This window comes from Mirounga angustirostris, unplaced genomic scaffold (genome assembly GCF_029215605.1).
Source record: "Mirounga angustirostris isolate CCGP_5_RB_7025 unplaced genomic scaffold, mMirAng1.0.hap1 SCAF_2, whole genome shotgun sequence".
Classification (NCBI taxonomy): domain Eukaryota; kingdom Metazoa; phylum Chordata; class Mammalia; order Carnivora; family Phocidae; genus Mirounga; species Mirounga angustirostris.
The window spans coordinates 3,320,231-3,389,148 of NW_026991710.1; the positions used below are offsets into that span (position 1 = coordinate 3,320,231).

The following is a 68,918-nucleotide window of genomic DNA, read 5'->3' on the forward strand; positions in this document are numbered from 1 at the left end:
GGGCGACAGGGCGAGGAAGGTCAGCGAAGGCACAGATTCCCAGGCAGGTGCTGGGCCCCTGAGTGACCCAGCCGCAGGTCCAGGCCCAGGCGCTGCCCAGCGGTCAGTGACCTCGGAGATCTGGGCTGGGGTCACTGTGCCGGCCGTGGCCTGCCACACCAGTGTGGGTCATCAGGTCATCCTGTTTTCAATTTCGTTGCGGCCTCCTCCCACTTTCCACGCCCAGCCCCGAGAAGGCAGTTTGGGGTCAAGGTTGGAAGGTTCGGCTGTCTCTCTGCTGCCCCCTGGTGGGAGCGGCCAGGACGGGGCCTGCAGGCCACCTCTGAGCCGGGCAGGGGCTGGGGGCTCCCCTGGACCCCAGGGACAGTAAGGATGGTGGAGACCCCCTGCCTCCCTTCCTCGGGGCCTTCCGGGCTCTGCCGCCTCTCCTGGGCGTGGAGCCAAACCCAGAGCTCTGCCCACCGGCCAGTCCCTCTGCCGGCCTCGGTTTCCCCTTCTGCTAAAGGAGGGTCTCAGAGAAGGTGAAACGAGAAGTGATGTTTTCGGGGCACAGGGGTCCACGAGATGAAGATGTTTTCCAACTAAGTGGAGGCGGTGCTTACACATCACCGTAAATACACAAAATGCCACTGAATGGTCCACTTTAAATGGTTAATTTTATGTGGATTTCACCGTATTTAACAAAATAAATTAAAGAAAAAGAGGAGATTGAAAAATGCCGTGTGGGTGAGAGCCAGCCAGGAGACCCACGGCCTCGCTGGGCCTCAGTGTCCCTGCCGGTAAATTGAGGGTCCCCGGCGCTTGGCGGCCCCAATGCGCCTTTAAACACGCTCAGCAGCAGGCTCCGCACACAGGCCCGGTGAGGCTGGGCCAGAGGACAATCAGGTCGGGGAGCACTGGGGCCACCTTCCCCTTGCCCTGTCTGTTGCCTTCGGGACACTGACGTGCTAACACCCTGTTCTCGGACCCGCCCTTGGGTCCTATGGCAGATGCATCCCTTGGGGCAGGCGGGCAGGTGGTACACTCGGCCCCACCTACCTGCTGTGTGATGGTGGGCCGGGCACCTACCCTCTCTGCGCCTCCATCTCCTCCACTGGAAATGAAGACGGTACCAGCCCCAACCGTGCAGGCCCCGTGAGGGCAGTTTGAGGGCTACAGGCAGGGCCAGAGCCAGACACACAGCGAGGGCATGGGCAAGGGAGAAAGAAGATGCCCAGGGAACCCCACAGCCACCTTCACTCTGACGTGGGGGAACTGGGTGTGGGGGGCCGGCAGGGGGGCCAGTCCTTCCAGCTCATCGCCGCGGACGAGGTGCAGCCGCAGGGTGGTGCCCGGGGACAGGGCCTGGGCCCTGGGCACTCCCCTGGAGGCAGAGTGGGGGACGGGGCCTTGCAGGTTCGAGCAGACTCCTGCAAAATCACGTATTGCTATGGGACCCCCACCTCCGTGCCTCCGTTTCCCAGAAAATGAGCCTCGCAGAGACACTAGGAGAGGTGGGGACAGCGGTCCTCAGGGCGGGGCGCTGGGGGCCAGCCAGGGCGCCCGTCCCCAGCACCGCTCCGGGGCCAGGTTGACCCTGCGGATGTTGAGCTCGGTGGCAAAGGTCCTGGCCTTCTGGTAGAAGAAGAGGGACTTCTCGCGGTCCAGGAGGAAGTTGTGGTAGATGGTGGCCAGGCGCGTGTAGATCTTCATCTGGGCCTTCTTGTTGCCCAGGTCCACCGCCGCGGCCAGCGCCAGCTGGTAGTACCCGGCCGCGTCGAAGGGGTCCTGAAGGGGAGATGGCGTTTGCCAGACTCAGCGCTAATGCGCCTGGGTGCGGGCGGGGGCTTGCCCGTGCCCAGCCTCCCCGACCTGCCCACCCCCAGCCCCTCCTGAGGGAGTGCTAAACTCAGACCCTGCCCTTCCCTGTGCCGCTCGGAATGGGAGGGCTTCCTGGAGGAGGGGACATCCCAAGTAAGGAACTGGCCACAGCGGGTGCTCGCTTGGGGGGGCTGTGCATCTGCGTGTGTGTGCATGCCTGTCCTGTACGGGGCCACAGGGAGCCTCTCTGCCTCCTGGGCGTGTGCCGGAGGGGACGAAGTAGGCCCGCGGCCCCTGATGGAATTCCAAGATCTCCTCGTGGTGAAGACAGACGTGGTGCTGACGGCGGTCATGGCAGGGAGGCCCCTTGACCCCAGCCTCCCGGGCCCAGGGACCTTTCCTTCCTGCACCATGAGACCGTGGAGAGATAAGGTCCTGTCCCCAGAGCCTGGGCATCAGGTCAGGCACCCTGGGCCCGGCTCCCTGACTCTTGTCTTGGACAAGTGTGTTCACCTCTCCAGCCTGTTTCCCCTTCTTGTGCAGAGCTGCTTGTCACCAATCTCATAGACCCTGGGGTTCTAAGCTCTATGTGGCCCCATCCTCAGATGACCGAGGGGTCAGGAGCATTATGTCACAGACGCCCGATGGCTCTGGGTATAAGGAGCGCAGCTGAGGTGGGCCAAAGGCCTGCCCGACCCCAGCCTCCACGGCCCCTGCACGGGGGAGGGCCCAGCCCAGAGCCTAGCCTGGGACAGCAGGCACAGACATGGAGCACGGTCACTGGGTCAGACGATGTGGGTTCCGAGGTCCCGGGCACTGGATCCCCACCATGCGGCTCCCAATCCCTACTCTGATTAATGGACCATGCCCGGCCTCAGTCTCTGCCCTGTCCTGTGGGGGCACCTCTCTTCTAGAACTATAAAGCATGTGAAGAGCCAACCACAGAGCTGGGATCACACAGAGGCTGGGTCACATACAGCCTGGGTTACAGATCCTGGATCACACAGAGCTTGAATCACACAGAACCTGGTTGTCACAGAGCCTGGATCACACAGATACTAGATTGCACAGAGCCTAGATATCACAGAGCCTGGGTCACACAGAGCTTGGATCACACAGAACCTGGTTGTCACAGAGCCTGGATCACACAGAGTCTAGATTGCACAGAGCCTGGATATCACAGAGCCTGGGTCACACATAGCCTAGATCACACAGACTCTGGATGGCACATGGCCTGGATCACACAGAGCCTAGATCGCACAGAGTCTGGAATCACAGAGCCTGGATATCAAAAGCCTGGGTCACACAGAGCCTGGATCACAAAGAGCCTGGAGGGCACAGAGCTAGGATCATAAGAGCCTGGATGGCACATGGCACATGATCTAGACAGAGTCTAGATCACACAGAGCCTGGAAGGCACAGAGCCTGGTTCACATAGAACTTAGGTCGTGCAGAGCTTGGATCACACAGAGCCTGGATCACAAGGAGATTGGATGGCACAGAGCCTAAATCACACAGAGCTTGGATCACACAGAGTCTGGATATCACAGAGCCTGGGTCATGCAGAGCCTGGATCACACAGACTGGATGGCACATGGCCTGGATCACACAGAGCCTAGATCGCACAGAGCCTGGAATCACAGAGCCTGGATATCAAAAGCCTAGGTCACACAGAGCCTGGATCACAAAGAGCCTGGAGGGCACAGAGCTAGGATCATAAGAGCCTGGATGGCACATGGCACATGATCTAGACAGAGTCTAGATCACACAGAGCCTGGATGGCACAGAGCCTGGATCACAGAGAACCTAGGTCGTGCAGAGCTTGGATCACACAAAGCCTGGATCACAAGGAGATTGGATGGCACAGAGCCTAGATAACACAGAGCTTGGATCACACAGAGTCTGGATATCACAGAGCCTGGGTCATGCAGAGCCTGGATCACACAGACTGGATGGCACATGGCCTGAATCACACAGAGTCTAGATCGTACAGAGCCTGGAATCACAGAGCCTGGATATCACAAAGCGTGGGTCACACAGAGCCTGGATCACACAGACTGGAATGCAGTGAGGCTAAGCTGCAGTACCCACCACTGCCCACAAGCTCCCCCAGAACTGTGGGACTGACATAGCAGGAGGCCGCAGTGACCATCTCTGACCACCAGGTGTCACTAGTGCATAGCCAAAGCTGCCCCAGGCAGGGAGTTGGGGGCCACCAACTGGGTGGGGATCTTCCGGTGCCCCCCCTGCTCCTAGATGGCATTCAGGGGGGAGGTGGAGGGGGAGAAGTCAGCCCTGGGCTGGGGCGCACCCCCTTCAGCCGACACGGCGCAGGGCCGCGGTGCAGTGCAATGCTATCCCTAGGGTGGGGCGATGGGCATCGGTGGGCGTAGGGGAGCGAGGGAGACCTCTCCAGGCTCTGGTCTGTGTCCACTGCGGGGCTGGGAGCGGATGGGGGAGAGACCCCGGCTCCAGGGCCTGGGACGGTGTCTGCTGACCACGCCTGCTCCTCACGGCCTGGCCTGGAGCTCCGCGGGGCAGACACCGGGGCCAACGCTGGAGGAGGGCGGGACCCCGACCTGGGGGTCTGCGTGCAACCCCACGCCAAGAGGGACCCAAGTGCCCCGAGCCCTGCCCCCCGCCCCACCCACCTTCAGATCGTAGAAGATGATGTCGCCGAGCACCAGATACACTTTCACATAGTACAGGGTCTCCTCATCGAACTGTAGGGGCGAGCTGCAGAGCGACAGAGCCTTGAGGTAGAAGTGCTCCGCCAGCTCGCCGTGGCCCAGCCGCTGGTGCAGGGCCGCCAGCCGGTGGTAGGCCACTCGCTCGTTCAGCCGGTCCCCTAGGGACGCAGGGGAGGGGGCGCACGTGAGGTCACAGCTGCAGGGGTGGGGGGCACAGACCAGCTCCGGCCCCCACGCCCACACTGTCTCAAAGCTCCAGCCAGTCACTTCCCGTCCCAAGACTCAGTCTTCCCGTCTACACAGCGGGCCCAGTATTGCCTGCGCCCTGTCCACGTCAGGAAGGTGGACATCCCAGCTCTGTGTCTGCACACGGCTGCCTGGAGGGGGTGACAGCAGGCCCCAGAGTCAGGCAGTCTGTGCATCGCCAAGCACTGGGACTCCAGCCAACCTGCAGACACGACAGGGCCCCTCCCTGCTGCATTAGCAGGAGCCCCCTCCCCCCACCCTCCCCCCACCTGTCTCCAAGTCCCTGCCCGTTCCCCGTGGGGCCTGCACACACACCCTACTGCACACCCACTGCGTGTCTCTCTCTGGGGTGCTGGGACAGAGGGTGCCCGGCATTGAGGGGACCGGGGTGTGGCCAGCCAGGAACAGTGGGGCCGGCAGAGTGCCGTGATGGACACCAGTAAGGCATGGCATGTGTGCAGGGACGGGAGAGAAGCCTGGGTGTCCACAATGCAGGGCCACCAGCCGGCCTCCCGGTCAGCCGGGAGAGAGGCGGAGGAAGCCACAGGGCGGACACGCAGCGCGTGGGACACTTCCTGAGAGGCCCCGACCCGTCCCCCGGGCAGATTTGGGGCCGCTCAGCCCAGCCCCCCGGCAGGAGAGAGGGCAGCTGCAGCCCCGAGCAGCCCCGCAGGCGTCCTGGGCTTCGGCCTCCTGTGCCCACCCTGCAGGTTCCGGAGGCGGAGGCCCCGCGGGGGCCGGTGTGCGGGGCTCACCCCGGGTGATGCTCAGCGCCAGGGCCACGTGGGCGAACTCCAGGCCCTCGCGGGGCGACTCCAGCTCGGCCAGCAGCGCCACCAGCTTGTTGCACAACCGCAGCTCCACCTCCTGGTTCCCTGTGGTCACGGCCAGTGGCAGCGCCCGATCCTGCCGCACAGGCAGTTGTCAGGCCTTGCCCACAGCGGCCGGCCCGGCCCAGGACCGCTCCAGGGCCCTGAACACACGCAGGGAGCTTCCACCCCTCCATCCCTGCATCTGTATTCAGCTCTGGCCCCCAAGGGCAAGGTCAGCCTGGAGAGGCCCTGACAGTCCCAGGGCCACTGGACCTTGAGCAAGCTGGGGCGTGACCTGCAGCCCATCTCAGTGACCTCAGACCGCCCCCACCCCCCGGGCGATGAGAGCCTGACCAGGAGGGTCCAACGCCCCTCCGCGCTCTAAAAATGCATGTCTCTCTGTACCCCAGGGCTGAGCTGCACGCCGTGAGCCGGGTGGGCAGGGAGAAGCCGGCCTCCTTGGGAGGCTCCTACAGCCCTGGGCCCCGGTGCCGATCCCCCCACTGACGTGCTGTCCTGTCTCTCTGAGCCTCAGCTTCCTCATCTGCAAGACGGAGCAGGACTCGCCTCCCAGCTGTTTGAGGACCTGTAAGCCTGAAGCTGCCTCTGTCCCTCAAACAGTCCCTCCTTTCTCCTTCCCTCCCAGGTTGGGGGTGGGGGTCCAGATCACCCCAGGTGAAACCACCCAGAAACGAAGCGAGTGCATGGGGCAGCCCTCCAGTCCAGGTGGGAGGCCTCTGCCAGCCCACTCCTGTGCCTCGGCCCTCGAGGCCCACCCTCGTCACCCAGCTCACCCGGTAGAAGGACACTGCTTTCTCTCGCTCCCAGGTCCCATTGAAGAAGATGTCCCCAGCCGCCTCAAACAGCTCCAGCCCCAGGTTGGGGTCCCCCGTGTACAGGGCCGCATTCTGTGCCACCTGTGGGCATGCAGGAACTCTCATGAGACCCACAGTGCTCTGGAGGGAGCTCACAGCCTCCCCAGCCGCCCCCAGGCCCTTGAGGCGGCCCTGAGGATGCACGACACGTGCGCTGGGTGTCTCTTTCCTCTCCCACACCTCCGTCCCTCAGCAGGGACTGGCCTGTTTCCAGCCCCTGTGCAGCTGGGGACATCAGCTCCCACTACATAGCAGGGGGAGCCCCATCCAGCTGGGGCCCCGGGAGTCGGCAGGTGTGGGCTGCTGAGGACTCTGGGACGGAGCTCGGAGGGGGCTCTGAGTCCTGCTGGCCGCTCCCGGACCCTGGCGTTCTCTCCTCTGGCTTCCCCTCTACCATTTATTTTCCTCCGTGGCCCTTGGCAACACCTGCCCGTCTCTCCCACCAGATGCTAAGGCTGTTGGTTCTCCAATGCATCCAGGGCCCAGCAAGGTGCCTGGCACGTAACAGGTGCTCAACAAGCACCAGGAGTGGACAGGAGTGGGCTGGCCCCGCGGGCAATCCAGAACCCGCCACACTCCCATGCACCTCTGGCCTTCACCACCACATCCCTGTCCGCAGCCCCAAGGCGGCCCCGAGTCAGAACTGTCAGAACTGCCCTCCCCGCCCCCCCGCAGCCATCCGCTCCCGCTCTGGGATCCTCAGCCCCTGGCCCAGGGAAGTACACACCAGGTGCTCAAAAATGGAAACACTCATGAGCCTCATGAGTCTCTCAATTTACTCAAAATCATGTCACGTTTGGGAACTCAGCTGGAAATGGAGCTCCCGTGATGAATGCATTTTTTAAGGGGACAGGCCATATGCTGCCGAAGCAAGTTCTTCTGTGTGTCAGTCGAGTGAACACATCATCTGCACGTTTATTGAGCACTTGCTGTGTACCAACACAGCGGTGGGCGCGGTGAGGGGCACAGGCGTCTGGGCCCCGGGGGCTGGGATTGTTGTGGAAGATGCTGGGGGGCGGGGCGTCCAGGGTGGGGGTGGCAGGGGCGGCTGGCAAGCAGCAGGTGCCCGCAGCGGGTTGGGGATGAGGGAGCGAGCGAGCCGGGGAGCGGAGTGTGCATGCACGTGCCCCACGCCCTTGCACCTGGATGTAGAGATCCACCAGCTCGTTCTGCTGGAGGATGTAGTAGATCTTCCCTGCCTGCAGCCAGGCATGCGCCTCCTTCTCCTTCTTCTGGAGGTCGATGAAGATCCCCAGACTGCGCTTGGTGTAGTCCAGCGCGGACTTGTAGGCCCTGGAATTCGAGCGGGCCGGTCAGAGCGGGCGTCCCCAGGCCGGCGGCCTGCAAGCAGGCACGCCAGGCTCTTCCCAGTGCCTGTCGGGTGACTTCTGTGCATCCGGCAACAGTAAAAGACACTCTCTGGAGGGAACGGGGAGGAGGAGCAGACCACCCTCTCTGCACCCCACCCCGACTCCCCAGACACGGGCCTGCCCGACCCCTCCAGCCACAGCCTGGAACATCAGCGCTGGGCAGAGATTTACAGATAATGTAGGCCAGTGGTTCCCAAACTCAGGTAGGATTGTAGGGCCCTGCTCCCAGAGCTTCGGACTCAGCAGGTCTGGGGTGGGGCCTGGGACTGTGCATTCCCAGGAGGCTCCCAGGTGATGTGGATGCCGCTGATCCAGGGACCCTGCTTTGAGAAGCATCGATCAAGGTCACTGTCCATTAGTCCTGCTGTGAAACTGAGGCCCAAGGGTGTGGGGTAGAGGCCAAGATGGGCCCATGGCTCCTTCCCTGCCTCTCAGTGAGTCCCCAGCTGGATGGGGAGGTGATCAGTGATCTTCCCGGGCCGTCCGTTACCCCCTCTGATCAGGATGCTCAGTGTGGGCATCACCCCGGACAGGTGACCCTGAAACTCTGCCCACAGGAAGCAGGCAGGACAGCCAGCTACCTCTCCGTGGATGAGAATCCTTCAGGTCCATGTGGCCACTGTGTGTGTCATCCGAGGGGACAGTTGGGGACAGGTTGCCCGGCCCAGAGCTGGACTGGCCAGAGGAGACTCAGGGCAGGCAGAGGTCAGCTTACTAAAGCCACCAGGACAGGAAGAATGGCCCAGAAACGCACACGCTACCTCCACCGGGAGGTCGGGAGGTGTATGGGCGGAGGACAGCTGTCCTGGGACCCACGAGCCCTGGTCGGGACGACCCCCAGGCCCGCCGACTCAGAGCCTGTCTGACACCAGGAATGAAACAGCCCCTAAGGAGAGGTTGCCCCCCGATCGGGGCCGGTGTCCTTACCGCTCAGTGCCCAGCGACAGGTAGAGCTGGCTGAGGGTCTCCAGGAGCTGGCCCTCCAGCGCCTTGTCGGCCACCCTGCTGGCCAGCGAGAGCTGAAACTCGTGGTAGACGACGCACTGGGCCTTACTGGGCAAGACTTTGCTGTAGAAGTGACACAGTTGCTGGACGGCTCGCAGCTGGCCTGGGTGGGGGTACAGGAGGAGCACGTCACCATCGTGCATTGCGTGACATGGGACATCTGCAGGGCTCAAAGGCCCCCGCTGTGTGCCTGCGTCTTCCGTGCCTCCAGCCGGGGTCATGGCAGGTGGGGAAACTGAGCTCAGACAGGCTAGGCCCCCTGCTCAAGGTCGAGCAGCCGAGGCGCACCGTGGGGAGCCCAGGCAGGGCATGTCACAGACACGCTGCTGACCACTTCCACGATTCCCAGGCCTGGGGATCCTGGCCAGCCCCTCCCAGCATGCCGGGCAGCCTGCCTCTGCTTCCCAAGACCCCTCCCGGCCAGACAGGGGCTGCCTTCGCACCACACTGACCGGCAGACGGCACCAGCCTCCCCACGCGGCAGGTGGGCACGCTGAGTCCGAAGCAGAGTACGGTGCACGGTGGGGCTGGGATTTAGACACAGCTTCCAGCTCCTTTACAGAGCCGGGCTCCGAGCCCACAGCCTTACTTGCCTCGCCTGAACCAGGGGGCTGAGGGCAGTTGAGCGCTTTCCCCACTAAACCGATCCAGACATCAAGGAGGACACAGACGATCAGAACAACCCCGTGACCCATGCAACCTCACACGTCCTATTTCCGGGACAGATCATGTGCCAAGTCCCAGAGCAATTCTCAGTACACGTGAGGGGACGGGCGTCTTACAGAGCATGGAACGAGACCAGAAATCAGTAGGAAGGAAGTTCGGGAAGTTCACGGGTATGTGGGTGCAAAAAACGTGCTCCTAAATAGCCCGCGGCTCACGGAAGACATCACAACAGGAACTCGACGGTGTTTGGAGATGAGTGGAGATAAAAGCACAACGTACCCAAACCTACAGGATGCAGGACTGCAGCATTTAGAGGGACTTTCTAGCTCTAAATGCCTACATTAAAAAAGAAAAATTTCAGATAAAAAATTTAAACTTCCACCAAAAAGAGGAGGTAACTAGACCCAGAGCAAGCAAAAGGAAGGAACAAAGGTTCAAGAGCAGAGATAAAATAGTAACATCGAGAAGAGAAAAACCGAGAGAGAAAATGAATGAAACTGAATGATGGATCTTCGGGAAGATGAGCAAAACGGACTCATCTTTAGCCAGACCAGAAGAAAAGCTGTAAAGTTGTCAGAATCTGCAGTGAATGAGGGGGCATTAGCACCAATCTGACAGAAACGAAAGGCACAGAAGAGGATGAACGATTTATGCTGACAAAGGTCAACCTCAATAAAACGGACAAACCTAGGGAGACACAAGCTACCAAAACCAGCTCAGAGAGGATGGAGCGACCCTCAGCGTCCTTGAGGTTTAGCACGGGGGGAGGGGGACAGCGGGCCTTGTGAGCGCAGCCAGGACCTGCCCGAGGCTGCAGGGCACGTGTAGGGACCCAGCTCTTGGGTCCTCCTAGGGGTCCAGAAGTTCCCCTTCCAGGCTCAGTGAGTGTCCTATATCCCTCAGTGGCTCCCCAGTGCTCTCGGGGAAAATGCCAGCCCACAGTCTGGATTCCCTGGCCCCTGCTTGGGTTTTCACCACCCACCACCCAATGCACCCATCCCAAACTCTGCATCTCCCTGCATGGCCCAGCCTCTCACCCCAGAGCCTTTGCATGGGCTGCACCTTCTGCCTGCCCTCCATCCCATGCTTGGCTAAACCCTCCTCAACCCTGAGGTCCCATGAGTCGGGGCCAGGAGCCTCCCATCATCACGAGGAGCACCCCCTTTTGTGCCTCCTGTGACCTGGGCATCAGTTTCCCACATTTGGCCACCAGCGGAGCCTGCACAGAGCCTGGCGTGCTCTGAGAGCCGCCCCCCAGCCAGCCTCAAAGGCACCTGCAAGTATCTGCAGGTTTCCACCGCTCAACACTCTGGATGCTGGGAAAACCACCGCTTGCCTCCGGGTCGCAAACCCCGGGCGTGCTCTGGGCAGACATGGAAAGAAAACACGTTATCTCCCAGGAAGCCGGCGCGTGGACCCCGACCCGGGGAAGAGTGGGGCCAGGAACCGGGCGCGGCTGACGCTTACCCTCCAAGTGGTCCGTCTCCACGGCGACCAGAAAGGCCCACTCGTAGTAGCACTTGCCCTCTCGGGCGAGGGCCCTGCGGGTGTACAGGTGGCCCAGCCTCAAGAGCACCCAGGTGAAGTCCTGGCCGCGCTCCCTGCCGGGCAGCCGCGAGAAGAGCTTCACGGCCTCCAGGTGGTAGTGCTGGGCCAGGCCCACCGCGCCGGCCTGCAGGCACAGGGCCCCGAAATTGGCCAGGACCACCGCTTGGTTCCGCAGCTGGCCCTGGTTCCGGGCCACTCGCAGGGCGCGGTAGTAGCCCTCGGCCGCCTGCCGGGTCCTGCCGGTCCTCCTCAGGGCCACGGCCGCCACGTTGGCGATCACGCCCTCCTGGTCCACGCTGGCCACCGCCACGTCCAGGACGGACTCGAGGATGTCCAGGGCCACCGCGCTCTGCCCGTGGAGCACGTACAACCAGGCCAGCGCCACCACGTAGTCCACGGCCAGGCGGCCGCCGGCGCCCGCGGCCGCGTCCACGGCCTGCGTCATGCAGGAGATGGCCCTGGCCTGCTGCCCGTGGTGGCTGTGCAGCCGGGCCAGGCTGGCGCAGAGGGGGCCGCGCAGGGGGCCCGAGGCCGCCGAGGCCAGTGCCCGCCGGAGGTAGTGCGCTGTCTGGGAGGGCGGCCGGTGGCGCCGGGGCGAGTTCCGGAGGACCAGGTCCGCGCTCCGGAGCGAGCCGCCCGGCGAGCCGCGCGCCCGCAGCGAGGCCGCCCTGACGCAGCCGAGCACCAGGTGTGGCAGGCACTGGCGGCTGTAGATGTCGGCCAGGAGCAGGTAGCCGTCCGCGGGCCAGCAGGCCTCCGGGGAGCCCGAGGCCACGTGCAGCAACAGCAGCCTCTCCAGGAAGGGCAGCGCCCCCTCGGGCTGCTTGAGGCGGGCGTGGTGCCTGGCCAGCAGGAAGCAGGCCCGGGCCTCGGCCTGGGGGCTCCGGCAGAGGATGGCCCGGCGCAGGGCGTGCCTCAGGAGCTCCGACTCGGCCTCGGTGCTGCAGACGTGGCCGGGCGTCCCCAGGAGCAGGGCCGAGGCTTTGGGCAGCACCTGCGCACACCTGTCCCTGTTCTTCTGCTTCAGGTGGATGGTGGCCAGGTTGGCGTACACGGCCACCACCAGGAAGAGGTCGCCAAAGCGGCCCCCCAGCGCCCCCAGGGCCTCCTCGAAGTACACGCGGGCCTGGGACAGCTTGAGCCTGCGCACACACAGCCGCCCCAGGAGGAAGCAGAGCCTGGCGAGGGCCATGGGGAAGCCGGCCTTCTTGGCCGCCGCCCGGGCCTGTGCCAGGTGCCCGGCCAGCTCCTTCTCGTCGCTGAAGCCACAGAACAGGGTGCTCAGCCCCGGCAGGGAGAGGTCGTACAGGCCACGGAAGCAGGCCTTGTACCCAGGCACGTCCAGGAACAGCAGCAGCGAGCCCAGCGCCTCCGGGTGGGCCCAGTCGGCCCCCGCGTCCAAGCAGAAGGAGGGCTCCTCGCTGTCCTGTGAGCTTACACCACTGGACGCCGTGCACAGACCCCAGGACACGGGCTCCTCGGGGCAGCCCCCGCCGGACTTGCATTGTTCTAGAACATTCTTCACCTTCTGGAGGGTCTCACGTGGCTCTGGGTGCAGGCAAGGCTGAGGCATTTCTGCAAAGCACCAACCCCCCCCGGATGGATTAGAGTCTGATCGGGGTCCAGACTGGGGTAGGGACATCCCTCCGAGCCTCAGTGTCCCTGTCATGAGGGCCTGAGCCTCCCCTACCTGAGCACCAAAATTCACGTGAAATGCCGAGCCCAGAGCCCAGCACCCAGCACTCAGGGGGAGCTCAAACATGGTTACAAGAATAAGGATCGGTTTGGCCAAGCTTTTCACCCGGTAACCCCTTCCTATGCTTCCCGTTTGAAAGCACCGCTCTGCGATCACTCGGAGTCCTTTCCCCTCCAGAAAGAATTAAAGCCACTTAACGGACAGACGCGTCCATGTTCCTGGCTACAACCGCCTCCGTGGGATTTCCCAGTGCTTGGGGGTCTCCTGTCAGGTGCAGGACCCCCGTGAAAAATCATTATGAGCCAATCAGAGCTATGGGTCAGCAGGTGCTCACAAGCCACCCACAGAACGGACGAAACCCACACCGCTGGAGGACAGCGATGTCTGTGTCCCTCTGTCCAGCTCTGGTCTGGGGCCATGTCTGGTAGGAAAGATGAGGAATGGCTCCCAGACCCGCGGGTCTCCACCTTCCCCCTGGCTGGTTTGAGAATCCGAGGTCCACAGCTACTAAAGGGACAAGGTGCTGGAGAATCTGGGGACGCCCGCTGCCCAAAGCGCCCGCCCACCGGACTGTTGGCTTTGGACGGAGCCAGAGCCCGAAGACACATCCAGGGCTGAGCTTCCTGTTGGGAAAACATGAGCTTAAAGAGGAATGTGTTTGGAAGGAAAGAACCAGCATCTAAAGACTCTTGTGTTTTGAGTTCACATGCAAAAAATATGTTCAGAACTAACTCTCTTTATTAGTCTATAAAGGCTAGGAATAAAAAAGAATTCAGTGTGGTTCAGGGGCAAATGTCTGACCTGACTACCTGATGTGTGGGTGTGAATGTGCCCCCACCCCCTCCAACGCTGGCAGGTCCTGCCTCCCCTCACTCAGCAAGCCCCGGGCTGCAGGGAGGGCCCGGGAGTAGCCCTGGAATATCCAGAACCTTCCTTCTCCAATACCCAAAGTGGCCCTTCCCTGTTTGCGTCTAGGTGGACCCCATTCCCAAGGAACCCCAATGGGACCTTGGGCATTCAAGTCCCCAGGATCTCCCCGATGCAGACCCTCTGTGGGGGGACGAGATGGTGGTGTGGAAGGAGGAGGGAGTCTCCCTTAACCAGCTCCCAGGGGGAAGAAGAGGCGGATCCTAGAGGGATTTCTGCAGCACGAAGCTCCAAATACAGGCCCTATACCCCCTTCACCTTCTCAAAGCAGAGAATTTCAGCTGGTCTAGGTTTCAAGAAAGGAACCATGGTTGGGCATGGGCTCAGGCAATGGAGAGGACGCCCCCACCTTAGCTGGAGGGCTGGCGTGTTCACAGGGGACCAACTACCACAGCAGCGGGGGGCTTCACCTTTACCTCATCCACCTCCCCTGCAGGGCCGGACGCCCCACCTGCCCGCCCTCCCCCATGAAGGTGTGAGGTCCTGGCCCAGCACCCCATCTGTACCCAGCCCTGCAGCCTCTGCCTGGCATCATCCCCCAAGGCCCCGCCCGTCCCCATAGGAACTCTGCCCTGTGGAAAGAACCTACCTTGTTCTTCCAGCTGGTCAAACTCGGCTTCTTCTAATCTGTCTGAAATGGGGGAGAAGAGAAGTGTCACCCTCGGCCAGCACCTCTGGGAGGGGCCATGTCGGCAAGGGGTGGTGACACCAGGACAGGAACACTCGGGCAGCCTGAGGGGCTGTGGAGCTAGGGGATCCCCCGGTCGGTCGAGGGGCTGAGAACCCCCATCTTGCAGGCTCTGCCCCACCCCACCCTCTCCAGAGGCCACGTGCTTCTGCAGCCACTGCTCTGGGAACTGGGGTGCGCTGCCCACCATGGGCAGCCCTCGGCCTCACGGGCTGTCCCCGGGAACAGTGGGGAGCTCCACTGCGCCCCCACCCTCCTCTCGCCAGGGCCAGCCCTCCCTAAGCCTCGCTTTCCACCTCCTGAAAATGGGCCGACGCTAGCAGCTGGCTGGGAAAAGTCGTATGAGGTGTGAAGTCAGCTACGACAAACGTGCAGGCTCGCAGGAAGCTCTGTGGCCCCTGGAGGAAGAGGACCCCCAGAACGCCCCCCCTGCACTGAGGGGTGCCGACAGCCTTCCTAAAACAGAAGACATCGCATGCCAGGCTGGCTTAAGCCTTATACGCTCAGCTGAAATCTAAGTTTGCCTGTTTAGAGAAACCAATCTGTGGGAACCTAGAAAGTTTACCTCTGCCGTTGGTGGAGAAGCTCCCGCAGTGTGTGTCAGCACGTAGACCGCGAGCAATGTGTGTATGTGCGTGTGCGCGCGCGCATGTGTGATGTGTAGGTGTGTGCATGTGTGTGCATGCATGATGTGTAGGTGTGTGCACATGTGATGCGTGTGTGCATGTGTGTGTCGTGTGATGTGTAGGTATGTGCATGTGTGTGTCATGTGATGTGTAGGTGTGTGTGTGCATGCATGATGTGTAGATGTGCACGTGTGATGTGTAGGTATGTGCATATGTGTGTCGTGTGATGTGTAGGTATGTGCATATGTGTGTCCTGTGATGTGTAGGTGTGTGCATGTGTGTGCACGTGTGATGTGTAGGTATGTGCATATGTGTGTCCTGTGATGTGTAGGTGTGTGCATGTGTGTGCACGTGTGATGTGTAGGTGTGTGCATATGTGTGTCGTGTGATGTGTAGGTGTGTGCATGTGTGTGCGCACGTGTGATGTGTAGGTGTGTGCACATGTGATGTGTGTGTGCGTGTGTGTGCACGTGTGATGTGTAGGTGTGTCCATGTGTATGTGTGCATGTGTGTCCTGTGTGGTGTGTTGGTGTGTGCACATGATGTGTGTGCCTGTGTACGTGCACACGTGTGTCATGTGTGGTGTGTGCGTGCATTGTGTGCACGTATGTGTAAGGGTGTGTGTGTGTGTGTGTGTGTACACACTTGTATGCCCCTCCACCCGTGGGATGAAGGAACCAGCTAGCACGTTGCGCCCACGGCCGTCGACCAGCAAGTTCGCTCGGCACCATTCCCTCTGTTGCTGCTCACGCACTCCCCACCTCACCCGTGGCCCTGCCTTCCGAGGACAGGGTGGCGGGGCAAAAGCAGCATTGTCTTTAGGGGGTGGCAGCCCTGGGGTCCAGCCCCGGCCCCCCAGCTATCAGGCAACCTGGCCAGACCACAGCCGCACGAGCCCAGGCCCCTCAACGCGGCGAAGGGAGAACGGTCGCTCCCACACACACGGTGGGAGAGGCGGCACGTGGGCAGCGGGCCAGCCCCAGGTCTGTGTGCCACCCCGCCCCCGCCCCCGCCCCGGGGGACTGTGGCTCTTAGGCCAGCGCTCCCCGGGCAGCAGGGAGCTTCGGGGCCCCTTGGGGGCATCTCCCTGCCCCTTTCTCTGTGCCCCCCTCTGCATCTGGCCCGCTGCCCCTAGACCTCCCAGAGGAGTAGCACCATCTGCTGGTCACTTTTAAGTGCCCGGGGGTTGGCGCAGGAAGCCGGGCCTCCCGGAAGGGGGGTGGGGGGCAGGGGTTGCCGCGAGCAGTGCACGGAAGCCAAACAGTCACGCTCCACCGAGGGGACGGTAGCACGTCCTGGCCCGGGGCTGGCGGCCAGCAGCCTGTGCGGCCCCGCGGGAAAGCGGTCTGCTTCCAAACCCTCCCGTCCCTCTGCGAATCTGCCCCTAGAGCCCGTCCGGAGCACCCGGCTGGAGGGGGCGGCCAGCTGCAGGTCCTGTGGCGTCCCTGCAGCCAGGGGGAGGCGCGGGAGGAGCAGTGCCCCAGCGCCCGCACCCCCACACCTACCCAAGCTGTACACCGTGCAGACGTCTGCACCAGACACCCTCCTCAGTAGCTGCCTGGCGTCCTCCTCCGAAAAGCGCCCTTCATTGCTGAAGAATGACCTTTCTTCTTCATTGAGAAAAATCACATTTTCCAGCCTGGGGGAAAAAAAAAGGTGCTTTATTTAAGACAGCACGTTTCCTAAGTAAGACCCATTTCTACTCTCTCATTTGAGTGACAGGCCCCTCACACCTGCTCTGTGCCCCGTGATGAAGCCACGGGACAGAAACAAAAAAAATCTGCCCTCCAGGCTGCCTCATCCTGCTGGAGGCAGACGTCCAGGAGCAGGAGAGGTGGCTACGGACCCAGGAGGTCATGGCAGCCAGGGAAGGTGAGCTCCTAGGCAGCCTGCAAAGTCCCACTTCAAATGCCCTTTCCCCTGCGAAGCAGGTGGTGAAGCTCCAGGCAGACATCAGTCCCTTCGGTCCTGAGCTCCCACGGCTCCGCGTATGGCCCCTGCAAGTGCTCCCCACAGCGCCCCACACAAACACCGGGTGTGAGTCTGCGCCAGGTCAGGGAGATGGAAAACAGGAAGCAGAGCAGGGAGAGAAGGAACAGGCGATTTGCGCCTGTAGGACTGAATTAGCAGCATTAATAGGAAACTCTGAAAAGCACTTGGAAACTGGAAGGAGCTATTTGGAGACATTGAAGAAAATCTCAGCGTGACATCTGGAGCATCCGACAGAACAACAGGCCTGTATTCCTCAGGGACACGGCATCCCAAAGGTCAAGGAGATGAAGGAACTGTCTCGGACTCAGGAGGCGAGGCAGTGCCACGTGGTCCGGAACGTTCTCTGGGTTGGGAGGGCATGCCTGGGACACTGGCAAGAGCTCCTCCAACAGCCGTCCCAGCTCAGGCAAGCCCAGCCGCCTGCGCAGAGATGCGGCCTCCCCTGGACGAGACAGGAATTGTCTAGACCGAGGGTCCCCAGACAGCGTTCCACGGAACTCCAGCCGCTGGGGCTGTGAGAGAGGGTCCTGAAGGTGAAGTCAGTGCACAAACACATTCCAACAGGGAAAGGTCAGACCTCGCAGCGCCTTCCTAGTGCGGACCGCCAGCCAGGCACGCGGGGGCGTCCCCACCTCGCGGGGGCTCTGCCGAGTTGGTGACGGAACGCTGGGAGGAACGCGCTTTGGGAAACGCCGACCCAGCCGCGGCTCTCAGCTCCAGGCCAGCCAGCTTCGAGCCGCTCCTGACGAGCAGGCGCAACAGACACTTTTAAGTTCGCCAAGCCAAAGCGGCCTTCGAGATTTGGTCTGGGAGGCGCTGGTCTGTGAACGACCCCGGATGTTGAGGCCAGAGGATCCCCTGCAGACGTGTGCGGGAGGCCAGGCCCAGGGGCCCGGGGACAGACCCAGTGAAGGCCTTTCCATACACCCACCTTCTCTGGGCTCCCCGACTGAGGTCTTCGCAACGGAAGCTCAAGGCCAGAGGAACAGAAAGGCCCCAAATGATGGGCATAGCTGTGCTCGCAGACCGCTCTCCCAGGACGCCATGCTGCTGCCCGGGGCCACACAGTGGGGACGCTCAGAATTCCCCCCATGGGGTGGGCACGTCATCAGCAGGTGTGGGGGGTCCCAGAGGGAGAGGAGCACGTCCCCAAGGATGAGCCACTGGAGAGGGGACTTGGACTCACTCAGGGGCGCACATGTCCACACAGTCGTTCTCGAAGGTGGACAGACCTGCACAGCTGGACTCAAAGTGCTCTGACGGCAATGGCAGCCTTTGACACGGGTGGTCGCCAGGGTCTGGGTCACAGGGGGCCTTGAAGGACAGGCCCAGGGTCCGCGAAGGGCTTTGTGAAAGGGAGTGGCATAGTGCACAAGGATGAACAGTGTCCCTCAAAATTCATTCATGTCCACCTAGAACCTCAGAAGGTGACCATATTCAATAAAGGGTTTTTGCAGGTGTAATTAGTTAGGACGAGGTCACACTGGAGTAGGGGGGCCCTGATCCAAAAGCAGGTGTCCTTCTAGTAAGAGGGATGCACAGACCCATGGGGGCGGAAGGGGGGCACATGAGGACAGAGCACAGATTGGGGTGATGCGGCCCCAAGCCCAGGAACGTTGTGGCCGCCAGGAGCTGGATGAAACTAGTCACGATCCTCCCCTGGCGCCTCCAGGGAAAGCGTGGCTCCATGACCCCTGATTTGGGACTTGTGGCCTCGAGAACTGGGACAGAATTGCCCTCTGCTGTTCTCAGCCCCTGGCAGGTGGTGCTTTGTCACTAGGCAGCCCCCAGACCACGCTGGAGTTTGGGGAAGAGCCCCTGCCCGGCTGCACGTGGTGAAGGACATGGGGGTCCAGACAGGAAGCTGAACCAGCCCCGGGGACAAGGGAACCGGGCCTGGACAGTGGCCAGGGGGAGGGACAGGGAAGGGAGCGCCGTCCAGGACCACGTCCAGGTTTGTCACCTGGGCGTCAGCCAAGGGCGAGGGTGGCAGGCTCCCCACAGGGGTGGAAGTACGGGCTCGGGAGGGGACAGGGCCTCAGCCACTCACTCAGACACTTGGCCCTGCACACTGACGAGACTCGTCTGCACAAACCCGACCTGGCCCGAGGCCGTGTGCCGGCCCAGGCACCAGGGCAGGCCGGGCACCTGGGCGCCCAGGACCTCGATGATGTCACCGCCTCGGAAGGTCATCTCTTCAGGCCCGGAGCCCTGGTAGTCTGCCACCGCCGTGGCCAGGCCCGTGGCTGCAGGAGGGGGGTCACACGGTCAGCACTGGGGGCAGACTCAGAGGGGCCCTCTGCCGGGAATGAGTGGTCGGGGTTGCAATGAGGCGTGGCCACTGCACCCAAGGGGCTGGGCCTCTAGTGGTTCTTGGAGGGGGCGCTTGATCCCCACACTGAGGAGGAGAAACTGAGGCCCAGGGCTGTCCACCTCCAAGGCCAGGGACTTCTCCTCTGTCCCACACCAGCAAGGCCAGGCTGGGGCCCATCCAGGGCAGATGCAGCTGTAAACATAGGTCTCTCTACCATGGGGCCTTACGTTCACTGAGCAGGTACACAAGGCCATCCCTGCACCAGCCGGCTTGGAGCAGGGCAGGGAGTACTGGACCAGGAGCCCAAGCCGAAGGCCCACGCTGTCTTTTCAAGAGAAGCCCTAAGAACTAAGCCTCAAGAGCCTCCATTAGTGCAAATTCAGCCGGAGCCTAGCCCACCCATGCAAGGGCCCTCCGGCATGTTGAATGTGCAAGCCAGAGAGAAAGCCATGCCTGATGGATGGCCTGTGAGGTGACACTCGGGCTTTCCTAGAGACAGTGACAGGGACCCGGCCCGGCCTTGCCGTACCGTGTGAAATGAATCTGGACCAGCCTGTGGGACGTCTCTGAGCCTGAGTTGTCACAACATGAACTGGAGAGGATTCTAGCTACCTCCTCCGGCTTGGGGAGGATTCATGGTGAGCACAGAAGCTTCCAGAATGCTGGTGCCTGCCCCGCTTTGCCAATCCCTTTCCCAGGGGAGGAAGGTCAGTGGAAGCATTTACCCATCAGTGGGATGTCCGATGTCACAGGTCCATTCATGGAGTCGTCGATGGGGTCCCAGGGGACCCTAAGAGCCCATCTGGAGTGGGACGAGAGAGGATTTCAGGTGTGTGGCAAGTTCAAACTGAGTCAACTGGGCAAGTCAGCAGCCCCCAGGGACCCAAGAGAACTCCAGCACTTGCCCGACTACACACACACACACACACACACACACACAGACATGTGTGGCCTTTAGGCCCAGGTGTGTGGCACGGCCTGCAGGGAGCCCCGTGCTGCCCAGCCCAGGTGCCTCCTGCCCTGCCTCAGGCTGGCATTCTGGGAGACCTCCCTCCATTCACCCAGGACAGAAGCTGAGCCACTGCCTGTTAGTTCACAGCTTCCGAACATCAGGTCATTGAGTTTCTCTCTTTGCTTTGGCTGCCAGGAAGCTCCAAGCCCAGTTAACGCCCCACATTCAGCACGTGAGCAGGAACTTAACATGCGACCCATCCTCGCCCTCCCCAGGCTTTATCTGCCTTGTGCCTCCTTACTATGGGTACACATTTGGCAGCTAGCTCCCTCAAAAGCTTTCCAGAACAAGCCAGAGTAGGGGCGCCTGGGGGGCTCGGAAGGGTTAAGCGTCAGACTCTTGATCTCAGCTCAGGGCTTGATCTCAGGGTCGTGAGTTCAAGCCCCATGTGTGGCTCCACACTGGGCATGGAGCCAACTACTTAAAAAAATAACAACAACGAGCTAGAACATGAAGCAAGAGTTCTGGGCTGCACCCTCCTGCCCGGGCAGCCCCACTGGGGAATGTCAGTGTCCTCATGCAGGTGGCAGCCCACGGCCACACACCGGAAGCAGTGGAAGAGGGACCCGCGAGGGTCTGTTGGGGGCCCCTGTCCACCTCCTCTGCCCTGCGGATGGGCCGGGGCCTGGGGGGTTCTCCATGAGGCCCGACAACGCGCGGGACGGGCTGGAAGCACAGAAACAAAGTTCGGTACCTACTGATGAAATGGAATCAAAGTTTCTGGAGTGGCCGTCGCTGCCACCTCCTCGGAGGACGTGCCGGGGCTGGGAGCACAAGGGTCCACTGCTGGGGCTGCCTCTCCCTGGGGAACCCCCGAGGCTCGCCTGAGGGCCCGGGGGCCGCTCCCTGCACCCCGGGGGCTGGTCTTCACTCGCACACGGTGGTCAGGACACAGGACGAAGACAGGACCTTCAAAGTGACAGACGGTGTCCTTCAGGGTGGCTGGACGCCCTGCCAGGTGGGACCCACCTGTCCTGCCAGGTGACACGTGTGAAGGGAGCCCTGCAGGGTCTCCCCGGCCCCAGGCTCTGCTCAGACCTCACCCAGCCTCAGACCCTCAGGGCCTCAGTTTCCCTGAGGGGCCCGACCCGTGATCCCAGGGGGCCTGTCTGCTGGGACCACCCCTGGGAGCCCGGCCCCCTCTCTTCTTCTCTGAGGCCAGGGTAAGACAGGCAGCTTTGGGTTCCGTTTGCTGCTGGCTTGCACCCCATGATGAGGCCACCACGGCACTCAAAGCAGTATTGGGTCAGGACCTTGGGGTGGGGGTGCTGCTTGCAGAAACACTTTCACTATTATTTTTGGGGGGCCTGACCAGGTCTTTACGGCAAAGTGACAGGGCCCGGGCATTTCACGGCCAGGGTCCCCCCATGTACCCCTGCGTGAGGCCCCGTCAAGTCTCCGCGTGCACGCCAGAGCCTCCAGGCCCCCCTCCCCCGGGCGTCCCAAGCACAGTGTGGGGCCGGCCCTTGTCACCGTCACCACGTGGTGCTCACCTTCCTGGGCGAGGAGGCTCTCGTGCGTCAGCCTCAAGGCCTCCTGGTCCACATGGACTTGGACAGCTGTCTCCTCGTCCTCGTTGGGTGAGAGCAGCCAGAAGGCCTGGTCCACGAGTAGGTTTTCCAGGCAGTGATGAGTGAAGCCTGGGGGCCAGACAGGCTGGGTCACCAGCAGGCTCCAAAGGGAGGCAGGGAAGCCTTCAGGGCCCCGGTGCTGGGGGATCCCCGTCCTGCTTCAGGGACTTGCGCCACCATCTACAACCCAGACAGGCCCCAGGTCTGACCATCTGGGCTGAGAGTGGACCGGCCATGACTGTGGGTGACACCCTGGACTTCCCTGTGCCCTGGCGAGTTTAGACGAGGACAAGTCACTCGAGTGACCCTCAGTCTCCTCATCCGTGAGACGGGACCAGAGCCTTCAGGGAGAGCGCGTGCACTCGGGAGTTGGCACAAGATGCTGTCACTCTTATTTTCCACGCTCTCAGGCTCAGACCAAGGTGGCGGAGCACGGTTCCCCAGAGACGCAGCCGGGCCCACAGACGCCTCCGAACGGATGAGGGTCCTTTAGAAAGCAAGCTCTCTGTCCGGGCTGGAAATAACCCGGTCTGTGCTCAGCGGGTCTGAGCTCAGCCTCCCTCGGGGTCTGGCCGCACAAAGCTCCGCACACAGCGCAGCGCGGGGAGGGATGCCTCTGCGCCCCGCCTGTCGCGCCATCTCTCCGCAAGAGCGGGTGAGCACTAACTCCCGCAGCCCGCTGCCCCGGCCCTTGTGAGCGGCACCGGGCTGAAGCCCGATTTATGACATCAAGTGCTCAGCAGTGTGTGACAAGTGTCCTCTAAGGGGAGTCCCCACAGCCAGCTCTGGGAGGGACCCCCACTTTACCAAGAGCATGGTAGGTGGAGAACTTCCAGATTTCCTCGAAAGTCTTAAAGGTCACCACGATCCGATCCTGGTCACTGTGGATGGACAACAGCCTGGCTGACAGCTCCTATGGGGAAGAAACAGTCCCAGGTGGGGGGCTTTCAGGCATCTGACCGCCAGGAGGACAGAGCCGCACAACAAAAGCGTTTTGCTCAAGTGACCCAGGCAGGTGGGGAAGCACGGAGCTGGTTCCTCTACGGCCCGAGGCTGGGGCTCTCAAGCCAGCCGTGGCTCCCCAGTACCTGTGCCAAGCCCTGCTCCTTCCCAGAGCCCCTGCGGGCTCCGTGCTCCGGCCCCCGCCCTCCGCGACAGCAGATTCTCCCCGCAGGCTGGGCTCTCAGCCCTGTGCATCCCAGCCTTGCCTCCCAGCCCTTCCGGCAGCACCGACGGGGGGATGCGTCCTCACTCCGGCACCCCCTCTCCTCTGACTCCCATCCCATGAACACCCCGGGTGGTGACCGGGCAGGAGCGTCACCCCAGCACTTATAAGGCACAGGGTGTGTGCGCTGGGGAAGGGGGTGCTGCTCTGCGCTCCGCTTGACAGACTGAAAACAGGCCGCGTTTCTTGTCCAAGGTCTGACCCTCAGCACATGGCACGCCGAGGTCCAGCCCCTTGCCCGACACCACGCAGGGCTGGTACTCCCGTGCCGTTTGCAGGATCCGCACCTCGGCTCCGTGGGGTAACAAGTATAAGCATCCCTGACAGGTGGCCGAGGGAGCTGGGTTCACAGAGGCCAAGGTCAGGCGGGCTGGCTGCAAGGTCACCTGGTGGCTGCCCAGCCCTAAGCCCCAGGACCTCTGTCATGGAGAGGTCGCCCTGCCCAGCCCACTCCTCGGCCACCGTCCTGCCAGAGCGTCCACTGTGCAGAGGCCAACAGGGGCCTGGCTCCATCATCAGAGTAAGATCAGCACACACCAGTCCTTCTTGCTCCCCATGACAGGGACTTTAAGAGTATCAGCAGGGTGGGGGGCACAGAGAGTGGGAGGGGACCTGGGAGCACCGTGGGCCACGTGTGGCTAGAACTGCGGGTGTGATCGGTGGCCCCCTGACCCAGACATCCAGGAGAACAGCCAGGGACAAGTCACGGTGCCACCACCTGTGGCCTTGGCCCCTCAGGGACAGAGGCCTGGGCATCAAAGGCCCTCCTGCTAGGTCTACCCCTGTCCCCTGTCCGTTCTCAGGCTTGGAGCTCCTGTGCCTCCCCGGGCCCCCCGGAGAAGCCAGGCTCACCCCCAGCGCACGGGCCACCTCCCGGCTGTCATTTTCCAACAGGCGGAGCCGGCTCCTCACGGTCTGCTGCAGGCTGGGGTCTGGCAGCCCCGTCTTCCTCCGCACGGCCAGCAGCTGCAAGGTCAGGTCTGGGAGGGGCAGCGGGAGCCAGCACTCAGCGAAGTCACCAGAGTCACTGTGACCTCTGGCCCCGACCTCTCCCACCGCTCCAGACAGGGGCATTCAAGCTCCAGCAAATCACCCACAGGCGTCCCAGGACTTATCATCCTCTCTCCTAAACTGACCCCTCCCCCTCCCCCTCATTCCCATTTCCAAAAGGGTTCCCAGCCCCCACCCAGCTTAGACCAAGGACACTTCCCTGCACCACACAGCACCCGGGTCCACCGGTGAACTGCAAAACCAGGCCAAACCCTCCGTGGCCCCCTTCCCCGTGGCCCGGGTCCCCTAGGTCTGCCCTGGGCAGTTGTCCAGGCCCCACCCGCCAACTCCACGCAGTCCTCCGGTCCTCAGACAGCCAGAGGTCTGCTTACAGTGAGCTGCACGCCCCTGCTCTCAACCCTCCCAGGCCGCCTCCAGCCATGTGGAGCCTTTGAGTTCTGGAAATACGGCCCGTGCAACTGTGGCAACCAGATTTTTCATTTTAATTCAGTTAAACAGAAACAAAAATCGTGTGGCTCCTATACTGGATAGGTTGGCTGCAGGCTTTTCCTTCTCAGGGAGACTGAGACACAAGCCCTTTCCACCTTCCCACCAGCACAGCCTCGAGCCTCTGGCTCTGCTCCCCCCATCACCTCTTCTCTCCCTCCCCTCTAGCCTGGGGCCTCTCTGCTGCCCTAGGAGATCAAAGCACCCCCACACATCCTGCCCCAGGGCCTTTGCACTCACTACATCCTCCACCTGGAGCAGTCTCTCCCAGACCAAATCCTGGCCTGACAGGCTGCCCTAAAATTCACATCTCTGCTCAAATGCCCCCACCTGCCCCCACCCCTGCCCCCTGAAGAGGCCTCCCAACTGTGCTGAGAGCCCCAAAGCATGAGCTGCTCTGAAGGGGTGGAGGGGGTACGGGAGAAGGGGGGAGGAAGCAGGAGGAGAGAGAGGGGGGAAGGGAGAGAGAAGAGGTGGGGGGGAGAAAGAGGGAGGGAGGGGAGCACGGGGGAGGGGAAGGCAGGGGAGGGCAGTATGGAGACCACTGGGATCTGGAATCAGGCTCACTCCCCTAGCAGGAAGCATGCCCAACATTTCACAACTGGTTCTGAGATGTGACACCTCCTATTCCCATAAGAGGGTGGGTGGCGTTTTCAGACCCAAAATAATCTGCCGTTTGCTCAACACCCCCTGGTCATCGTGATGACCACAGGCAGCGCCGGCCCCCCGGAAGGAACGTCGGAGGACAGGCGGGTGTCAAGGCAAAGTGAACCACCAACAATGCTGGGGTTTCTGTGCCGCCACTGTGGGGGCCGGGAGTGGGGTCTCAGGGGTCGGGGGCTTCTTACCGCCCCGTTCCCCTCTGCCACCCAGGGCTGCCTCCCCTCATCTGCGCCCTGCAGAAATCCTGCTGATCCGCGGAGCCCCCTCCCCAGATGAGGGTCCCTCTGCGGCTCCACAACACAGTGGACTGGTTGTCTGGTTTTACCACATCCCACCTGTGACCCCTCCCCAAGAGTCGCACTTCCCCCACATGTGGCCCAGCCCCCAGGGCAGTCAACTCAGGCCTTTAGGCCCCAAGCAGAAAGGCAGAGTCCTGGGCCCTGCACCCCAGCGGGGCCGAGTCAGAGTCTGGGCGCAGGACCTGGCCATCTGCACTTTACCAGCCTCCCCTCCCCCACAGCGATCCCCGGGAGGGAAGTCTGGGGACCAGGCATTCTGAACCCACAGTCCAGGGTACAGTCGAGGCTGGAGGGAAGTGGGCACACCCAGGGACCCCACATTCACAGCCCTTCCCATACTGAACCCTGCTGCACATTGGGGTACCCGTGGACGTCTACCTGTGGGGTACGTGCCCATCTGGCCAGGAGGGGTCCCAGCAGCCGGCCCGGAGCCCCCAGGGGGAGGACTGGCATCTGTAATAAAGCAGGTTGTGGGATCAAGGTCAGAACAGGCAACTCTCAGCCGTGCGGGCACAAAGCCCCTGATATTTCTGGAACAAAAGAGGTGTGCCCACACCCATACAAACCACTGACCCCTCGAATTCCCTGCCTCCAGGTCACAAAAGCCCAAGGAGGATGGGGGGGGTGAGGTTCTCCCTATGCTCCAACAGACTATCCCAAGCTTAGAGGCGTCTGAAAACACCACCAGTGTCTTGTGTTGCTGGGCTGGAGTCTGGAAAGGTCTCACTGGCTAAAACCAAGGGTCAGCAGAGTTGCTGCCCCCAGGAGGCTCCGCGGGGAGAGTCTGTCTCCCAGCTCCCAGAGGCGTCCACCCACGCCCTTGGCCTGTGGATCTTCCTCCATCTTCCAAGCCGGAAGCCAGGCACTGTCAACGTCTCTGATTCTGACCCTGGGCTTATCTTCCCATTTTAGGATTCTTAACCCCATCCACAAAATCACTTTTGCTACACGTCTGGGGACTAGGATGTGGCCTTGCTTGGGGGCCACTGTCCTACTGACCACAGAGGGAAGGGGGCGGCCCAGAAGGAACCCTGGGTCTGGGGCAGACAGGGCTGCGTCCTGGTCCTTCTGCACGTCACACACCGAGGGGGACACGGGCCCTCTCGGCCTTGGGAGGTGTCTCGGGTGTGGCTCACAGCCTGGCAGGATTAGCGAGGCACTCCAGAGTGCAGGGGGCCAGCCGGGGGGGCGCCCCCGGGGGCCGGAGCGGAGGACAGGCTCTGGAACTGGGTGGCAGCTCAGGCCTCTGCTGGCCAGGCAGGCGTCTGACTGCAGGCCCACACCCCGTCGTGAGTCGGCACCCACGGGGGCCACCCCAGTCCTTCCTGTCTCCCTCACGCCCAGAAGGCCTGAGGCAACAGGTACGAAGTGCCTCTAGCTCGCACTATGCACCTCGTGAGGCTTTGTTTCCATCCTCCCAGTGCATCCGTTGTTCACTGATCATTCAAGCATCTACTGAGCTTGTCCTGTGTGCCAAGCCCCAGACCCCACGGGCAGCTAGGCAGGTGGCCTGGAGGAGGGTGCACATGTGAGGACAGGGGAGTCTGGGGGGAGGCCGGAGTCACAGGCTGTCCCGGGCTCAGGGAGGGCCTTCCCCCCTCCTTCCCTCGCCTCCAGGGCCCAAGGAGGTAGGGAGGGGGGTCCATGAGATCGCCCAGCCCACCCCTCAGGTTTCCAAGTGGGGAAACTGAGGCCCCAGTCAAGCATTGGCCAGTGATGATCAGGAATCCCAGCCTTGCTTCCGGGCTCGGCCTCATGTGCCCACGGCTCTGGGCTCATCCTCCTCCCACCAGGAAGCGGCCTGGCCTGGTCCTGGCTGGCCACTGGTGCCCTCCCAGGGGAGCGAGGGATGCCCCCTTCTGAGCAATTCCAGGGCTTTCTGTCCTGAGGACATAGCAGGACTGTGGGCGCATGAGGGTTTGTAACAGAGCGGTAAATTCATCGGGGGACAGCCGTGGGCGGCCGGACAGTGGGGTGGACGGCACGTGCTGTACTCACCGCCTCCGACAAGCGCCTCGGCCTCCTCGGGCCCTGCTCGCTCCCAGACGACCGATGGGCTCATGGCCACTCTCTGGGCCGTGTGGCCACCACCACCGCCGCCTCCCAAGGGTGCCGCCGCGGGCCCTCTCCCCTTCGGGGCCGGCTCCTCCGCGGGGCCCTCCATGCCCGGGCGGCGGCCTCAGCACCGGGGGCTCCGCATACCCGCGGGCCGCTGGGGGAAGAGGACAGGCTGCGGGTCAGCAGGGAGGCCTCCCCGGGAACACAGGTGCCCTGAGGACACTGCCACAGGGTTGGGGTCGGAGGAGAGACGGCCTCCCGTTTGCCAGGCGGGCCTCTGCACATCCTTCAGAGCTTTGCTTGTGAGTCAGTCTGTCGCTGCTTCTCCCACTACGACGAGCCCCCGCCGCAGGCTCTTCCCGAGACATGGGCCAGCGCGGGCCCGGTGGAGCGGGCTGGAAGCCGTGTGGGCAGGGGGGGACCCCGCTCCAGCTCACGACCCCCAGGAAGCTGCTCAGAGCCTGACGCGTTGTGGCTGCTCGAACGTTCCTGCCAACGCCGGACAAACATGGGGAACAGAGCAGAAGTCCTCGGGGGACACCCTGGCACCTTGGATGTGAGCAAGCCCACCACGCGTCCCGTCCAGCTAGGGCCACAACAGAGCCCCCCGGAGACACCCATCTAGTTCCGTTTCCCACAAGCACCAGTTCCACTGTGATCCGGTCTCAGGTTCCCAGGAGATCTGTTGCTCCCACCGGAAGAGGCCTGGGCTCCAGCAGGGCCCCCGAAACGCCGTCCCACCCCACAGGTCAAGAAGTGGGCCAGGGTCCAGGCCGCCCAGGGAGGAAAGGTGGCGGACGGTGGGGAAGGAGGAAGTGGTGAGGCAGATGAGGCAGAACAGGCGATGGCTGCCCACCCCGGGGTGCCCTCGGGCCTCCCCCCAAGAGCAGTCATTATGCCTCACTACTTCCTGGGGTCAGAGACGAGAGGCCGTTACAGATGGACGGTCCGTGCTCCTGGGGTTGGGGCTTTGTCACCAATCAGGACAAAGAAGAACACAGAGTCCCCTTTCAGATGGGAACGTGGGGTGATGGGTGGGCCGAGAGGGGGGCCAGGGCTGGGAAAGGCGGGGCCAGACCCCCCGCTGTGGCCACAGGGATGGGAGCAGCCTCGGGGACAGAGGAGACAAGGAATGGCCTTGCTCACTCGCCCGGAAGGTTGCCAAGAGCACTGCTAGGTCGCACAAACAAGGGAACACCCTCGTTTCGGGCCTCCCTGAGCCCTGATGCTGAGCTCTGAGATTTTAAAACAAACCCAGGACAGGTGGTGGGAATTCCCTCTGCACAGAGCACGCAGGGACAGGCAGGCACCCTCCTCACCCGCTCTCCGGGGCCAACAATGCCAACCGAGAAGCAAGTCAGGCTTCCTCCTGGCCCACCCCCTTTCCTGGCAGATGTTGGGGCAGGGCCCCCGCGGCGGACAGAGTTCAGGGGCAGCTATGTGGAGCTCAGAGCCTGGACGGCCCCACCAACCCCTGGGCCCATCTCCCTCCAGAACCCCAGGGGACTGGACATGGACCCAGGTCCCCAGAACCTCAGACACAGGTGTTTGTCAACCACCTACACACGCCCCTGCTAGTCTGAGGGCGGGTTCTGTGACGGGCAGCACAGGAGGACAGGGAAAGGGGGTTGGGCAGTCAGCAAGGTCCCTGGGGGTGGTGGGAACCACCTGCAGAGCGGCTGACGGGTGGCCATCCACACTGCCAACAGCATGGGGCGTGGGGCGGGGGAGGCAGAACACGAGACAGCTGGACACCGCCTGTGTCCTCCTGTCCCCAAAGCCTCTGTGCACCGGACCCCTGCAGGCGTCTCAGGGGCACCGCTCAGCTCGTGGCCCAGGCAGCCAGTTCACCTCCTGGGTTCCCTGGACGGGGACTCCGGGGAGCCTTGGCCCACAGGGGCTTTGCCCGGCCCGCTGCCCCTCGGACCCTTAAATGTCCAGAGGCATCGCTGCTGGGGACTGGCAAGGCCGGCTTTTCAGGCCATTAGAAGCCAGGACTGCTCCTACAATCCAAATGAAAAAGACAAGAAAGAGAGGTAGGAGTGGCCCTGGGAGTCGCAGAAGCAGAGCACCCCGTGTTTCTGACAGTAATTACTCTGGTGCCCCTCCTGTGGCCTTGGGGCCAAACAGCCCCTCACTGCAGAGAAACAGGGGTGAAATGGGCTGTCTGCCCCTCCAGAGGGACCCACAGGCCCCCAGCAGCCCAAGGCCCGCAAGACTTGCAGAGGCGATGCCTCCAGGAGCCCCTACCCCCCCACTCCCAACTGGACCTGAGTTCCATCCTGAACTACCTCTGAGGGACAGGGGCACAGCCTGGGAGGCAGGGGCAAGGAGGCAAGGAGCACGCAGGGGACCCCCGCTCGGCCAGGCAGCCCCTCTCCTCTCTGGCAGAGCTGCTTGGCCCAGGGAGGGCGGGGAGGGGGCAGGCGGGGGCTGCTCCCTGTTCTAGAGAAGAAGCCACGGCTAAACTGAGGATGCCCAGAACCTTCTCCACGCAGCCTTGTCGAATGGCTCACATGTCATTCAGGCCCGGGGGCCCCACACTCCCTGTTCCCCGGTCCCTGTGCCGTCTCCATCCTCGTAAAGCATGAAGACCCCCGCCATTTTTCCGGACACAGCTCCGTGAGGGGCCGTCCTGGCCGGCCCCCCACCGAGCCCAAGCCTATGGTGCTTTCCCTCCTGGCTTCACCCCTGGGACCCCCACCCTCGCAGCTCCCGCACCACTGGTAGCCGCAGCTGGGTGTCAGGACCCGGATGCACAAGGGCTGCCAGGCCAGCCTGCCATCTCTCTCCTCTTCCCTTCTGACACGCAGGGGTGTTAGCCTCCCTCCCCGCCCGGCACGTCCTCCCCAGCCCTGGGTGCAGCAGGGGCCCCTGCAGCCGGGCATCTCGCAGGACCCTGCCGGGTCTGGTGGCAGCCTCTCATCCTGCCGGCCTCTGCCCCTGGGTCGGGACTGGCCCATCCCTGTCTGCATCCGGGGGGCCCCCCCGTGGCCTGCTCCCCACAGTCTCAGGGACAGCTTCCTGAGGAAAGGGAAGGCTTCCTGGGCTCAAAGACCCTCCCACCTGCCCAGTGACGATGTGCCCGAGCAGGCGGGGCCGCCAGGGACGATCTCAGCGCGGGGCTTCCTAGTCCTAGGCAGAGATGAGGAAGTGAGCCCAATCTGTGCAGGAGAGTTCCCCGCCCCCCGCGGGTTCCTGTAACTGCCCCGCTTGGCCTCACAGGCCCCGGGCCCTGCTGTAGACGCAGCTCCCAGGGGGCTGGGAGAGCTCTCCACGCCTCACTCTGCCCTCCTGGAGGGTGAGAGCAAACACCCCTGCCCCACAAGGAGGTCAACGGAGTAAACCGATGGTGCTCCACGATCACAGTTGGCGCTTAATAAATGTGGGTCCACAGAGGGAGAGGCGGTACCTTCCCAACCCCGGACAGGTTTGGGGGGGTCTGGTCGGAGCACTCACGGGGCTCGTACAGAACCAATACCTTGTGGGCCCATGGAGACCTTGTCCCTTTCACCAAGAAGCACCTCTGGGGAATTGTCTGGTCACCCCTGGACAGGGGTGAATGGTGTCCCCCCAGATCCTGGCACTGTAGAAGGTGGCCTTATTTGGAAATGGAGTCTTTGCAGATCTGACTCCTTAGGATGAGGTCATACTGCATGGGGGGCCTTAATCCAGTGACGGTGTCTTATATAAGAGGAGCGACACAGACGGAGCGACACTGGTTCACCTGTAACCCCCTACCTTCTCCTCCTCTGCTGGGAGGCGGGGTCCACCTCACCTCCATCACGGCACTCTGTGAGTCAGGTGCACAGCGCCCCATACAGGATGTGTCATTGTCACCAACAGCACTGTTGACCACCCCACCCAACAGCCACCACCCTGAGGCGCTAACCAAGCACGCCCACCTAATCTTCCTGATGACCGGGGGAGGGGGTGCCACTGTGCCCATTTCACAAGCTGGGCGAGCTGCCGCGGGGACTTGGCCCGGCTGGGGGGCACAGACGGGATTCGAACCCACAGGGGCCGAGCCCAGCACTGGAGCCCCTGCCCATAACCGGCACATACCCCGCCTCCCACCAGGAGTCTGGCCACGGCTCCCAGCACCACCAGCTCCACTAACTGCCACCAACGTTGCTTTGCCACAGACAGAGCTGGAGGGGAGCTGGGGCTCCCGGGGGGGTCACTGGAAGCCGGGAGAGGGTCTCAGTGGTGTGCTGGGAGCACGGGCCCAGCGCCGGACCTGGCAATACACGTCCTGGGTCCGCGTCCTCCCCTACAACTGTGTGGTTGGTGCCCCTAGTCACAGCGCTCATCCCCAGCCAGTGGATAGAAAAGAGGCCCAGAGATGGTGACCTCAGAGTGGCCAGGTCAGAGCTGCAGAGCCACCCTGGGCTGTCCTGTGGTGTCCCTTGTGGTGTCTGTCCGATGTGGCATCCCCCCCAGTGTGGGGGCCCACTCGAGACCCTGACACCCAGACTCGGACTCGGCTCCGCGCCCCATCCAGACCCTGGCATGCGCTCGCTGAGTGCCCACGGGAAGGGGGGTCAAGCAAGATCACAGAAGCAAGGGGCTTCATCGGCTGCTGTGGTCTCCTCACGGGCCCCCACAGCCTTCCAGACTCCCCCGACTTCAGCTCTGCTCCCCACCGTCCCAAGATGCCAGAGGAGTCTTCAAGAAAGTGAAAGTTGACAGACTAGTCTTAGACCCACCGTGGGCGGCAGGCCCCGGCTCCGTGGACCATGCCCGCTGGGCCAGTCCTTGTCCCGCCCGCCCCAGCGCTCCCCCCGCCCGCCGCACCCCATACCTGCGTCCCGCTCCTCAGAGGCAGCTCCCGGCCCAGAGGACGGGGCGGGGGCGTGGGGGGCAGCAGGACGACAGGCCCCAGGTGGCCGCTCCCGGCTCCTCGCTGGCTGGCCCTGCGGCCGTCTCAGCTGGCCAGGACAGGCGGCAGCCGCCCACGGCCCGGCTGACTGCACGGTGGCCGCCACCACCCCCTGCTTCCTGCCACACTTCCTCCCTGCGCCGCGGGCCGGCCCGGTGGCGAGAGGCAGGCCCAGTGCGCCTCGCGCTGGTCATTAGCTCCTCCCTGGACCGGCTCCAGGCCCGGACGCGCCCGCCCGAGATGGAGACACCCAGGCTCCCGCCCAGGCCCCCCGGATTGGGGAAGTGCCCCAGCCGCCGGCCCCACGGCCCCAGCACCCTCTGCTCCGCTCTGCTCCTCTTCCGCTTGGTGCACGCACACGACACACACGCACATGTGTGCACACGCATGTTCATACGTGACACATACATGTACGCACACCCGCACGATGCACACATCACATTTGCACACACAGGATACACACACACATCTTGCACACACGATACACACATACATGCACTCACACAACACGCACGCGTGTGCACCCCTTCCCTTTGCCGGGTGCTGCCCCCGCCCGCCGGCCCACCAGGGACAGATGGGGCTCGGGCCACAGGTCCCCCCACCGCTGACTTCCCACAGGCTCTGGGACCCACCTGGGACTCGGCTCCCCGGGAGCGGGGACAAGCAGGAAATGAGCTGGGGTCGGCCCGCAGCCCCGCCCTCCCGTGTGCTCTCACGCCCCCCCCCCCCCCCCCCCCCGAGGCAGGGGCACGGCCCGTCCCTGGCCCCAGCCCAGGCCCAGGGATCAGGAGGACAGCGACCCTCTCCTCCGTCCTGTGTGGGGCAGGCCTGGATTACCACCACGAGAAATCTCTAATTCGGCGGTCATGGGACTGTTTTGCAGACAGTGAAACTGAGGTCAGAGAGGTCGTGGGACGTGCCCGAGGCCAGTGAGGACTAGAAGAGCCCAGAACTGGGTCTGACAGACACTGAGGCCCCCAGGCCAGGGCACTAAGCACCACCACGGACACGTGGGCGACGGCTCTTTGTCACGGGGGAAGGCTGCTATGCACGCTCGGGATTCCAGCTGCATCCCTGGCCTCGGCCCGCTAGATGCCAGTACCCCCAGCCGCCCCCCCGGCCCCAGCCGTGACCACCCAACACCCCTCCGGACATGAGTCACCCGGGGGCGACGTCGGGCCGAACTGCTGCTCCAGGCCGAGCTGCCTCCAACCTCGGAAGGTGGGGGGCCCAGCAGGTCACCAGCAGAGCCAGGCCTGACACTCGGGCCCCCACCACGCCCGGCCCGGCCACGTCCCACTGCACGGAGACCGCACAGACGGAGCCAGGGGTCAGGCAGGACGTTTTCACCGTCCCCATGACCGCAGGCCGACTAACGGGGACAACTGGAAGCTACTCGGTGGGTCCCAGGGGACTGGGGGGCCGCAGAGCAAGAGGGGAGGCAGCTTCCACAGCAGCTCCGGCTTCCCACTGGGAGGTCCAGGCTGTCCCCTCCGTGGGGTAGGAGTAGCTGTCTCTCTGGAGGGACAGCTGTGATGGTCACTGTGCCAATGCCCTGGGGCTTCGGGGACAAAGCTCCGTGGACTGGGTGCCTTAAAGTGACCGAGGCCTATTCCCTCCCCGTCCGGAGGCCAGAAGTCTAAATCAAGGTGTGGGCAGGGCCGCGCTCCCTCTGGAGGCTCCAGAGGGTCCTTCCCATCTCTTCCAGCTCCCGGGCTCCTGGCCACACAGCTCTGTCTCCCGTCACCACCTGGCCACCCTGTGTGGCTCTTCCCTTTCGTATTGTATTTGGGGCCCACCTCATCTCGAGACCCTTACCTTAATTATACCTACAGAGACACTTTTCCCAGACGAGATCGTGTCTGGAGGTTCCCCTGGATACACCTGTGGGGCCACCATCCCGCCCCAAACTCCTAGACGCCCAGGGGAGTGGGAAGCAGGCCAAGGACAGGGCAGTTAGTGAACGCGGGTGCCCACCTGCCTGCCCGCCGTGGCTCCCCGCTGTGGCTCCCCGCAGCCTCAGCGACCTGCAGGCCTTCGAGGCTCCGTCCTCCTGCCCACCTCTGGGGCAAGAGGGGGCCCTAAACGAGGTCCAGGTGCCCTGTCCTGAAGCTCCTCCCAGGTGCGAGTCCTTAGCACCCCTTCCTCGCAGACACCTGCCCCTCCATCTCTCCACCCTCCTCCGTCCACCCCAGTTCTGCCTCCAACCTTGCCCAGCTCCCTGTGCCTGTCTTCACAGCCCTGGAAATGGTGATGCCCTACCCCTCGCAAGGACCCGCTGAACCTCAGAAGTTGGATTCCTTGCACCTTCTCTGTAGGCTGGGTGCTCCCCTGCCGTGGCCACTCTCCTGGGCGAGCCTGCCTCCCCCATCCAGACACAGGCGCCCCAGCCCCCCTTTGCACTGGCACCGGGGACCTGTGGACGCCCGCAGATGGGCCCACAGCCTCCTCCGGCCTGCTCACCAGAGAGCAGAGCTCAGGCTGCCCCACAGGGTGGGAGGTGGACACCTGCGTCCAAGGACAGCACACCTTGCAGGTCAGCTCTGCCGTGCTGGCCACACGCCCTGGGTGCTTTGGTTTCTCAGAGAAGCCCCAGGGGGCTCAGATGCTCTTCTGTGGTTTTGCTCTGGGTCCTCACGAGCATTAAACTAGATGCAGAAGTCTCTAGCAGGCCATGTGCAGCCCGTTACCACAGCTACACCTGAATGTTCGTTCATTTTACAAATGCTGAGTGTCTGGGCCTCTCCCGTGGCCGAGGCCCACGACAGCAGGGGATGCAGCTACCAGGCAAACGGAGAAAGAGGGACGCGTCCGAAGGTCAGCACCTCCACCAGCGCCCTCCCCGGCCCTGCCGCCCACCCTGCAGCCCAGGGCTGGCTGTGCCACAGCTCGGGGTGGGGTGGGGGGGCGTCCGCAGGCAGAAGCCCGGCACGGGCACTGAGCCCACCCTCTCCAACCCACTGCAGGCCCCTGCTCCTCTCGGCCTCCGTCTCATGTCTGTGAGCTGGGACCCCGAACTCTTCAGCCCGTGTTCCAGAACCCACAGTGTGCAGAACATGAGATGCTTGGCTTTGTTTTTCTGGAAATTGTACTGAAAGAGGCCCCAGATGGGCTCCACATCCATAAAAGGGCCTGGACACATTTCCTCTCCTGGCCATTGTCCCCCGCTGGGGCCCGGACCCTGTATCCTGTTTGTATCCGCAGCTGTGCTCTTGGCCCGAGGCCGGGGCAGTTTCCAAGGGCTTCCCCAACTGTGCCCAGCACTCTGACTCTGCACTCACACACTGACCCCACAGAATGCAGCCCAATTCCACACAGCACACCCCAATCCAGGGTCTCGACTGCACAGTGCACCCCAACTCTAGTGTACCCCAATTCTGCAAGTGCACCCCCAAGAGCCTTCCAGAGGAAGAACATGAGCTTTCTAGGTCAGGGGACTTTCCAAACAAGGGTCCCTCCTGCAGGGTGGGCAGGGGGCAGGCCCACACAGCCCAGTCCTGAGGCCCTGTGGGATAGCTTGTCACTTCCTGGGCCTCGCTCTGCCCCGTGCAGATGGCAGTCGGATTTGGGGGACTCTAAGTGCCCCCCCACACACCTGCAATAGCCCTGGGGCCGGACACGGTTGTTGTAATAAATTCCAATCGCCACTTGCCAAGAAGATGCTAGATCCAGGGGATACAGCCCTCCTGGCGTGAATATTACGGCCATCTGCTGGACTGAGAGGCAGATGGGCGTGGGGTTGGCAGCTGTCCAGGGTCACCCAGCCCAAGGGCAGTGCCACCAGCTGGTGTCTCAGGTCCGCCCTCCCATGGCACCTGCACACAGCTGGGGTCTCAGGTGTCCCCGGCGCCAAAGCAGATGCCCTGACTCTCCAAGGCGTGAGACAAGCAGCCAGAGAAACCACAGGCCGACTCCCAGGAGCTCTGGAGGGCACGTCCTGCCCGAGCCTGGGGTTTTCACAGGAATCAGATCCTTGTGTCTTCCATCACCAAACCCTGATTTTAATTATTTTCAGGTGGCAATTCAGAGAACAAGAGTTCACCTCTGTCCCTTTTCCCATCACAGGGACCAGCGGATGTCTCACTGAACTGTAAGGGTCAGCGGGTGCTGCCCCGCCGTCCACAGCCAGACTCCGCGTCCTCAGCGCTCTCCCCTCACGCCCACCTCTCCGGCCAGCCTTTCTCTCCCTCCCGAGGGCGCTGCATAGGAAGCCGACCAAACCACCCAACGGAGGCGCTTTCCCCGGTGGCAGGCACATTTGAGGAAGACGGATGGCTTCTCAGGACAAATGCAAGAGATGCATTTTCTAGCCAGTGTGGATGCCGTGGGCACGGCTACTGTCACCTGGGAAAGCACGTGCGTGTGCAGAGGGCCAGGGGCTGACCGCCGCGTACCGGGCGCTGGAGCCCACACTCGGGGGGCGTGCAGGCTGGTGCAGCCCCGGCCGGTGTCTTCCCTGCGGCCTCGGGGAGTCATGCAAGGAAACGGAGGTTTGGAGAGCGACAGGGACAAGGACCCCTGGCAGGGCCTCCTCAAGGCGGGGCCCTGACACTCCACACACCCTTAAACACGCACTGCCGCTCCCTATCTCCCCTGCGTCCTTTGTGTGGAAGACTGTCAAAGGCTTCCTTCAAGATGAATGTGGCCCCAGGTAGCACTGGGAAGTCCCCAAACCGGTTCTGCGTCCTTCCCTTGGGAAAGTCTACACCTCCGGAGGGGGCCCAGCTGCAGCCCTGAAGCCCCCAGTCAAGCCTTCCGCTGTAACTTCTAGGGCATTCTCAGAAGGTTCAGGGGGCCCCCTCTTCCTCCCTAAATCCAGTCCCTGACAGGCAGAGATTCCCGTCCTCAGAGCCCTGAGGCAGCTCCTGCCAGACCCTAGGACCACAGACATGGACCCGGACCCAGCTTGGGCCCGGACCCTAACCCCAGCTCAGACCTGGACCCAGACTCAGACCTGGACCCGGGCTCGGACCCAGACCCCAGCTTGGACCTGGACCCCAACCCAGACCTGGACCCTGGACCCCGGCTTGGACCTGGACCCTGGCTCGGACCCTGACCCTGGCTCAGTGGGGACGGAGCCCCAGGCTGCGATCCAGAGGCAGGAGGCAGGGCCTGAAGGTTGCCCTCCACCCTCTGCTTATTTTTTATTTTTTAGCCCAGGGGGCAGATAGCAACCATTGGAGTCAAATGACGACAAAAGGCGATTTTGAATTTGTCATGTGGTCCTAAAGCATCCCCGAGTGTCTGGGACTGTGATGACCCAGGCCTCCCCCATGCCCAGCTGGGATCACCCGGCAGCCTCCCTAGCACATGGCTCAGCGTCTTGGTGGATCCCTTACTCCACCCTGAGATAGCTCTGCTTCCTGGGGTTTGGAGTTCCCCCTGCCACCCACGATCTTGGTCCCACTGTCTCAGCTCTGCCTTCCAGGTCCCCACCCATGCAGGGCTCACAGACAAGTTGGGGAGACAGACTTAGAAATGGCCTGGGATAATCCTTGCAGTGGCAAAGGGAAGCCTAGGATGGAAAGGGGTGGAGGACGAAATCAAGGAAGGCTTCCTAGAGGTGGAGGCCCTCGGGCCGAGTCTCAGAGGAAGAGGGCCTAGGCAAAGAGGGGGTGTAGAGGTCTTCCCAGGGCCAGGCCCAGACAGAAGGGGACTTAAACCCAGCCTCCACCTAGAAAACCCTAGGCATGCAGCTTTATGGAAGCTCGAGAGGCTGGGTCACACTCTTGCCCTGAGGGTTAATCCACAACAGGCCATAACGCTGAATCTTAGGAATGTGCAGGCCCCTGGGGTGGGTGGGGTAGGGTATGTGACTACTCCCCACTCAGCGGGTGCCCTGGGCAGTAGAAACAAGCCAGGGCCACACAGGCAATTCTAGAGCTGGGGTAGCAACGCTTTCTGCAAAGGGCCGTCGGTGGGTCCAGGCCGGGTGATGGTGACCATACCAAGTAGGCGGCGGTCACACAAATTAGGTGCTCGGTGTGCTGGTAAAACCTTATTTACAAAACAGACTTGATTTGGCCCTTGAGTGGGTTCTGCTGCAGAGGATGGGTGGGGTGGGGATTCGCGGAAAAGCATCTCAGGATTCCCCGGCCCCCCAAGGAGGAAGGAGGCCGCCCAAAGGTGTTCCCTGTCGCAATGGACTGGGATATACAAAGGTTCAAGTGGAGGGTGGAGGCCGGCCCTGGCGCCGGGGACAGAAACAGGCTTTAAGCTGGCACAGGATTGAATCCGTGGAGTGTGTCCTGCCTCCCTCCAGCCCCTGATTACAGCAGTCACTGCACACACAGTTAACCTGTCACGGATTCGCAAGACCCAGCGCTTAGAGCTCGGGAGATGAGCGCCACATAAAGACAGGTGACTGGGTAACAGGCTTACGGACGGGGAACCGAAACGCGGGAAGGGAGGGACCCTCCCCCAGGGTCGCAGGAAAGAGGGTCCCCAGTGTTCGCATGGTCCACGCTAAGCAACACCCCATCGTCTGTCCTGGTGTAAGATGCAGATGTGACCCGGCCTAGTGCCATTTCCCAGACAGGCAAATGGGCAAAGGACCACCGCAGACCTTCCAAGGCACACGGGAACTTTCCTGAGCCCCGCCTGGGGCCGAGGAACCGGGAAGGTGGGGCTGGAGATGCCCGTCCTCAGCATGCCCGGGTCTGAGATGCCACCGGCCTGGAGCCTGGCACCCAGCTGCCCCGGGACACACATAAAGGCCTAGAACAGGGCTGTGCTCAGCAAGCCTCGGCCTGTGTTTGTTATTTTTGGCCTTAGTGGCTGAAACCACCCCAATCAAAAGATGAGCAAAGCTCTAGTCCCCGAGATTTCAGGAACTGCTCTTTGCAAAACAAGGATATTGGGACCAAACAGGCTTATGATGATGGATGGCCACCCCGGGCCAGGTCACAGAGTTGCAGGAAGCTGTCAGCGTTTCCCAAGCTCGGCCGGGACTGAAGACGCCCACACCCCCGCCACGGCCTGGGTCATGGTCATCCGGCCCTGTCAGGGCAGGCGGCGCCCTCAAGCCAGGGACCCACTGACGGTCCAGCAGCTCCTCCTTGGCCTGGCAGGGCCGGCCCGAGAGCTGGCCAGGTGCCCGGGCGTATCTGCCGGGCAGGCTCCAAACTGTGCTCCTTCATCTGACCTGGCCAGAAACAGAGCTTTCAGAAGAGGGGTGCCCCTTCTCAGCATCCCAAATAAGGCACCTTGGGTCCTCAGAGGAAGCTGGTCAGAAATGCATAAAGGCTGTTTTCATGGCCCTCTCAGGGAGCAAGGCCCTGTGGGCATGTCCTCCTGTCACATCGCGGGGGGGCCCTGCAGGGCCTGCCAGCTCTGAGTAGCCCCCTCCTCTACTAAAGGACAGATGGGGTCCTCAGGAGACATCCAGCCAGGAGTGGCCCAGTCTCAGGAGCACCGTGGTTTCTCCCTTTGTGGGACAGGCACGTCCAACCCCCTGGACCGTTTGGCTGTGAGCCATGGGGTGACCCAGAGGGGTTAGCACAGAGGAGACAGGGGTAGAGAGGTCTCGGTCACCCCAGCTTACAGAGGAGACCCCAGAGAAACCCTGGTCCCACCGAAGCTCACTCCCCAGAGCACCAACATTCCTGACTCTGGGTGGGCCCCCGGCTGGAATTCTGGGCTGGAATTCTGGACATTCTCTGCAGCCCAGTCACCAGGGGCTGGATCTGGAACCAGGCTTATGCAAACATTAACCGAACCCCAGCCTCCCGGGGCGGGGAAGTCCTCCCAGCCAAGACCATCTCCCTGGAAACCAGGCCCAGGTCAGGGCAGGCGGGTGGGCGGAGAGCTAAGGTGGGAATTTCCGCAGGACTCCCAGAAGTCCCCCTCGGGCTGTGCTGGGACGGGTGAGGGGGACACTGTCAGCCCCCAGGTCACTGAGGGGGTTCAGGGCATGTGTTTGGCTGCTTCCCCTCTCTCGGCTCCCTTTCCGGCAACACCTCCTCATTCCCTCCTCAGCCTCCTCACCCACCCACCACCCCTCAAAACCGGCCTTGTCCACACCAGCTCCCTCGTGTTGCCTCCAGTGGCCCTCTCCTCCCTGTTTCCTCCGCCCAGCTGACCTCAGGCCCCTTCTAAACACCTCCTCCCTCCTCCTGGTGTCCCTCTGCCCGCACTCTCCATCTACACCAGCCCTGTGAGCTCCTGCAGGTCAGGACTTCTAGAACCTTCTGTCTGCACGCATCAGCCCAGGATACCATCTATCTCGGACCTGGGGGCGGAGCTGGAGCTGCAGGGCATTCCCCTTGGCGGGGAACTGGACACCTGCCCCCCGCTACCCACTCCTCCCCCACCTTTCCCCTGAGCCACCGGCACCACCAGCCCCCTCTTCCTGTTGACAACGGAGCCTCCAGCCTCGGCCACACTTGCACGTCCCTCTTCCTGGTCACCTGCTCCGCCGGGCTCTGACCCCCACTCCCCACAGTCTCCCTCAGACACTGCCTCCTTCCAGCCTCCCCAACCGCCCCCCACCGAGTCGCACAAGCCGGCCCTTCCCCAGCACCGGAGCGCCCTGATCCCGTGGGCACTGGAACTGGGGTCTCCGAATACACCGTCACTTGGTTAGCACACAAGGACCCACGACGGGAGCGCCTCCGGGCACAGAAGGGCCTACGTGCGTGTGTGTGTTAAATGACAGACACAGTACCAGCAAAGGGGGCAGGGGGGGCCCAGGCCCCACAGGACACGGAACACCTGCCACCTGATGCGGTAAGTCGGACAGACGCTGACCTTTTCCGGCCGCCCACCCTCCGGTGGCTGGCCTTCTTCCCGGCTCTCCCGGGAGGCCGCTGGGCCGGAGGGAAGCACGCGGGCCTGGAGCCGGGCGTGAGTGCCAGTGAGGTCCCCGGCCTCGGAGCCCCGATGTGCGTGTGAAGGCGCCTGGCAGGGCCGGGACGCAGCACTCCTGCCCTCTGACCCATGTCAGAGAGGCGGGGTCAGGGTCGCAGCCCCCTCCCCACGGCCCCCCGATGCCCCTGAGCCACTGCCCCTCACCGGCCACACCCGCGCCCTTCCCAGGCCAGCAGCGAGGACTCACAGGCCGCGACACTGCTCTGGCGGCAGCCCGGGTGCTCCCCTGACTCGCTGCGCGATGGGCACGGCCTCCACCTCGCTCTCCCTGGCAGGGCCTTCCTGCGTTCACAGAGGGCAGCCCCGGGGCCCAGCCACCCCGCACGCCCGTCCCGCGGGCTCCCATGCTGGCCACGTGCTACGGCGCAGGGGTGCTGAAGAGCGAAATGTGGGTGCTCTAGCCTCCCCTGGCGGGCAGAGAGGCTGGCACAAAGGAGAGCACCTACTGTCATTGCTGTTCAATGCGGGCAGGGGTCGGGGGCCGGCAGCATTGCCCAGCCCAAACCCGCCAGCCCTGCTCTGCGCCCAGCCCAGTCCGGGGCACCGGGGCACGGATGCGTCAGACGGCCTGCCCTCCGGAGTAAGCACAGCCCAGGAAACGGACGGAAACCAGATGGCACAGCTGGGGCCAGCATGACAGAGGACGCGCAGAGAGCCCGGGGCCACTACACAGCGGGGATCCTGCCTGCAGACAGCTGGGGAGGCTGCTGGAGGAGGGGCTCTGAGCCAGGCCCTGGCAGGTGAGATGCACTCCCCTCTGGGATAAACACCAAGCCCAGCACCTTGTAGTGCCATCTTGTAGGAGGTGGGGAGGGAGGGAGGGATGGACAAGGGACAGATAGACGGATAGATCCCCACAATGACGGGACACAGGAGCCAGTGAAGAGCTCCCAATGGCCAAAGCTAGACCCTCAGAGCACCAAAATAAAGGTTGTAACCTGAAATACAGAAGAAATACCCAGAAGCCCACACTAATGTGAGTGATTGAATACCTAAGTAAGTGGAGAAGACACAGATATTCCCTGGGGTAGAATTCCAGCTAATACGTGTAGCCCCTCCATCCCCCGGCCGGGCGCCGTGTGGAAATGCAGGAAAGCACTGCTCTCCATGGGTCCCCACAAACACCACGGCGATCAAGGCGGACGCCAGCAGGGACAGGCCCTGTCCCTGCCGGGATGTGGTAAGGGCAGCGCGTCACGCCGTGCTCTTCCTCCCCAAACTAAAACCCGGTGTCCGCACGAGAAAGGCATCAGACAAACACAAACCGAGTGTGTAACGGGTCGGGGAGGGCGGCCGGGGTGGCAGGTGAGGAGATGAACGCGTCACACTCCTGTGCCAACACCGACTCGTCCTTATTCACCAAGGTCCGCGCTTCGTGCAAGTGCGTCCGTGTTTCCCTGAGGTCCTGTCTGTCCCCGGAGCCACAGAGGGCACCACCTCATTTGAATGTCCTTGGTTTGGGGGACCTTACTTTTGAGGAGGACGGGCAGGTCCGTGTTTGGAGAACGTTCTTCAGTCGGGTTTTGTCTGGTATTTCCCCAGCCCCCTTTCCTTCAAATTTTCAACAAACAGAATGTATTGCTGGTTTTGGCTCGGAGCTGGGCTGGGCCTCGGTCCCCTCCCCGTGGCTGTTTTTAGTGGAACGGCCCCTGAGAAGCTGGCCCCAGTCAACGCTGGCCCTACTCCGTGCCAGAGAGGACCCAGCACTCTACCGAGAAGGAGTGAGGACCCAGAGCAGGCAGCTCCTACCTGCCTGATATCTTAAAAGAGGTGAAATCATGCTCAATCTCCCCCCAGCGAGAAGTGCAGAATGATCCCCAGAGCCTCTGTCACCTCCCGGGTCAGCAGCACCCAGCATTGGTCAGCACACTCGTGGAGGACCGCGGAGGGCAGGTGCAGGGGCCAACCTGAGGGCAGCTGAGCCACCAGCACCTAAAAAACCACATCCTTGACCCGCGGCCCCCCCTCCAGAGCACACGACCGCCCGCGCCACAGGGGTGTCGGAGCTCCTCCTAACAGCAGCTCCTTGGAAGGAGCCCAGCAGTCAAGCTCGTGAGGCTCCAGCCAGCACCTGGGGGCCCACACTGGCTGGCCTTCACGAAGGGCCGTAAACGAGCAGGGGGCTGAGTAGGTGCAGCATGGGCATTTTGCAGGGCGGTGAACCGGTCACGAGAGCCGTGGCGGCGGCTGCATGACATCACGCGTTTGTCAAGGAATGCGACAGTGTGCCCAGGACCTGCAGGAGGAGGTCAGGGGACACCAGGATGGAAGCAGCGTGACCCAACAGGGACCGTGTTACCCACGCATGAGCCAACCTCACTGAAGGTGGCAGTGGGCGCGCCAGACCGAAGCCCAAAGGAGTCATGTGTTCACACTGGGCTCCAGCTGGTCACGCTGCTCCCCACGAGGCAAGGGGACAAATTCTTATACTTCCGCACATGTGCAGAGCAGGGGGAGTTTGAACAATAGAGTAGACGGACGGTAAATGGTGAAAGCCAGGCTTCTCACTGCTGGAGTGAATGAAGGAGAGGGGCCAGGACGGTCCCCGTGGGGATGGATGAGAGGCGGAGACATCAGGTCTCAGTTAATGGAGACATATTTTACCTACAGAAATACTTAGATCCACGTGCGTACCCCGGTTAGATGCACGCATGCACTAACTTAGAGATACACATACACACACAGGTTAGTGTACTCACACTTGCAGATCTGCGTCCAAAAGACCCAGGCACACTCAAGAGTGCAGACAGATCTTGCTTTCTAAGACCATTCTCTGACTAAAGGAATCGGGACCCTTGGAGAAATGGCTGATTCCAAGACCAGGCAGGCAAAGGTACAGGATGGGCCTGGCTTGTGGCGCCAGCAAGGAAGGAAGTGAATGATGAATGAATGAGTGAATGAATGAATGAAATCTCACATGATGGGGTGAGTCAAAGGACAGAGCAGCCAAGTGAAAGAGCTCCCAATGGCCAAAGCTAGAAAAATTTGAGCAACGAAATTAATTAGTATTAGATTACACCCCAAAGTATAAAATCAGTATGTGAGTCTATCCAACATAAATAAATGAGCAAATGAATGAATGAGGGAGAAGGGACAGATCTCCCGAGCAGGAGAGCTCCCAGTGACTTATGTGGATGTGCCACCCTCCAGGAGGGAACCCATGCCACCCCCCTCCAGTCCCCAGGCGTGCATGGTGCATGGCCTGCTCAGGGCACAGCTTGGGAGGGCCAGGAGGGGGGCTGGCTGTGTGCTCAGGAAACCTGGCAAACCCCACCTCGGCCACGGGGTCAAGGTCACCATCCCAGGGACCGGTCCCCTCGATGGCAGGTGCCCTTGACCTGATGGGATGGGCGGGCACTGCGCCCCCAGGGTCTTCCTCCCTAGAACCCACGATCCCCGTCTGATCACGAGAAATAATCAGACCAGTCCTCACGGAGGGACGCCACGCAGAACACCTGCCCAGGACTCCTCACGAAAATCATCGCAAACCAGGGAAGTCTGAGAAGCCGTTGCAGCCCGGAGCCGCCTGGGGAGACGGGAAGACGTGTCACGTGACGTCCCAGACGGGCTCCTGGGATGGGGGAGGGACATCGGGTGAAGACTAAAGGAATCTGAACCAAGTGTGGGCTTTACTTAAGAATAATGGATGAATATTGGTTCCTCAGTTGTGACGAATGTACCCATCTAATGTAAGATGTCAGTAGTCAGGGAGACCGGGTGGGAGGGCTCATGAGAACTCTGTGCTATCTTGGCAATTGTTTTGTAAATCTAGACCTGTTCTAAAAAATCAAAAAGTCCCAGCAAGCTGGAACACACACAAGGTGTGTGGACAGAGAACCATTACGGCCGAAGACTTGGCAGGTGCAGCCAGGCCTGGAGCCGCCGGCCGAGGGCGAAGTCCCAGGTCTGCTGGCCGTGGCCAGCCCGGGAGCCTCGCTCAGCGGGGCTAGGAGGACGCGAGGGGCAGAGCCAAAGCACCGGGGCCACCCAGGCAGGCCTTGGGAAGACCATTCTAGTCCAGCGCTACCCTCGGGCAGGTTGTGCTGCCCACAGCCTGGGGCCTCTGTAAATCAAGGACGAGGACCCCTCCACGGGCCCCATGAGAGTCCTGCAACCACTGCGGAGGGGGGCGGTCACGAGGCTCCTCGTGCACGTGCAGAAACTGAGGTGCGGACAGGAGTAGCACCTGGCCCGGGCTCACAGAGAGGCCCCTCACTCCGGGCAGCCTGCGCAAACTCCCCCGCGGGGTCTCCGGACGGTGAGGACAGAGCCTCTCCTCTGTCCCTTCCACATCAGGCCCCGCCCCTCTCCCGCTGCCCCTTCGCTGCTCCCTGAAGGAAGGAGCGGCAGTCCCTGGGGCTGCAGGGACTTTGGCCCCTGGGGGCTGGAGGAAGAGGGGAGCAGAGAGCCCGGTGTTGAAGTCCACAGAGGGGCAGGGCAGCACTGAGGCGAGGGAAGGCCAGGACCTTGGCCCCCGCCGCCAGCCCAGGGCTCCTGCTCTGCTCCACCGGTCATCAGCACCGGAGAGCGGCCGTTGACCGAGTGTGGACCCGGGCTGGGCCCCTGGGACGCTCTCACCCTACAGACAGGGAAACTGAGGTGCAGAGGGGCAGAATCACTTGCCCCCAGGGGCTCAGCCAGGATCAGAACCCCTGGGGCCACTGCCTCCTGAGTGCTGCAGAAGCCCCCACCTGTGGGGAGGCATATCCCCCCCTCACAGTGGCCACCGTGAGGACATCCAGCTTCACCCGCCCGGCTCTCCGCCCCTCTCTCGGACGTGGGGACACCAGGCTGGCCCTTCCTTGGCCCCCTGAATCCCAGGCTGACCAGGCTGCTCTCGGGGTGCACCCCCCCACGCACACCCTCCCCGGCCCCACCTGTGGGTGACCCTGAGCGCCAGACTGGGGGCTGCAGTGTAAGGGCGGCTCCTCCTGGTGCGGATCCAGCCCAGGGGCCTAGAACTTACCCTGCCAGGGAGCAGACCGGCCGAGGAAGGGAGGGAGGCTCCCTGGGGCCCCTCACCTGTGGCTGACACCAACACGGCGGCTGTCTGGGCCTCTCGGGAAGGTCTGCCACTTGGCGCCGGCCGGGGCAGGAAGGCGCACGTTTTCAGCCAGCCAGGCCCTCCAGGCTCGAGTCAGGTGGCCGGAGCAGTCCGCCCAGGTCATTGGTCGTGCCCACAGCTGCGGCCCGCCCTGCCTGGAAGGGGCCCAGTCTCCTCCCTGACCTTCCTCCTCCTTATCTGTATCGGAAGTCCCGGGTCAGCATTCCCGACCTGGGAGGGGGGGAACAGCCTGCCGGGAATTGCAGGATCCCGGAGGCTCTCAGACCCCCGCTGGGGTGCAGGCACTTTGGGGTGCCCCAGGGAGGAGGGAGGCTGGGAGGGCCCCTTCTTCGCTGGGCCTAGGAGAGCTCCCCACTCACGGGGTCCTGGTTTCTGCAGCTGGGCCTTGGGGGAAACTGGCTGGGGAACTCAGCACTTACTGAGCACCTACTGTGTGCCGGGCCCAGTGGGTCAGTGAAGACGGGCAGGGTCTCCCGTGACCCATATTTGCTCGTGATAAGCCACCTGGGCTGTCCTTAAAATTAGACTGTAGACTCCAAACCCGCCATGTCAGGATCTCCCAGGTCAGGCCCAGAAATCTGGACTTTTTAACAAGTTCCCAAGCAACCCTGGTCCTCAGGCAAGTCTGAGCAGCACCCCGGTCCCAAAGGGCACGTCTTCCTTCAGATAATCAGGCAGGTGCGCAGAGTCACCTCCCCCCCAGCCCCCCCACCAGGGCCATTCCCTCCTCAGGTGGCAACTTTCTTAACCTTTCTGTGCTTCCTGTCCCGTCCTTGAGACGGAAGGAGGCAGACACTCGCCCTAGCCCATCAGTGTTAGCGGGTTAGCGAGTGTGGGGGGCCCAAGCCAGTGCCCACGAGCACCCCGATGTGTATTTTTACACAGGCATCCTGAGACTGACTCTCAGCCACAGGGGGTGATTAGTGCTGGGGGGTGCACCGCTGGCTCAGTCGGGAGGCAGGGCATGCTGGGCCTCGGGGCTGGGCGCCTGGCTCCCGTTCCCTGGGCCAATGGGCTTCTTCGGGTGGAACAGCCCCGACACCATCCTCCATCTAGAGACATGGGCTAGCTTTCCCCAGAGCCTCACACGCTTGCCGTGTGTCCCGCACGCTCCCAGGACGTGGCTTCTTCCAGGGAGGAGGGGGGCCTTGGATCTCCCACTCCCCTGCGCTGAGCATCACCCACCACTAGCTGCCCTCAGCACGCACAGCCTACAGACTCTTCTGAATCCCTTTCAACAATTCAAGGGGTAGAGATTCCACAAGTAAGCCAGACATCCAGCTCTTCTGGAAAATCCAGGAGCCTGGCTACATGGGGCAGCATTCCCACCCGACCCACTTGTGGGTGGGGGGAGCTCTCCGACGCCCACGGCCACACCGGCGGTTCTACGGGCTCACTAGTGGGTGCCCTGCAGGGACTGAGCTGTGACCCCGCTTCCCCGAGCCAGTTCCCCTGCGTCCCGGGGCTCCCAGGGACTCTCCAAGCTCTTGGACAGTGCCGCAGGCCTGGGCTGGCCTCCAGGGCCCCGCCCAGTGCCCAGGGCAGCGTGCTGGTCACTAACTGGGGCTTCCAGGTGGTTAGGTTGAGGGCCTTGCAGGGGGCCCCACACACTCAGGCTTCCCCTGCACCTTTGATTTCAAAGGCTTTGACCAGCCGGCCAGGTCTGTAGTGGCCTGCTCCCAGGTGGGACGACAAAGGCCCCAGGCCCCACAGCCCTGTGGACACAGTCTGATCCCGAGAGTCCCCAGGCTGGGGCTCTACTGTGGGATTTCCCACCACTGGAGACTTGGGGTCTAGAAGCTCCACTCCCCCAGCCTGGCAGTTTCTCTCATGGGATCCAGCTGGGCGAGGGCCCCTGTGTTTTTAATCCCAGCTCCCTGGCAGACCATACGCACCTGTCTCTGGGCCTCAGTTTCTCAGTTTCCCTGTGTGTGAGCTAGAAGGGGCTGTGCTGAGAGCTCGTGGGTCACGGTTATGGAGCCGTGGCTCCCCAGCTGCCAGACTGCAGGGATCACGGCTCCCCCGCACCCCCGCGCGTGGCCCTGAGAATTCTCTCAGTGATACGGCCCTCCCACACTGCCATCCCTAACCTAATGTCGATGGGCAAAGAATCAGTACGGGAAGCCCCAGGGTTTCCTTGACGTGGGTGAGTGGGAGGTGGTCTCGCCACGGAGCCCAGAATTCACTGAAAAACAAGGCACCTAAGCCCTAAATGTATTGTCTTCATCTTTTAGAGACCCTATTAGAAATCTTGCTTAAAAAAAAATAAAATAGACGAACCATGAGAGACGATGGACTCTGAAAAACAAACTGAGGGTTCTAGAGGGGAGGGGGGTGGGAGGATGGGTTAGCCTAGTGGTGGGTATTGAGGAGGGCACATTCTGCATGGAGCACTGGGTGTTATGCACAAACAATGAATCATGGAACACTTCATTTAAAACTAATGATGTAATGTATGGGGATTAACATAAGAATAAAAAAAAGAAATAAAAAGAAATAAATAAAATAAAATAAAATAAAGTCAAGTGCACCTTCCTTTCAGCAGCGTGACCCGAAAGGGCTGGCCTGGCCACCCGTCACCCGAGGGGACACGACTGGACCGGGCCGCTTCCCAGACAAGGTTCGTGCCGCATGGGGGAGCCTTGAGGGCATGCACGGCCATGTCTGAGTGAAGAGGACCCACAGACGCTAGGAGATCCCAGAACACAAGCATGTGTGTGGAGAAAGGACCGTTGGGTCTGTTCCCTTCTGGGATACACAGTGTTGCCTGCGACCGGAGTGAGACGTGAACAGGCCCGGGACCGGGGATGACATGGGTGCCCCCAGCAGCCGCCATCCCAGCTCTGCACTTGAAAGGGGGTCACGCACACCCCACGGCCATGGACTTGAGCTTGTTTCTTTGACTGGGCCACGGGGCTGTCCTCACCCCATCCCTGTGAGGTGGCCAGGTCTCCCTCTGGGGCTGTGGCAGGACCGTGGCTGAGCACGTGAAGATATTCTCAACATAGCCCCCGGGGCGGGGTGGGGATTCCACACACCACAGACCGGAGCCGTGCCTGCTTTTGAACATGTTTAGAGAAGCAAAATCAAAGGGGGGAAAGAAACGTTCACTGTGGCCATCAAAGTGACGGCGTCAGCGACAAACCGTTCATGACGCTCCACGGGTTCTGTGGATCGCTCTCATAACCTGCAGGTGATATTTCTGTCATCAGAAAAAATGCCATCAGTGTGGTAATAAAAACCATCTTTTGGTGGTTTATGAACGAAAGCTTATGAACGAAAGCTTTTCTGAGCAAGTCTATGAGCTCCAGGATTGGCAGCAGGCCCTTGAAATTCGGGCTCCTGGAGCTGGTGGTGCCAGTGATCCCAGGTTTGAGACCCCCTGACGCCCCCTCCCCCCAGACGTTGGTTCCTTCACGTGTCACCAGCCTGTGGTGTGTCTGCCCACAAGCCCCCATTATTAACAAGCCCACGGATGAGCCCAGGGAGCTTGGGGGGGTGGTTCCTTCATTGCATGGCTTTGAGCAAGTCCCCCCCAGAACTGGGCCTCGGTTTACCCCATCCAGACGGAGGCATCAGGCCAGCTCCCTGCAGGTCCAAACCTGGAGGGGCGGCTCCCGCCCACCACTGCCCTCTAGTGGAAAAGCAGAAGCCAGAGCCCAAAGGCCACCTTGATCACTGGTTCTGGGTCCCGGTGGGCCTCACCCCAGGGGGCTGCCCGAGGCCCTGTGGTTATAATCGTTCTTCCATAGATGAGAGCCATGGCTAACCCAGCAAGCGGTGAGCTGGGGTCCGCCTGGCTCTCTCCCCACGCTGGGTCCCCAACACAGTCACACAACGGCACGGCTAACTTAATGATGGATGAGGAGGATACGGCTCGCTTGCAGTGACCTGGCGTTGTCCTCAGCCTGCGCCCACTGTAGTTACTGCTCACGTGGGTCACCTCACCTGACCACACAGTCCCCCTGGAGGTGGGCTTCTGGCCTCACCCTCCTAAGAGTGAGGAGCAGAGAGGGGGTGCAACGAGCCCAAGCTCCCAGCTGGTGAGAGGGGCCAGCACCCAGACGGCCAGGGCTGCCAGCCCCACTGGCAGGACCATGGGCCAGCTTGTGCCCATGGTGTGCTTTTCAGGATGACAGGGTCGTCGGCTGACTGCATCAAGGTAAGGGCCCTGCACTAGCTCTCAGCGGGTGGAGACAGGCGAGGGAGTGATGGGGAAGAGAGAGGAGGGGCTTTCAGCCGGCAGATCTGGCTCGAGTCCCGCCAGCATCAGGTGCCAGGCTGATGTCCCCTCCTGGCCTAAGGGACATGTGTGAAGTCAGGGCAGGAACCGGCCACGCCAGGCTGTGCCAGGACTGAGCAGAGCGACATCTGTGGAGTGGTGGCACCTGCCATCAGAGGCAGAGCAGGTGTCCTTCCCACCTGGATAGCACGAGCCGCCCCTTGGCTGCACCCACCTTGCAGAGGAGGTGGGGTGGGGGTGGAAATAGGTGAATGCACCTGCCTCTGGCCCTTTAGGCTGTATCTTCTTGAGTCAGACCCTTAACCCCATTAAGCTTCTGTTTTTTATCTAAAAAATGGGGCTCATGCATGAGCCAGCTCAGAAGCGATCTCCCCTGGCGAACCTCGGAGGGGACCACAGCCCCAGCGACGGCCTGACTGCAGCCCCACAGGAGCACTCGAGCCACAGAAACTGTGGTAAATGTGTTTCATAAGCCACAAAAATCACAGCCCGCCCCCCCATACCCTGGAAGGGTGCTTAAATGCGGGAAGGCACAGGAAGTGGTTCAGACCACGGCGGTGGCGCCACTGGTCTCTGTGCATCTATTGACTCAGCTATGTGCTGGCTTTCAGTTGGCCCCGGGGGAGGGCACAGCCTCCCCGTGCCTCGGTTTTCTCATCTGTGAAATGGAACCAGCAACCTCAGGGCTGCCGACAGGGTGAACAGAGCAGGGCACAGGCAATGCCCATGGTGGTGGTGGGGGGGGCGCTCGCTGCTCTGGGGCCTCATCACTGTCTGCTCCCTTCCCCCTGTCGCCCTGGAAAGTCAGCTCCGCCTTTGAAGAAAGAAACAGGACGGCCACAGGTCTGTTTGCCCCTGGGTAAAGCAAATGAGAAATGGGACCTGATTTTCTGGAAGGACGAGGAAGAGAGTGACCTCATAAATGCTCTGGCAGGCCCTCTTGGTCCTTACAGTCCACTAAAAAAACACCTGGGAGTAGAAATCCCTTGATCTTGGTGGTGTTCCCAGCTCTGCTGATGGCTGGCTATGTGACCTCGGGCAGGGTGCTCACCCTCTCTGAGCCTGGGTGTCCCCAGCTCTGCCCTAGTTCTCTCCTCCCCACCCCTGCCTGCCCCTGCGAGTCTACCTGGGAGCCCTCGGGCCCCTCATCTGCCTGCTCACCTGAGTCCCAGACTTTTTAAATCAATCAATTATATAAAATCAATTATATAAAACTTGTAGGTCCTGCTCATCAGGGCAGGTCCTGCCTGATTGCTCAGCCTCCTGCAGCTTTCCCTTCTTCTATCTTATTCCCCCTCAACCGCACTGTTATCATCCCCGTTTTATGGATGAGTAAACTGAGGCTTTGAAGGATCAGGAGGCTCATCTGGGTCACACAGCACAGCCGGGGCCCTGGGGGGCTGAGCCCGGGTCTCTGGCGCTCCCAAAGTGCTGCCTCTTCCAGGGACTCAGGAAACCCAGCACAGCGAGGCCACAGGTGAGGCGGGGGCCCGGGAGACCCCGAGAAAGGCAGGGGGGAGAAGAGTCCCTGGGGCATGCTGGCCGCTCTCCCTCGCTCTGGTCCGAATGCCTGGGCCACCTTCGCCAGGCCTCCTGGGACCTCTACTCTCCGCCTTAAGCTCCGAGGGGGCGGGCATGGCCCCCTTGGCTCTGGGCAGCTGTGGGCGGCTCTGGTCCCAGCCGGTAAGCTCTGCGGCAGAAGCCCCTGGTCAATGAGCCACCGGGAGAGACTTCTCAGGAGGGACAGACACAAGCAGGCAGGCGCTTCCGCTCTCCGCCGACCGACCGTCACGCGGAGGATGGGCAGGACCACAGACGCCATGTGCGCCTTGTCTGTGCCAGGCCCCGTGGGGCACCAGGGTGGGCCTGGGTCTCTGGCGCCGGTGCTGTCACCTCCAGAGATGCGACCCCGGGAAGGCCCCTGCCTCCACCAGCCTCAGTTTGTTCGCCTGTGCACCAGGCTCATCACACATAGTGCAGGAATATAAATCAAGGAGCCCAGCGCAGGGAGCGCGCCTGCTTGCTGTCGTTTTCATTACTTTTACAAATTTTACATACAGAAAACAATTCCTTTGCTTCGGTGTACAGTTCTATGAATTTTTACACCACGTGACCACCCCACAAAATCCGAAGTGACTCCATCACCTCTCCAAACCAGGTTCTTCAACCATGGGCTTAGTGTCCGTGCCGGGAGGCGGGCAGCCGTGGCCGGGCCTACACCGCCGGGCAGGTCCATGCGGCCTGCAGGCCACAGGCCGTGCTGATCGCATCCGACTCCGGGGTGCGCGATGAGGACCCTCCTTCACCAACCATAGCTGGTCTCCTTCATGTCCCAGGCCCATGTCTTCAAGAGCGAGGGCCCTGCTAAGTCAGTCATATTCCTCGTACTCCCGGCCCCCAGGTGATGTCTGCCCCCGTCCTGCCTCCAGCAAGGAGCCTATCAGGTCCCTCCACCCACAACCCCCACCCCCCATGGCTGCTCTCAGCACTGCCCACTGCAGAACCCTCCCCTCGGATCCGAGCCGGTGCTGACCCTCTCTCTGTCTCTCAGTCCCTTTGTCTCTCTGGCTCTCTCACTGTCTCTCTGTCTTTGTCTCTGTTTCTGTGTCTCTCTCTGTGTCTGTCTCTCTGTCCCTTTGTCTCTCTGTCTCTGTGTCTGTGTCTGTGTCTCTCACTCTCTGTCCCTTTGTCTCTGTCTGTCTCTCTCTGTCTCTGTGTCTCTCTCTGTGTGTCTCTCTCTGTCTCTCTCTGTGTGTCTCTCTCATTCTGTCTCTTGTTATCTCTCTCACTCTGTCTCTCTCACTCTCTCTGTCTCTCTCTCTCTGTGTCTCTCACTCTGTCCCTGTCTCTCTGTCCCTCTGTCTCTCTGTATCTGTCTCTCTTTGTGTCTGTCTCTGTCTCTCTTTGTGTCTCTCACTCTGTCTCTGTCTCTCTCTGCATCTGTCTCTCTCACACTGTCTCTCTGTCTCTCTGTCCCTCTCTGTCCCCCTATCTCTCACTGTCTCTGTCTCTCTCACTCTGTGTCTCTCATTGTCTCTGTCTCTCTCTGTGTCTGTCTCTCTGTCTCTCTTCATCTCTCTCCCACTGAGTGCAAGAAGCAGAGGGCTTGCTGTTTATAGGGGAGGTGGGGTTACGCACTATCAGCAGCAGGTTCCCAAGCCTCCCCCATTCCTCCCATCCCTCCCTCCCAACAGCCTGCCGTGGGCCCGGGAACAAGAAGCAGCAAGGATCCAGATGCAGAATTCAAACGTCCCCAGAGCAGCGATTCGGGAGGCTCCGCACACCCGCCACCTGCCGCTGCTGCAGGTGCCCGAGGCCGCGGTGGGCGCCCACCTCCCTCCCCCCGGCCACCGCGGGCTCCACGCCCTCTCAGCCCGACTCCCCTGCAGCCCTATTACCCACCCCGACTCACCGCCGTCCCTGGGCATGGGAGAACCGTGAGACGCCCCAGTGATGCCATCCTTGCCCTCTGGACCGCACGGGGCATCCCTGGCTCCTCAGGACGAGGTGCTCCCACCCCGATGAGAGGAACTGCCTGCCGTCTGTCTGTCGGCGGGAGGTGCTCACTAGCAGTCCATGTCAACTTCAACAGGCCTTCTGCTCTGATCCCCGGTGGAAGCGTCACCACCCCCTCTGCCCCCCTGGACCAGGACGGCCGGTCCAGCCGAGACCACAGAGCCGGCAGCATGCACTCTACACGCAGGTCCCCGAGAATGAGGGGCAGGGGCTGGTCACGCTTTCATCCTCGGTCTCCGGCCCCATGCGCTGCCTGTCGGTTCAGGGCACATACTGTATCCTGGGAAAAGGGAAACACAGTGGACGGTCCCACACCAAGGCTTGGATGGGTCATTCTATCAGCTGCAGCTTCCCGGAGATGTAGTTAGTGGCAGAAAAAGCGGATCCTACGGCCTAGGGTTTAGTGTCACACCTTCCTTGCTGCAAGATGGGACTCTTGGTCTGAGCTCTTCCTCAGGAGCCTATATGGACAATGTGGTCAATTATTCATAAATGGAACGCTGACTCTGGTCTGTATGATTTTCTACCCACCGCCTTGGGCGGAGAACTGGGCACCCAGGGAGCACCCATGTAGCACAAATCTCCGTTCTTTTCTCAGTGGGTTCAATTCTAAGGGGTTTCCCTGACATATGGGGGGATAGCCTTTTCTCCCTGAGTCTTGTCTGGAGTAGAGTCGAGAGGTGTCACTTTTCTTTCCAGCTCTGACAAGGGGTCAGGTAAGCCAGAGGCTCTCCGGAATTCCCGAAGCATGGCAGCCAGACCATTGGGCAGGTGAGCGGTGAGGGCCTCCCCGACGATTCTGCCACTTAAGTCAGAACCAATCCAAACACTGTGCCGTCTGGAGCAAGATCCTGTCACCATTCTAAACCTGTTTATTTCAGTGATATCACAAACACTGATGATTTAGGGCCTTGGAGATATTATAAACAACAACAAACTCAAATCTAAGTAGCGCAAACGAAAAGGTCTTCCTTGGCTCTTGGACCTGGATTCCAGAGGTAGGTGGGCCTCAGGATTGACTTGATCCAGGAACTCTGGTCCCACTTCTCCACAGTTGCCTCTGGCTGACTTCCCTTGTGGGGACAGAATTGAAACAGCTGTCACTGGTGCACATCTACCACCACAATATCCGGACCAGGAGAGACGGGGTCTTCAGGAGCTCTGTCCTTAAGGTCAGGAACATCTTTTCCTCCATTCCTCAACAAGGCACTGCTCGCCCACCAGGGGTCTGACCTGGGTCATGTGCCATTCCTACAGAAAGTCCAGTGTCCAGGGAGAGCTGGGTGCTGATTGGTGTAGCTGATCTTCGTCAATCTTAGACCCTTCGGAACCTTCCGAGCAAGGGCCAGCTGCTGGGAAGTCCGTGGGCTGCGTGGGGGAGGAATGGCGTCCTCTGAACAGAAATTCGGGCACTGTGAGAGAGCAGGAGCAAGGGGAAGAGTAGTTAGATAAACCGCAGTCAGGAAACAGAGACTAAGGAGCTCCCGACGGACTGTTGCTCTCTCTGCATGAGCACAGGCTCCATTAGATCACAATCACAAACTGACCTCAACCACCGGTAAGGGGTGGGGTATGGTTAAAGACCTTGCACGAAATTGTCCTTTCCTTTCTGTCCCTTCATGTTGGCTGAAGGCTGAAGGTGCCTGGGTGCTCTTTGCTGGGGCATTGTCTGTCCCCCTCTGTGGGCTGCAGGAAAAGCTGGGAGGGCAGGAATTCAGGGCTCCCTGCTGGTGTGCCTGCAATCTGAGGACTCCCCCACGAGGGTAGGGGGGAGTGGGCAAACAGACTGATGGGCCTCGAGACAGTAAGGCTTCCCCCAGAACAGTATCCTGGGAAGTGGATGCTAGGGTGAAAATTATTAAAAGGGAACCTCCTTTATAATGGGTTTGGGAGCCTTGAACGGGCAGCTCCCAGCCCTGTCACTCCTGCTCAATTGCAGACCCAACAGGAAGAGATGCACCTTGTGAAGGTTTGCTCCCTCCCCAGCAACAGTCCAGCCAATGAGACACTGCCACAGCCCAACCAATGAGACACTGCCACAGCCCAGCCAATGAGAGACTGCCACAGGCCAGCCAATGAGAGACTGCTATAGGCCAGCCAATGAGAAACTGCAATCGCCCAGCCAATGAGAGACTGCTGTAGGCCAGCCAATAAGACACTGTCATAGCCCAACCAATGAGAGATAGCCACAGTCCAGACAGTGCCACTGCCCAACAAATGAGACACGACAGCCCAGCCAATGAGAGACTGCCACAGCCCAACCAGTGAGAAGCCACTATGCTTTGAACTCCTAGTTTCACCCAATGGACTTTCTGTTTACAACAGCCCTTTCCCACCCCACCCCTGCATAAAAGAACTTCCCGTACTTTGTTTCTTAGACTCACATATGGTTTTGTCACGCCTCGTTGTTTCTTGGTTGCGATTCTCTGCTATTCCCAAATAAGCCCATTTTTGCTGCTAAAATAACCTGTAGTTTCACTTTTTAAGGTTATCAGTAGCAATTTTTTTCCATGACATTATGTGTCACTCTTCTGTTACAAAACATGCCTCTTCCTGAGCACAGCTAAGTTCCTTCTAGGAAACACTTGCTCATCACCCACCATGTGCCAGGCCCTCTGTGCGCCAGCCCCACGAGGGGACAGGAAGGAAGGGATGGTGCAGTTTGCTGTGGGTGCGGGTAAACCAGGCTCCTCACCCCACGGGATCTGGAAGGACAGGAGAGCCACACCTCTTCTCAGAAACTGTTTTTAATCCTGTGGTCGGAGAGCGTCATGGAACCGACCGGTTCCTCTCTCGGCTGGGGCTCAGGTGGGGCTGCCCTCAGCTGGTGTCCCCACCCGGGACAGGGGTCAGGGGCGGGGCCTCAGCTCCGAGTTCCTTCTATTCTTCTCTATCTAGTTTCCCTTAACCCCACTTTCTTACTCACTGCTTTCAAATCTTTCTCTATTAAGGTTTTCCCTGAAAGACACCCCAAGTACTATTCAGAACAAGTTAGGGCTCCAGGAACTGGAGTTAAATCAAACACGGTCCCCTACCTGGACTGTCCGGCCCCATCCTTTACCTGTCCTTCCTGGTCCTTGAGATCCCAGATTTTCTCTGAGGATCTTGCAGCATCCAAAGCTCACCATCTTGTGCGGGACACAAGGACACTCATTAGCAATCTCATGTGACCAGACCTATAATCAGGCACTCCCAGCAATCCTGGGAACCCAGATGTGTACCCAGCTCAGCTCAGTGGTCAGGGAGGGCTTCCTGGAGGTGATGCCTGGACTGATTCTTATGGATTGATAGGAGTTGGCCAGACAGAGGAGGAGAGGGAAGCCTTTCAGTGGAGTGATGGGACCTAGGTCCAGAGGTGAGAGGCAATGGGTTGGGAACAGGGCTGGCGGGTGAAGGAGGTGAGGAGTGGAGCATTTGGAGAGCCATGACTCACTGAGGCCCGAGGCAAAGGGGTTGTTCCCTAGGGGGATTAGGTATGCTGTTCCTCAGAAATACAGCCAAGCCCTTTCCCTTCCTGCCCTCCATGATGGTGACAAAATGTCCTTTCCCTGTCACCAGGCTGCCCTGGTGAGGTGACATCCTGAGCTGTCACAACTCCTCCACCCACACCCTCGCTGCTTTTATAAGCTTTGGTTCCTTGATCACTCAGAAAGTATTTAACTGAGCACCAACTATGTGCCAAACATTGTGTTTGGGGCTATAAATGCAACAAACAGGATACACAGTCCCTGTCCTCACAGAGCTTGCGATCTGGTGGAGGAGCGGAGGATATGCCAGGGCAGCCGTGGAGGGTGTATTGAGAATGCTACAGTAAGATCATGAGGATGCTCCAATAAGACCAATAGGAAGCCACAAGTGGAGGCATCCCCAGACGCCTTGGCTGCAGGGGAAGGAATTGAGGGCTGGGGTGGGAGTGGAAGACTAGGAGGGGATGGCTGTGACTGTTCAGGTGAGGGAGGGCTTAAGCCAGGGCCCCACAAGGATCTGGTGTAAGGGGAAGGATTTGGAGGCAGAACAGATATGGGAAGGGCCAGGGAAGGAGGCCCTCAGAAGGATTTGTGGGTGTCAGAGAGCAACAGCATAGTTGGAAGCGCTATTTCTGGAGCTGGGAGGAGGTGGGAGATACTGAGGACCAAGCTCACCTTGGGGCCTGCAGTTGAGGTACCTGGGGCCCCAGAGCTATCACAGAGTCAGAGGCTATGTCAGAGAGTTCTCCAGAGCGACAGAACAAATAGATGGATCGATGGATGGATGGAGGGATGGAGGGATAGAGGGAGGGAAGGGCAGATAGATGGGCAGATGGATGGATGGATGGGTTGATGGATGGATGGGTGGATGGATGATGAATGGATGGATAAAGGATGCGTGGATGGATGGGCGGGTGGACAGATGGGTGGGTGGGTGATGATGGATGGGTTGGCGGATGGATGGACAGATGGATGGGTCAGTGGATGGATGATACTAGGGAACACGGCTGGGCTGAGTTGATCCATGAAACTGACCATCAGAGAAGTGGGTGGGTGTGACTTTGCCTGGGGAGGGAGGAAGGGCACAGTGAGGAGGGGGTGTCCTGAGACTCTCCAAGAGGGGGTCAGGGAGGGATAAACCAGTGATTGGGACTGGGAGGAGTGAGCGCAGGAGACAATGGAGTGTTCAGGAAAGGTGGCTGATGAGGGACCTGCAGAGATAGCAGATCAGGTATCAGCAGAGACAGAGCCTCAGTGGGGGGTCCTCGGTGTGTGACTGAGAGCGGCTGGGTGGGGGTGGGAGGTGGTTTTTGAGTGAACGGGAGGTGAGGTGGTGCAGACAGCAAGTGTAGACACTTCTTCCAAGAAACATGACTAAGAAGATCATGCGGTGGCAGGCAAGGGTCGTGTGGGGGGCTTTTGTTTGTACTGTGAAGATACCAGAACATGCATCTTTCAGCATTCCGCCAGCCAGTGGTGTTTGGCATTGCCATCGAACCACACAGTCCTGTGTCTGCTCACATCGGCTTCATCAGAGCCCTGAAAAAATTCTAGTGGTGTGTGTCCTGTGCTGGTCGTTGGAGGGACCCACGTTTGGCCTCAGCCAAGCCTGTCCTCACTGGGTGACTTCCGCACATCGCTCAGGCTTGGCGACCCAAGGCCCCCCGTGTGTAACACAGCGTGGTGCTCAGTGTAGGGCTGGAAAGGGGTGCTAGAGCCAGAGGTGGTGAGAGCAAAAGACTTGGTAACCCTGCAGGAGGTGAGGCAATGACTAGTGTCCCTCAAAGCCCGCGCACCTGGCGTTAAGAGGTGATGAGTGTCTGGCTTTGACGGGCCTGGGGTCAGTGGTGACGTGGGACCAGAGGCTAGGAGGTGCTGCGTGAAGCTTCAGACAGGAGCCTTCCACTGCCTAAAACAAGAGCTGGTCTCCCTGTCTGTCCCCTGCGTGTCCGGGTGCCCACCTTGTCATCAGCAAGCTGGAAATGGCAGTGGACTCCGACCTGCTGGGACCTGGCTCCCAGGGTGACCCATTCCTCTTGTTCCTCTGAGTCCCAGTTTCCTCCTCTCCCACTGGGAGGCCTTAGACCCGAAGCTCTCTTCCCAGGCCCTCATGGGGCATGATGCTGGGCTTTATGGGGCCCCCCAAAGAGATGCTCAAGTCCCAACCCTCAGGACCCTTGAGGTGAGCTTATTTGGGAACAGGGTCTTCATAGGTGTGACTAGATGAAGCCATGTTGGAGTTGGGCCCTAAACCCAAGGACTAGTGTCCTTACAGGAAGAGGAGAGACACACAGGGAGGCAAGATTGGAGTGGGGCCACCATAGCCCAAGGGCGCCAGGGATTGATCACTGGGAGCCCCCAGGAGCTGGGAGAAGTGCAAGGAAGGACCCTCCCTGAGAATTGGGAGCATCTCAGACATCTGGCCTCTAGGACAGTGGGAGGACAAATCTCTGTTGTTTATTTATTTTTAAAGATTTATTTATTTATTTTGGGGAGGGTGGGAGAGGGTGTGCACGCATGAGTAGGGAGAGGGGTAGAGGGAGAGAATCTCGAGCAGATTCCCTCCCAGCTGAGCTCAGAGCCTGACCTGGGGCTCGATCTCAGGACCCCAAGATCACGACCTGAGCTGAAATCAAGAGTTGGACACTTCGCTGACTGAGCCGCCCAGCACCCCACAATTTCTGTTGTTGAAATGGCTACTTTGTAGTACTTTGTTACACAGTCACAGGACTGGGTGCTTTCCAGCCGCACACTCCCCTTACTCCCCGGGGCCCGGACCAGCTCTTCTGCTCTCTGGCCTCAAGCACAGGACCCCGCATACTGTAGGTGCTCAGTCAACGTGTCACCCTGCCTCTGAGCTCGCTCTTCTCTCTCTCTCTCTCTCTCACTCCTGACTTTCCTCGTCTGGGTCGGCTGCACAAGCACATGAATTTAATTCAAGGAAAGGCTTTTGATTGGCAGGTCTTGCACGGAGTCATTTCCAGAATTAGGCCCATGTCTCCTACTTCCTTCCATCACCACGACCAACCAGCTCTCAAGACTTTTCCGTGACGGCAGAACACTGCCCGGTGTACCAAAGCACTCAGAGTGAACGGGGCAGATGGAAGTGCGGGATGACGCCCCGCTGCAGACGAGCAGGGCACCTGTGACCCACGCCAGCACAAGTCCCCTTGCCACCTGCCCTGGGACCTCAGGTGAGCCATATGTGTGTGATGGCGGGGTCGGGCTGGCCAGTCCAGGTGTGTGGATGTGCATTTGAGAGAGCAAGGCTCCAAGATGTGAGTCACATGTTATTTTTACTCTGGGTTTCATCTGGCATGCTTTTAAAGTATTGGGTATTTGGAAAGAGCCCACAATGAAATCATATTTCATTTGTTTCCCCACTTGGCTGTGGAGGAAATCAATTCTCAGGCTGTATTTGGAGGTGGAGGAAGGACAGAGAACCTACAGCTTTGGCGAGAGCGTGGCTGGAGGGGCCCCGTTGTCATCCAGGGCCACTGGACTCGGTCTGCTTCCACTGGCTGTGTGACTTCGACTGGGGGGTTTCTGCACAGCTGGGTTTTCAGGGCAATACCTTTCTAGACCAGGTCCCCGGGGAGCCCAGCCACCCCGTGCTGCTCTCTGCAGAAGAAACTTGTGGGAAGCCTGAGCAGACCCAGGGCCAGGTCGGGAATGTTGGGAGGGGGCTCAGGAGAGTATGACCTCTTTTCCTTTCCATATGCTGAGTGAAAGGTGGCAAGGGGGACCACAGTGGGGAGCATGTCGATTCCATAGGTCAGTGGCTATAGTCTGCACTGGAGACCCCGGGATGTTCTGCAGACCTTGAGATGTTCAGGACACCATGGGTTGCCCTGGAGACACTGGGATGTCCTAGAGACCCCGGATGCTCTGGAGGCCCCAGGATGCTCGAGACCAGGGGATGGTCTGTGGAGACCCCAGGATGATGTAGTCTTGCCTGGCAGGCCTGACGTCTGGTGCAGGAGCCAGACAGGAGCCAGATGGCAAGACCGGGAAGTGATGTGGCAGAGACCGGCAAGACCACAGGGAGCAGAGGTGGCCTCTGGCTAAGTCAGGGGGGCTTCTCCAAAGAGGGAATTTCCACTGAAATCCAGAGGGTGAGGCTGTGCTATCCAGGTGAGGGTGGGAGCATTCCCAGCAGCCCAGGGGGCAGCGGGCCTGGTGTGGCTTGGATCCAGAGGGGTTGGTCCCTCTGGGCCGTGCAGCCCATCCTTGGCCCAAGGTGCTGAGCCTGGTCACTTGGCCTTCCCAATTCCTCTTAGCGGTGATGCCAGACCCAGAGGGCACTGTGCCAAAGCCCACAGCCTCCTCAGAAGGACCTGGGGGTGCATCCCAGCTCTTCCACTTGGGAATAGTTGGCAATTGGGTAAGCTAAAGCCTCAGTTTTCCTGTCTACAAAATGGGGATGATGACAGGTTTACTGGCACTGAGCTATCCCAGATCCTGACTGCTCACCTCCCCTGGCTTGGCCCTGGGCATTCTCCTCAGGGGCAGTTTCCACCGACCCTCAGCGCCCAGCACCTGAGCATGAGGCCGGCACCCCCTGGGGGTGAGAGAAAACCCCTATCCGGGCTCTTCTGCTCCATGTGAGTAGCCCCCTGGCCCATGGGTCGCTGGCCCCTCTCCCTCCCAGCCCCTCCTGGGCTGGCCTCAAGAAACCCAACCCAAATCTCTACCTGACTCCGATTGCTGGGGTCAGCACTGCCACCCAGCCGTGCCCAGGCCCGCCCCACCGGGCAACGTTCTGTACTTCCCAAGGCCTTCGTGCTCTGCAAAAGGGCAATACACATTCTCAGGACAAATGCCCCTAATTTTGAAGCAATTTGTAGGCCTGTGGAACAGTGATAGGTGCCCATGCTTGTCCCGGGAGTGTTTGTCACCGAAAGAGAAGAGCCTTTCCCCGGGGGCGCTTACTATCCCCTCCCGACCTCCTGTAGGACCTGGCACCTGCCCGGCTCTGCCATCTTGGTTCAATTACATGGCCGTCCTCCTTCAAGTGCCACCACAGAGCAGCGTCCACACCCAAGAGCCTCCTGACCCCAAGGCGGCCGTGGCAGCCCCAGAGGCAGCAGGCCCAGTGCCCAAGGCCCATCCGGGAGGGACAGAGGCAGGTGCTCCAACCTAGTCCACAGGGGCCTTGGAAAGCGCAGCCCTTTCCACGCTTCCCTTGAGTGAGGCCTGGCCAGGCTCTAGCCCCTTTCCAAGGCTCTAGGGTAGAAGACCACAGCCCTGCTTCAAGGGTCCTGGAAGGATTAAACCAAATGGACCGTGTGAGTTCTTAGGTGGGAACCATTGGGCAAAGGCGTCTGTGGCAAGAGTGGGCATAGAGCTGGGCCGGGGTGGGGTGGGGGGTCAGCGGGGCCACTGCCTGGGGCGTCCTCCTGCGAGGGGTTTGAAGGGAACCCCCAATGAAATGTTGAGCTGGGAGGGGCCCCAAGGAGCAGGTGAGGCCCCTACATTACCTGCTGGGGGGCCTGGGCTGGGAGGGTGTCCCTCTGTCTGCAGGTGGAGTGAGCCTGGCAGGAGGAGGGCAAGCTCCCAACACCTATAGCTCCATCTGCATCTGCACCCACCCAGGCCCAGCTGTCCCTCTGAATGTACATACTCTAATGCATATCAAAGGGTCTTGGTTTGCCTGTTTGTCTGGGACCTCCCTGTGTCAAGGAGCCCCTTGAAGGCCCTCTGACACCCCTTCCCTCGGGGCCTCAGGTGGCAGCATTTTCTACAGTGAATCACATGACTTGAGAAACAAATTCTTGTTTTCTTCACTAGAACAGTGCCCAGTACACTAAAGGTGTCCAATAAATGTGGGTGGACAGGAGCACCTGGGTGGCTCAGATGGTAAAGTGTCTGCCTTCGGCTCAGGTCATGATCTCTGCGTCCTGGGATCGAGTTTGGTATCGGGCTCCTGGCTCAGCAGGGAGCCTCCTTCTCCCTCTCCCTCTGCCTCTCCCCTGCTCCTCATGCTCTCACTCTCTCTCTGTTTCAAATGAATAAATAAAATCTTTTAAAAAAATGTGAACGGATAGACGGACAGACGGATGATGGACAGACGGATGGATGAATGTAAGAAACACACATGAGAAAAGAAAACAGTCTCTGGGGGAAGTGATGGAACCCACTTCTCCCCAGTCTGTTTTAATAACAGTAATGATAATGACCATCATTTATGACTTTTTGCCAGGCACTTCTATTACTCCGTTATCCTTTAACAAGTCCTACTGGGGTTGAGACTGTGCTTTGAAGGATAAGGAAAATGAAGCAGAGAGAGAGCAAGCAAATTGCCTGAGGTCACACCTGGTTCAGAGCACCAGGGATGAGAAGCAAAGTGTGGGTCAACCAGTGTCAGCGGGCGCTGTGCGTGCGGGAGGCAAGGACACGCGAGCAGGCCTGCCCCCGTGAGAGCCCCCCTTGCTCAGGGACCCGCTGAGTGAGGGCAGAGGGTCGGTGGTGGCACAGCTACGGGACCTAAGTCAAGCCCCTCCCTTACTGCTAATTTGCTGGGTGCCTCTGAGCAGGAACTCCCTGAGCCTGAGGTTCTGCCCTCGTGAAAGAATGTGCCAGAATCACATGACCCTGAGATCCTTCCAGGCTGAGAACCGCTGGGACTCCCCCGTCACTGCTGTTTTGACAGTGGCTGCTCTGAGAGACGAGGCCAGCTCCATGGGGAGGCCTGGCGGCCACACAGCAGGCTGAGCTCTGGGACCAGCCAGCACCGGGCCACCCACATCCACCCTCTGACTCACGGGGACTCGGGACTAAGTGCCCGTCCACACCTTGGTTTTTCCCACGGCCAATTGGTGCGACGGTGACCTCCCTGCCATCCTGACCATGCTCTGTGGAGGAAATCATATGCTTCCAGGAGGCTATTAGGAACTTTTGGAGACATGGCGGGGGCGCAGGGAGGATGCTGACGCTTCTGCCGGGGAGGAAGCAGGACTGCGGGGCTTGGCAGAGAGCTCCCTGCTGAGGGTGAGTGGTGGCAGGCGCCCTCCCACCCTCTCTCCGTCCTTCTCCCCCTTCATTCAACAGGTATTTGTGGAGCGCCCACCCTGACCAGGCTGTGTGCGAGGCCGAAAATCGAAATACTAAAGGCAGGATAAGGTCAAACTTGTTTATTGATCTCCACTCCGAGCAGCGCATGGTGTGCATTAGCCAGTGTAATCCTCACAACCACCCTAAAAGGTGAGAACTCTGTCTAATTGGAGGATGAACACTGAGGCAGAGTTTGGCACCTTGCACCAGCAGGTGAAGCAGGCTCCCCACCAGGTGGTCAGGCCCCTCGGGGCCTCCAGCCCTGCTGGCCTGCAGCTGCCCTAGCCAAGACCGACAAGGCAAATATAATGCTCTCAGCCAACGGTGGCTCCTTCACTCAGCTTCAGTGGTCCTGATGCCCACATAAGGGAGGGGTCTTGCTCAAGGTCGCACTGAGAGGGGAAGCTGGGTCAGGAAGAAGCCATCTGATCCTTTCTAGTGCTCCTTCCATCACAGTGCACTTGTGTTCTGGGGAAAAGGCCCCAGTGGGCAGGGATTACAGCTTGCAGCTGCAGGCCCAGCCACCGCAACAGGCTAGAGTGTGTGGGGCCGGGACTGACTGGCCTGGCCTATGGCTGATTCTGCGGGACTTGGGCTGTTCCTGGGGCCCCTGTCTGGGGTAGATGGATGCTGCTGAGGACCAGATTAGAGTATCTGCTCCTGCATCCTTTTTCCATTTAGAGTCCACATTTCCAGCGGTCAGCCCTCCTCTTGTTAGCATCTCCCAAAAGCCTTGGCCCAAGCCAGATGTCCTCCTGCCACCTCTCCCCGCAGTGCCAGGTTCTGACTCTGCCTCCTGAATGCTCCCCCAGTCCAGCCTGCACCCCAAAGTCCCCTTTTGTCACTACCAGGCGGGTTCCGCCTGCTCCCCCTGATTTCCTGACGCCCACCCCTACTCTTTCCCTCTCCTGTACAGGACCCCACTCTGTGTTAGGCGCCTGAGGTCACAGAGGGCAGTCGGTGACAGCGAGGGGCTGGGGCCCCGGACTGCCAAGGGGTAGGACGCACCTCCCTCCTCGGGCGCCAGCCAGTGCACCGCTCCGGAAGCCGGCGGTGCGCTGTTCTAGACCTGGAGCGGCGCCGCAATCCCAGCCCGCGCCCCGCCCAGCCTCAGTTTCCCTGTCTGCAAACTAGGGAAGGTGGTGGGTTGGCCCAGAGGTCCTCGGGCCCCTTGCAGCTCCACGACTCAAGAAGAGCTGCTCCAAGGTTCTGCCGCTGGGCATCCCTCCGCACCATTCCGGGTCATCGAGAGCCGGCGCCAGCCAGGCCGCCCGCCAGGCCCCGAAAACAACCCCGCAGAGACCTGCCGGCGGCTGCGGGAGGCCGCAGCGGCGTCTCCTGCCTGCGCGTGCGCGGGGCGCGCGGCCTGCCGGGACTTGTAGTCTGTCCATTCGGCGGCGGGGCCGCAAAGGCAGAGCGGCGGGGGTGCTGCGCCTACACTTCCCAGGGTGCGTCCCGCCCGCGGCGCGGCGGGGGCGGGGCGGGGCGGAGCTGCGCTCAGGGGCGGGGCTGGCGGGGGCGGGGCCGGCGGGGCGGGGCCAGAGCTCCAGGGGGCTGCGGCGGCGCTGCGGGCGGGCGCGGACCTTGCCCAGGGTCCGCTGATCGCGGGCGGGCGGTCGATCGCGCGGGCGCGGCACCTGCGGGCAGGAGCGTCTGGCTGCCGTAGCGCCGGACAGCCCGTCCCCCAGCTGCTGCTGAGATGAGTGCAGGTGAGTGTGGGGACCGAGGGACCGGCGCGTCCCCGAGCTGGATCGCGGCGCAGCAAGGGCTGTGGAGGCATTCTGGGGCTGCACCTGCTGCACAGGGGAAATCACCCAGTGCTCCACCCAACTTTTACCCCCAGGGTCTTGCAAACCCTAGGGCCTGTCAGCAGCCCTCTGCCCCTGCGCCCGGGGCGCGTGCAGCTCCGCAGAGCGGTCTGGGGACCCCCTTCCCCCCGCGCTGGCCAGGGTGTCGGCGCCGGGCTGTCTGGAAGGCGCCACTTTTTTGCTTCTCACGGGTCCCAGGTCGCTGCAGGTTGCAGAAGGCGACCGGTACAGGCGAGGGGCGCAGGGCCGCCGCAGACCCTGCTACACAGAGGTGTGATCACACCGGGGGCTTTGCGGCAGGGGGCGCCGCCCTTGCGCGGCGCTCACTCCGCCTGAGCGGGGGGGGGGGGGGGGGGTGTCGTCAGGCCGACCCCCAGCGCCCTGGGCTCGCCCGCTGCAGATTTGGGGGTGCAGAGCCCGCAGGTGTGTGCGGCCCGCCCCATCTCCCTCCAGTCAGCATCTCTCCGGCGCCCCCTGCGCATCCCCACTGCTGCCTCCCGCCGCGCCCACGGGATCTGACAGCCTCTGTGCCGGCCCTGGAAAATCCCACATCGTCACAAGCCAGCCGGGCCTATTGCGCTTGGGGAAACTGAGACCAACAGCAGGGAGACCTTGGCATGAAGAGTCTGATGCGAGGAGCCCGGTTTTGAGAGTCTCCTGTGGCCCCGCACTGAGCTGAGCTGAGAGGGTTGGTCTGTACATTCCCTGGGAGGGAGGGGCCGTCACCCCATTTTCCAGGGTGCGCCCAAGGCTCATCAGGCTTGAGTCACTTGCTCAGCTCACAAAGCGGGGTGGGGATTCGAACCGGGTGCTCCCTGACTCCTGTGATCTTTCCTCTGAGCCTGTTTGGCCACAGACTGCAGTATGGCCCTTGGCCATGGTGCAGAAAAAAGCCTGGACAAGCTGGGGGAAAATCAGACCGGCCGAGGGGCGGGGGGTAGTGTGCATTTGGTGAGTGCTTGCTCCCTGCTCTCGGTTTAGGAGGGCTGTTTCCAGGGACCCACCTCGCAGGGGAAATCGTCTCCTCCCCCTCCAACCCAGGAAGGAGGGACCACACTGGCAGTGGGCGTTGAGAGAGTGGCTGAGAGCAAATGGCAGGCATCGAGAGACAGAATTCTCTAGAAGAGGATTTCTGAAATGTCCAGCCTGTTATCTGGCGGTGGGTGGGGAGCAGGGGACCCTGAGACTGGCAGAATCTCCAGACACGTTTATCTAATGGCAGGTGGGGATAATGGCAGGGTGCACACAGGGTAATTCTAGGCTTTCTGGGATCATAATTGTTACCTCCGGTCCCCCCTGTAATCAGGAGGAGCCCTGAAAGGAGCACTGGCATTTGTGGTCGTCCTGGGAGAAGGGCTATGTGGGCACTGGGGGCTGTAGGGGGGGGTCATGATTCGAACAAGCAAGGGGTCTGGGGTTTGACTCATACGTCTGCTTGGTGGCAAATTGTGATCTTGGCACCTTCCCGAGCTCAGCTTCCTGAGGTATGAAAGCAGCACTGTGCCTTGCCTGCAGAGGACGAGATTCGAGGGGGAAACTGCACACATAGTAGGTCCTCAGTGGCTTGTGATGGTCACTGCCGGAGGGTCACGCTCCCCTCAGCCTCCCTGCGTTGGCTCAGTCTTTCGGAACTGCCGGAGAGTCTGCTGCACATCTGCCTGTGGCTCATGCCCCAGATGTGTCCCCAGGCCACCCTGCAGTGGGGGAGAGCATGGTCCCTGTGCCTGACACCTGGCTCTCTCGTCTGGCCGTTGTGCACATCCTTGGAGACGGCTCGGGTGTGGCCTCTGGGCCCCATATACGTGCCTACTTGTTTTGTGGCTCGTTGATGTTGGGTGGCTGGGGGAATTGTCAGAGGGCGTTCTGTGTCAGGGCTGGATCCAAATCCAGTGCACTCACTATGGGTTCCCTGTGCCTCAGTTTCCCCACTGTATGGAGGGAATGCCCTTAGCTCTGCCTGCAGTCCCGGCCCACGCGTATGGGGCCCAGTAGATGAGGCCTGTGGCGGTGACCTCATAACGTGGTAGCCTCTGGAGTCACGATGGGCAAGGTGCGGCGGAGGAGGGGACCTGAGCTGGGAGGGGCTCCAGGGCCAGCCCTGCCCCCGATGGGTGCCAGGTCCTGGAAATCCAAGTTCAAGGTGTGGCCTTCCTCCTTGACTTGTAGATGGCCGTCTTCTCTCTATGTCCACAGGGTTTTCCTTATGTACCTGTCTGTGTCCAAATTTCCTCTTATTGTAAGGACACCAGTCATATTGGATTAGGACCACCTGCCTGGCCTCATTTTACCTTAATTACTCTGTAAAGTCCCCCTCTCCAAATACAGTCACATTCTGAGGTCCTAGCGGTTAGGACTTCAGCATGTGAATTTAGAGGGGGGCATGATTCAGCCCACAATGGGGGCAGGGCCAGGTGGAGAGCCTGGGGGCCTGGCTCA

General features: G+C 61.1%; 1 protein-coding gene and 1 long non-coding RNA gene across 11 annotated transcripts; both read right to left on the reverse strand.

The window, feature by feature from the left end:
- Positions 1–634: 634 nt before the first annotated feature.
- On the reverse strand, positions 635–46,488 carry SH3TC1 (SH3 domain and tetratricopeptide repeats 1). 10 transcript variants are annotated; one of them, XM_064584229.1, is made up of 19 exons: positions 46,353–46,488; positions 27,521–27,734; positions 25,901–25,975; positions 23,916–24,043; positions 22,646–22,751; positions 21,761–21,907; positions 20,966–21,236; positions 19,981–20,057; positions 18,992–19,187; positions 18,128–18,286; positions 16,455–16,588; positions 14,225–14,266; positions 10,932–12,587; positions 8,721–8,901; positions 7,566–7,716; positions 6,343–6,465; positions 5,492–5,642; positions 4,452–4,648; positions 635–1,767 (listed from the first exon to the last, which is right to left on the reverse strand). In XM_064584229.1, the coding sequence occupies exons 2-19, from the start codon at positions 27,684–27,686 to the stop codon at positions 1,510–1,512; spliced, it is 4,218 nt and encodes a 1,405-aa protein (XP_064440299.1). In that variant the 5' UTR covers positions 27,687–27,734; positions 46,353–46,488; the 3' UTR covers positions 635–1,509. The 10 variants fall into 10 exon arrangements, 9 of the variants coding, with proteins under 9 accessions (XP_064440299.1, XP_064440300.1, XP_064440295.1 ...); XM_064584230.1 differs by having other exon boundaries at positions 20,966–21,176; positions 46,297–46,454; XM_064584225.1 differs by having other exon boundaries at positions 46,297–46,454.
- Positions 46,489–54,383: 7,895 nt separating this feature from the next.
- LOC135363567 (uncharacterized) lies at positions 54,384–56,077 on the reverse strand. The gene is made up of 2 exons (XR_010409258.1): positions 55,702–56,077; positions 54,384–55,566 (listed from the first exon to the last, which is right to left on the reverse strand). It is a non-coding gene; the product is annotated as an uncharacterized LOC135363567 (long non-coding RNA).
- Between the last annotated feature and the right edge of the window lie 12,841 nt (positions 56,078–68,918).

What these genes read in the sequence shown, in the direction of transcription:
- SH3TC1 (XM_064584229.1), bottom strand. Translation starts at nt 27,686, where the DNA reads ATGGAGGGCCCCGCGGAGGAGCCGGCCCCGAAGGGGAGAGGGCCCGCG. An exon ending in GATGGGCACGTACCCCACAG is followed by an intron (nt 24,044 to 25,900) that starts GTAGACGTCCAC and finishes TGCCCCTCCCAG; the next exon opens with ACCTGACCTTGCAGCTGCTG. An exon ending in GAGCCTCCTCGCCCAGGAAG is followed by an intron (nt 21,237 to 21,760) that starts GTGAGCACCACG and finishes CTGGCAGGACAG; the next exon opens with GTGGGTCCCACCTGGCAGGG.